General features: G+C 35.9%; 2 protein-coding genes across 2 annotated transcripts; both read right to left on the minus strand.

Moving 5' to 3' along the window:
* Positions 1–22,960: 22,960 nt before the first annotated feature.
* Positions 22,961–24,499, minus strand: LOC131079610 (uncharacterized). The gene has a single exon (XM_058017612.1). The coding sequence runs from the start codon at positions 24,497–24,499 to the stop codon at positions 22,961–22,963; it is 1,539 nt and encodes a 512-aa protein (XP_057873595.1).
* Positions 24,500–30,387: 5,888 nt separating this feature from the next.
* LOC131079577 (DELLA protein GAI) lies at positions 30,388–32,832 on the minus strand. The gene has a single exon (XM_058017564.2). The coding sequence runs from the start codon at positions 32,657–32,659 to the stop codon at positions 30,779–30,781; it is 1,881 nt and encodes a 626-aa protein (XP_057873547.1). The 5' UTR covers positions 32,660–32,832; the 3' UTR covers positions 30,388–30,778.
* Positions 32,833–72,089: the final 39,257 nt, after the last annotated feature.

Genomic DNA, 72,089 nt, shown 5'->3' on the forward strand with positions numbered 1-72,089 from the left:
TTTTAGAATACAAAGAAACACATTTATATCAATAATGTTTCAATTAAATAACATAAAAATTATATTCATCCAAATATTGTAAAGAATTTCCTACTTGAAAGTAAGCCAAATATAGGTATGCTTGTGAAAGAGATTAAGCCAATACCTAAGAAGAACCATGTGCTAAGATAATTGGGTAGGCCTAAAGAAGTCACAAATCTAGTTCCAAGATTCTTGAGTCTGGGGACAAAACCAAAATAGATGCTTAAGGGAATCAATTTTACTACAAAAAAGGATAGTTAGGAGTGGGGATGCCAATATGAGCAAGATGATTCCCTATAGGAAGACCTTGGTACAACAAACATCAACAAAAATGATCCAACTTAAGCTCAATCATAGTAGACCACACACCATATAATTAATTTTTCAACCATATGGAAGTCAGGAGACAACCACAAATACCCTTTGGAGGGCTTACAACTCTACAAGGGAGTATTTGAAAACCATTTCAAATCCTTCTACCAAGGTTTCAAATTATGCACACCCAACTTATAAAGTGACTACTTAGGTATAGAATCAAGAAATGTCTAATAAGTCTCCCGATCTTGGTTAGGAAGTTTAAATTTAAACACAAAATTCAGTTAAGAAAAAAATTCTTGCTAGTCAAGTGGAAGAAATCAGGCAAAATTCTAGGTCCTCTTTTGAAATTTTTTAAGGCACAAGTACAATGTAAGACAACCAACCACCTCCCTTGATAAGTGAACAAAGGGGACCATCAAATGGAGTACTTATTAATAGATAAACCATTGTGAAAATAATATCCAACCCAATGAAGCTAGAGTTTTAGAGCTTCTTAGGGTTTCCAAATACTTTTTATGACAAAAATGCCTTCAATTAGAATTGGTTCCTTCATAGTAAGAAGAATGTTGATATGCATGCCCTTCCAAGCTAGCTGACCATGAGGAATGCTCATTTGAACAATGGAACAATAATTTTTCAAGCATCATAAACAATGAGTGGCCTAATTAATTTCTTAGCACACAAAGTAGTATCTTTTTAGTGAATATAGATCAATCCAAGACCTTTAACTTCCCTAAAATTAATAAAATTCCCTAGCCACCCTATGAAAGACATGATACAAATCACATAAAGACTAGAGAAAATCTCTAAGGGGAGTTTCAACCTATATAAAGCCTTGGAAGGGACCTAACATGATGAATAGTAATCATGAGGTTGCCAATATCTTAGAACAAGTATAAAATTTACAAACCAATTAGAGAGGCTTCATGATCCAATACTCAAGCTTCTTATTTATTCTGGCTAGCACAACTTTTTAAAGTTCAAAATTATTTGCATGAAAGGCGAAATGGGTGCCCAAAAATTGAAATATTTCCCCACGATCAACCCACTTCCCATTGAAATAGTAAAGCTGGGCAAGATTGGGCAAAAAACATTTCATGTAGGATAAGGTCTTATGCCATTTGAATGTTAAATCTAGAGCCTTGAAAAGAAATTCAAGGCACTTGAGAGCCTAATTAATGTTATATTCTTCCTCATAAAGAGTGAGAAAAGAATCATTGAAAAAAAAGGGTAATTAATAAGATATTGTAAAGAATTGTGAAGGAAAATTTCCTTCACATGATTAAGAGACAACTTGAGCAAGGAGGTATCCAAAATATTTTGTAGCTAAAGCATAGAGTTGGGGTGATAGGGAAACCTTGTCTGGCAATGCAAGTTGAGGCATCTACAAAGTTAATTTGATCTGATTTGATGAAATTAGGGCCAAAACTAAGTGCCAAAAGCATTTCCAAGATGAAAGACCATTATATATGACTATAAGCTTTAATAAAGTCAATTTTGATCAAAATCCATGACTAATAAGAATCTTGGGCCTATTTCATTCCTTCCTGAATTGTTATATGTTTATCTAGAATGAATCTATATTTTAGGTCTAGCACTAAGCAACAAACATTGAAAGCATATTAAGGGCTAGCATTTTAGTAATGATCTTGTACAAGACATTCAATAAATTGATTAATCACCAATTGTTCATAAACTTTAAGTCACTAGTATTAGGTATGAATTTGATGTTGCCTTTGTTGATTAAATTAACTAATGATCTTGTTTAAATGGCTTCAAGATACACATTATGAAATGATTGAAATTTGATAACTTTACCTTTTTGGTTTACCAGATAAATGTGGAACTGTTTTCTACGTAGGTGGTGGTGATTTCTGCAAATGTGGTACTATTTTCTATGAATGTGGTACTGGTTTGTGCAAATGTGGTACTGATTCCTAAAATTCAATATTGATTCCTCCAAATACAATACTAATTATTGTTAATTTAGTATTGGTTTCTGGAAATGCAACATAGATTCATGCAAATGCAATGCTAATTTTTATAAATGTGGTACTAAATCTTGCAAATGCATTAGAGATGTTAGAGTTATCTTGTATTAGCTAATAATTATTTATTTAATTATTAGTCTATTATACTCTACGTTTAAGCTAAACTTAGGCATTTAATAATATTGTAGGTACATTATCCCTTTAGGGTTTCTTTAGGGTTGCACACCTTTAGGGTTGCTAATTTTTTTTTATAAGGATTGCATTGTACTTTTTCATAACTGATTCCCTCTCTGAATGATAATCTTCTTCTTTAGAGCCATTATTGTTTTTTGCCTCCATTCTTCTCTTGTGACGGGTATTTTGCTTGCAGGTGTTCTTAGGATATCTGAAGTTGTATTTTCTCAACTTCTTCACGGTATCAGAGCCTACATCTACTACTACTTGTTCTTGAATTTTTTAGAAGATTTTTGGAGGTTAGGGTTTCAGTTTTTTCAAAGTTTTTTTATTGGATTTGGGGTAGCTATTTTTTTCTGATCATTTTGGGTTCAAACGAACCTCATAGATTGAGCCCAGAACGCCTCAAAACCCCCCATTTCCATATAAAATTTGGGTTCTGGACCTTTTTTTTGGTTTTGCCTTTTTTTTTGCATGAATTTCGAGAAATTTGTTAGAAAAATCATTAAAAAATAATTTTAGAGCAATTTGGGCCAAAAAAGACCTCACCATCGGCTTCCGAAGAGTGTTTCCAACCATTTTGATATATAATTCGACCTATTTTGGTGACAAGGGCATCTGGTCCATGATTTTTTTATTAGCACACTTTACGAGGCACAAAAATCTATATGGTTGTACCTGAAAATGCGTCAGAAAATTTTCGTGAAAAAAATAAAATAAAATAATTTTTTAACCCTCTTTATGCCCTAAAAGAGGGTTTTTTTTTTCTGTTGGCCGTAACTTGGTCATACAGAGGCGCTTTTTCAAAAACTTTATATTATCAAAAAGATCTTTTTGAGCTCTCTTTAGATCTGGAGGTTTGATCTTCTGATTTTTCTTTTTTGATGGTGTTTTTTGTTGTCAAAGCCAAAAGTTCCTTTTTGCACTCAAGGAGACATAACTTGAGCATCTGAACTCCATTTTTTGAAAACTTTATATCATTGGAAAGCTTGTTCTGTGCACTTTCCATTCATATGAGATTTCTTTCTAGATTATTCTCTAGGTACATTTTATTCATTTTTTTTTTCTGTTCAACACTCTGGTGAATATCTTGGATGTTTCAAGTCCTGAGATCTTTTTCTTTGAGTAGGATGTCTTGTCTTTGGCTGTTCTTTCTGTATTTCTAGCCTTATATCTCTTCTGATCATTGTAGATATTTTTTTGTAAGCATTTTCTTTATGCAAACACACTGAGATAAAGTAACACTATGCATTGTATACTTGGGATCTTGTACATCTTATGCCTTATTGTACATGCACTACATTATAAAGTGTCGTGGGGGGGTTGATGTTTGCCTTTGTTTACCATCTACCTTTTTCATGTGAGTGTTCCTTCCACAGCATTAACCTCATGATGTGTGTCAAGTGAGCGTTCCTTCCACGACACTATGTACTTTCTTTGCACCTTTGATGTTCCTGGTTCTTCGTCATGCAGTTCTTGTTGGTTGTCCTTTTCAGTGAACCTGTCCCTTACCCTTGTCCGCATTATGAGGGGGTTTCTCATGCTGTTTTAATGCTTCCTTGGTTCATTGGATCAGCTCTTCAGGCTTTGGTGTTTTATGCCATCTGTATCTTTGAGTTTAGTTGTTTGCCTTTGTTTGCCATCTGATTCGAGTAGTGTTATTTGAGGGCACTCATGTAGATTATAGTATTCTCTACCTGATCATCTTCTATTTCAGTGAAGGTTCTTCAGATCGACAGTTATTCTTCAACAATGTTTGCAGGTTCTTCTTGCTTCAGTGATTCTTCTGCTCTTCTTTTGTTCCTATCTTTTGGAACATTCTTGTTTGGAGGCTTGTTTAGTCCTTCTCTTGCTTTTTCCATCTCTTTTTTGTAGTAGAGTTTTTTCCCACGTGGTTTTCTCTATTTTTTTCGGTTCATAGAGATTTGGTTGTGATTGGGTACTTCATCAGGGCTTGTTGTCGAGACCCAAATTTTCCTTCATTTGTAGTTGCATTTTTTTGCTTCATGCATTTAGTTTTTTAGCTACTCCCTAAGTTTATCTTAAGGGGGGGTGTTAGAGTTATCATGTATTAGCTAATAATTATATTTAATTATTAGCCTATTATACTTTACGCTTAAGCTAAACTTAGGCATTTAATAATATTGTAGGTATTTAATAATTATTCATTACCCTTTAGGGTTTCTTGAGGGTTGCACATATTTAGGGTTGCTAATATCCTTTTATAAGGATTGTATTGTACTTTTTCATAACTAATTCCCTCTCTGAATGATAATCTTCTTCTTCAGAGCCATTATTGTTTTTTGCCTCCATTCTTCTCTTGTGACAGGTATTTTGCTTGCAGGTGTTCTCGGGATCTCTGAAGTTGTATTTTCTCAACTTCTTCAAGAGATTTAGGTGTATGCATTAAATATTTTGATGCATGCATTACTAATTTCACTATTACAATATGAAAACCCTGTAACCTAAAAGATCCAAAAAATCACAAATTAGATCAAACTATAGTATGATTTCACATTGCATTCAGCAGAATGTACGCATTGACAATTATGGAAACTAGTAAATGACTTAACGAGCAACCACAATTGAAATCAATCACTAAATTCTCAATCATAATCAATGAAGGATTACAAACAAACTCAACAAATGAATAATTCAATACAAAATGCAAACCAATGTTGAATATGTGCAAGAGGCCTCCATTGCTCTTCTCCCTTTTGTGATGTGTGGACTAGCAGCGTGATGGCATAAAAGCTCGAAGACTGTGGTCATTGATGAATGAGAATAAGATTTTTTTTATAGATTTCATATGATATCAAGTAATGGTTCAAATTGAAAGATCAATAGAATGATTAACAGTTAAGGATTGTTGAGACAATTTGATTGAGAATTGATTTCTCGCATGATTGGAATTGATTGATTAGTCAACTAGTTAGGGGAGATGACTAAGTTGTTAAGTAGAATTGATTGGGAGTGAGGTGGATTGATTGGCTAAGCCAGAAAGAGGTGATTGCGAGTGCAACTTGAAGTCAGTGGTAGTTAACAACAAGAAATAATTAGCCATTTAAACATGTGTTGTAGGAAAAATAAATAAAATAAATACTTTATTTATTTTTAGAGGAAATCATTTTTTGAAAAAGATGGACAATTATATAAATTAAAGAATTTATTCAATTGTGGATACATAATTAGTAAATTTAATACTTTGGAATAATTATGTAATTGTGAGAATTTGATAGGAAGAGATATTTTATTAAATAATAAGAATTAATTAATTAATTTAAAAAGAAAATAATATAATTAAAAATCATTTAATTATGAGGAGAGGGAAATTTTGATTTTTGAATTACAAATAGGAGTATAAAGTTAGATTAATTAAATAATTAAAATTGTTTAATTAATTAAGAGAAAATCTAGTGAAATTGATGTTCGTGGGTGTTACTGACTTTCCAATTTCATCTGTTATAAAAAAATCTTGGTCTTGTAAAAACCTTTGCGCTACAATGGTTTGATGATGAAGAGTCATCACACTTTAAGGCCATAACAACAAGGAATTTAGTTGTAACAATTTTAGTTATTTCTCGCCATTTGATGCTAAAAGCATCAAAATTTTCCATGCTATCCCACATAACATTCCTACACATTTTCAATCTCTTCCACTTTTCTATATATGAACCTAGGCGATCGCACAATAATGAGTCCCATTTTTTGGTCAAAATGAGACATTGAAATCAACATTTTTCACCAAAGTTTTCACTTTCTCACACATATAACAACTAAACCATTAAGGATTTGAAGATGAGGTGAACTAGTGGTTTTTGAGATTTTATTTGTAGATTATATATATATATATATATATATTGAATTTTAAGATATAATTTGTGAGTTTTTACGTGAATTTCGATAATCTATCTTTAATAGTTAATAATATTTTTAAAAGGTCACATTTTTTTATAGTGATATTTAATAACATTTTTTATAGTTAATAATATTTTTTAAAAGTGATGGGGATGACCCCGCAATGCAACGATTAGCTGTAAGCCTCCTACATGAGAGGTCTTGGGTTTGAGTCTACTCGAGGCCCATGTGTCCCACACACAGGTAATGGAGAGATAAGGTGATGCCTAGGTGTGGAAGACATGACGACACAAGGAGATATAAGGGTTATTTTTTAACAAATATGAGGATGAGGCCCCTCAAAAATATGGTCTCATTGGTTCATAGCTCTAGTCAAAAGCGAATACCGCTTCGGCTGTGATTGATCAAAAATTAAAAAAAATAAAAAAATAAAAAAAGTGACAATTATTTAGTATGGCCGCTACTTTGTGAGTTGTAGGGGATGAACATGTTGCGAGTAGTCACCCTTTGGTTGCAGGTTAGCATTTGAGCTTTGTTGTTGCAAGTTAGTTCCTAAAAAATAATTAATTAACTACCATTACTGACACCAAATACCCATAACATTTCATAAATATCACAAAATCACATTCTTTTATCTCATGTGTGTGTGTGTGTGTGTGTGTGTGTAAGTATTCATATTTATACAAATGTGTGTACACATGTATATATAATTTATGTGAGCTTATACATGACACATGTATATGTATGTATGTATATATATACAAATATATAACATGTGTGTACATATAAATTTATTATAAATATTTATGCATATGTGTGTGTATATACATATACATATGTAGATCAAGATTTATACGTGCACATACTTGTGTCATATATATTATTAAATTCATATAACTTATATATACATATGTGTACACATATGTAAATACATACATGCATATATATGTACATACATACTTGTGTGTGTATGTATAGAGAGAAAAAATTGAATTCCATATTTTAGGTCTTCAAATATACAATGCATTGAACTATATTTATGTATGTATATACACATATATATGTATGTGTGTGTGTATATACATACAAATATTATACATACATACATACATACATACATATACATACATACATACATATATATATATATATATATATATATATGTATGTATGTATGTATGTATGTATGTATGTATGTATGTATACATCTATGTATCTCTAGACACATGTACATATATACACATTTATATACATATACATATAAGTCAAGTACACATGCCAAATTATATAAATTGCATCCATACACACATGTTTCATGAAACATGGGTCAATGAGTTTGAGTCAAAAACTACAGAGTTGATTCCTAATAGTAATATCGTAATTTGACTTGTTGTGGAAAATATCTCCTACTTATCAATATAAATATTATTTAATAAAATAGATAAATTAGATAAAATGGGTTAATAAAATGATGAAAAAGGGATAATTAGATAATTTTTAAAATTATTTAATTAGTGTGGAAGAATAGAAATGAGATAATTAAATAAGTAAAAATTATTTAATTAATTGTGAATTTGAGGGAAAAATGTGAATTTGAAATAAAGAGATAGGAAAAATGATGTTAGCTTAATTAATACTAGAAAAATGAATGATAAGACATATGTGAAGGAGCATGTTAGTTATTTTTAGGTTTTCATTAATATGACTGCCCACAATAGCAAAAAAAACAAGAGAAAACTACCGAACTTCAAAATCCAAAACTGTAGCTTCTCCAATAGTATTTTAATTAATCATACAAGCTTTATTGACATTTGACATTACGAGTTTGGATCTAAGTATTGTGCAAGGTAACATGCAATATTTTTGAATGCCTAGTCTCCACATTTACATCCTAGTGGGTAATGAACTCATTTAATATTTAAATCCAACCGACTATTTCACTTGCCTAATTCAAACCGAGGACCAAGAGATCCAATACCAAACCATAATATTGGAGAACAAAGTATACGAATTGGAGGCCTTGTAAGGGAGAAGACCTAGTAATTGTGCACCTTAACTTCACGCTTCTCAAAATCCTACATAAAAATTTCAAATCACCCCCAATTTTTTACAGTAGCTTACTTGGCATTTGTCCCCTTCTTATAACTAAGGTTTCAGGGCCACATCTTCAAATATGATGCCGCATCAGCATTTTTTTTGCCAAGGTATCCAAAACAGTCCAAAAAAAAGGTGAGACCAATAGTCGTGCAAAAGAGGCCCCCATACTTGTGCAGCTGATGTGGCATCACATGATTGGTTTCTTTTTACAACTAAGGGTACATTTCATTCAATTATGGGTAGTCGTCATAGCAATAACAACTTTAAAGTCACAACTATTGGTGCAATGATATTAAAAAAATTAGACATTAAATCAACAACTACTATCACAACAGATAGAATGCGTTCAAATACTGGGTCCTCTACCCTATTGAACCATATGAAATTGTGCGACTCATATATTTGTGTGATAAAATCAGTGTTCTTTGTAGTAACATAATCAAGCAACACTATGATTAACCAATTGTAAAAATATGCTCAACATTATCAGCTCTTGTTTTCAGAGAACTTCAATTTTTTAACAATTTAACCCTCACCAACATCACATATATCCTATATAGATTATTCATGCCTTGACACCATTCATAAACTAGACAAGGTGGCACTTTCATATCAGAGATCCTGATCAAGATAAGCCTATGTGACTCACTCTAGTTATTGGAAGAACCTCTGTGATTCAAAAGTTTCACAGGAGTGGACCCTATCTACCATCTCCTATTGTGGACATCATGTTGGAAGAAATCCATGGCATATAGTGAACATCACATAGCTTCTGGGTTCTCATGGTCGACTGAGAGGGTCCACACAACTCAGACTGCATTATTTCAAATCACTGTATCAACAAAGTCTGCATTAACTCAAATCACTGTATCAACAAATCTGTCAATGTCCTTGCTAGTTCTTCAAGATAATGTGATATACATTCCAATGTAGGTGGGTATTCCTCTGGTTTATCCGATACAATGAATGCTGACAAAGATTGTTGAAGTTTTGGAAAACTTTTAATATCTCGCAGCCATGGCGTTTTGACTTCCTATCTACTTAGGAGGGTTTGGTGCGTGGAGGCATCGGCCCCAGTTTCCAACTTGCATTTGAATATGCATTTTGCATTCTAAGCATAAACTACGATTTGCATTTTACACCTTTAGTTTGCAATTTGCATGTCAGACCCCAAGTCTAGTTTGCAAATTGCTCACGACCTTTTTTCTGCAAAGAATAGATAAAATGAAAAATCAGAACCTTATAATATAAACGTTATCAATCCATATATATATATACCTTTAGGTTTTCATTTTTTTAATATTTTAATTAGAATACGAAGTCTCGAAGTTTCACATCTAGAGATATATACTTTTAAAATTCTCATATTTAAAGTTTTGTAATCTTAAAGTCTAATGTTTTAAAATATCAATTATAAAATATATTGTTCATAAAGTATGAACATTAGATCAATACAAGCTCCTTATGAGCAAACACATTAGAAATCACCTATAGAAGATCAAGAGTGACAACTTAGAATTCCACTTTAGATGTCTCTAGTGAGAATTGAACATGGGTCTCTACAATGAGAACCCAACATTTTAACCAATTAAGCTATATATATATATATATATATATATATATATATATATGCCTTTAGGTTTTCATTTTTTTAATATTTTAATTAGAATACGAAGTCTTGAAGTTTCACATCTAGAGATATATACTTTTAAAATTCTCATATTTAAAGTTTTGTAATCTTAAAGTCTAATGTTTTAAAATATCAATTATAAAATATATTGTTCATAAAGTATGAACATTAGATCAATACAAGCTCCTTATGAGCAAACACATTAGAAATCACCTATAGAAGATCAAGAGTGACAACTTAGAATTCCACTTTAGATGTCTCTAGTGAGAATTGAACATGGGTCTCTACAATGAGAACCCAACATTTTAACCAATTAAGCTATATATATATATATATATATATATATATATATATATATATATATATATATATATATATATATGCCTTTAGGTTTTCATTTTTTTAATATTTTAATTAGAATACGAAGTCTTGAAGTTTCACATCTAGAGATATATACTTTTAAAATTCTCATATTTAAAGTTTTGTAATCTTAAAGTCTAATGTTTTAAAATATCAATTATAAAATATATTGTTCATAAAGTATGAACATTAGATCAATACAAGCTCCTTATGAGCAAACACATTAGAAATCACCTATAGAAGATCAAGAGTGACAACTTAGAATTCCACTTTAGATGTCTCTAGTGAGAATTGAACATGGGTCTCTACAATGAGAACCCAACATTTTAACCAATTAAGCTCAACCCCTTGGACATATTCTAATTTCTAAACCAAAAACTTAGTTTTAAGATTTTGAAATTAAACGAGTTCAAAAATATGACAATTCAAATATATTATTGATTGAACCCAATGGGATCTTATAACTTGATGACTAACTTACAAATTGTTATAATATTAGTGGCTTGCTTGAATGTAGCATTTAATTTTTAGAAGTTTAACATAGTTGCATATGTGCCTTCAAGGTTTGAAACCTAAAGCAAAGAGCCAATGGTTTAAACAAAGAAAAATCAATGTCAAATTTAAACAATGCCAAAGAATTTTTTAACTTCAAATTGTTAAATGAAATATAAATGACTAATGTCATTGGTCATACAACCATCTAAAAATAATAGGTGTTCAATGTGAGCATGGAACAACATGACACATGAATGACAACCACCTCCTAAGGTAATTTTATAAATCCATATCATCATATTTTCACTTGCATTGACAACTCAAAACTAAACACCTACCCTCATTCCTTAATGCCATCCCAAACACCTACCCCTATTCCTTAATGACATCTCATATACATATCATTAAATGGTAACCACCCACTTGAACTTTTATAATGATGAACATATGTATGCTAACATGAAAAATGAGACCTCCACTAAAGTGAGATAACTTGATCACATGAAGATGCACTTCTTTTGCAATGATGTAAATGCATGACAATGAGGTGCAACAAACACTAATTGCTTTCAAGAGAAAATGACCCACACATCAGAAAAATTCAAGCCACAACTCCACATGAAAAATAAAAATGTCCAAAAGGTGAAAGATTTAAATTATAAACACAACCTACAAATAGATGACACAAGTGTTCACTTGTGACATTGATGACTCAACCATTCTTTGGATGGACCAAGATGAATGAAAACATTTTGAGAATTGAACATAACTAGAACTCCTTTAGGAACCTAATAAATCAACTTGTATCAAATGACACAAAATCTTTTAACACAACCCTAAATATGATGGATGACTTGGCTAGATGTGACCAAATGAACCCAAAGTTTAAAATGTCACACTTAAAATGGAAAGTGCATGAACACCAAGACAATTGATCTAGATCAATCCCAAATGGACTAATTGAGAAATTTAATGACCGAGTGCCTCACTAAGGATGATACAGATACAAGATCAAACAACATGTCATAAACATAACTCAAACTTACTTCTTTTAAACCATACATGAAAGATGAAAAATATAGGGTAAGATGACAAAAGGTAAGAGTACCCAATCTCAAAAATATAGTGGTGTGCTTTGGATTCCACAATATATGTACCTCACCTTAAAACAAGAAAAAAATTCTTAAGACCTAGTCATGACAAATACGAAACAATAATAACTTTATTCCAAGACAAGGAACTCCTTATTAGCAACAATAATCACATGTTGAATTACAAAGTTGATTATTATGTTACTTTCAAATGTTGTACCCATAGTGGTCCAATCCTACTAAATTTTAGAATAGGAAGATTACTTGTGGAGTAGTTTTCAATGTTTAATGCATCAAAGCATGTTCATACCAAAGTTAGCATAAGTCAATTTTTTAAGCATATCTACACATATTTCAACTAAGTGTGTGCACATGCTTTTTTTCTACTTCTCTTGCATGCATAACTCATCTATTAGATCTTAGATGCCAATTTCTATGACTTTAATTTTCATTTATGCGAAGGTCTTAATTATTACCTAGGCATAGCTTTACTACTAGCTAGGTATTTATAGCCCTAACAAAATTGCCTCTAGTACTACTCTAATAATAACTCTACTACTATCCAAGTGTCCATCACCTTGATAGAGGTTACCAAAATCACCTAGAATAAATGACTCACTTAAAAAAATTCTATTCCTTTCTCTTTTTCTTTTACTTTTCTCATTTTTCATTCATAAGCATTGAAGCCTATCTCTAGGTTCGGTTCCAAAATTAAAATCAATCATTAACTTCCTTAATAATAAGCTATTCTTATATTTGATACCTTTTTTATAGCCACCTTTCTAATTAGACTCAATAACATTTAAAGTGTATATAGTGAGGGATAAAAGGTATGCAAAATACATCTTGGAATTGCCTATACCTCTTTGAGCACGAATACAACTCTACACATCAAACACAAGATTCATGAAACCTACACCCTAGAAAGTGATCCATCACAAATGCAAAAGGAATAACCATCTATGAAAGCATATAGGAAATGTAGTCAAACCAAACTACAAGTCACATTTGATCTTTTCAATCAATAACGAATGGATTTAAAAATTGATTAGCAATGAGAGTAGAAATAGATCAACATGTATACAAAATACAAAAAGACACAAAGTAAATGACAAACCAAAAAAAAAGATACAAAATAAAACAAAAACAAAAACTTTGTTGAACACTGCCAGATGCTGAGAGGGGGGGGAGGGGGGTGAATAAGCATGCACTTAAAATTGATCAAAACTTGACATACATTCCATTCACCATATGCATGAAAGTAAATAATAGAATAGCAAAAGAAACCATACAAGACAATAATAGTGGTTGGCCCCCACGATAGGCAACGAATAAGACAAATATAGACGTTTCAAAAAAAAAAAGTGACAAGAGATCTAAAATATGAGAAATATGATTATGGTAGCCCCTCTTAGAATGAGATGTGCTACATGGAGAGGAGCACAAATCATTCTAAGGAGAAGAGGTGTTGTGTCATAAAAGCATAGTGAGATGTATCCATGAAATGCTACCTTGCAATAGATAACACATAAAACCTACAACATCTACAAGAACATAAAGAGACAAGGGGATTTGATTGTTCAAGGTTAGTAGAATTAATATAAGTGATATCAAGACACACACACATACACATAGGTGCATATGAATACTCATCATGTTCCCAAACTTTTTGAATCAAGAAGAAACACACATGAAAACAAAGAAAAAAGAAAAAAATGAGTCAACATGGAAGAAGGCCTAAATGCCCCGAACACTCTGCATCGTCCTTGAGTATCAAAAATAAATATACAATAAAAATAAGAATGTTTGTACAACAAGTTTTATCCCCTATATCCAAGTACCTACAAGATATCTTAGGTCCTTTAGGAGAGCACAAACATATATAGACAAGTATGGGGAACATGAAACAACAAACACACTCTAATCAAAGACATGAAGAGGTACTTCTCTAGTAATCATCCACGATAAAATCATCATCCTCTCAATATTGATCAAAAAGGGAGGGAGGAAAAGATCGAAGAGGCATGATAGTCAGGGTAGTGCCAAGTGTCTCATCCAGCAACTCATGTGAGCCAAGAGTCAATCTCATAAAGATAGTTGACAATGCCAAAATATCCTTTAGATAATCAAACATACACTTCTCCAAAAAAGAAGTAGTGGACTCAACTAAAGGCTATAAAATAGGAGCCACATTTTCAACCTCCAAAAGAGGGGTAGTGACCAACTCTAGAGAAGGTGGAACCTCATAAACTAATAGAATAGAAGCATAAAAAGAACTTGTAAGAGTTGCATTATTTCAATGAAACTCAAGAATGGAGCCTTGGTCAAACTTACACTTAAGTGGTTGAGATGAGACCTTCACATCAATCATGGTAGGTTGGAGGACCCTGCAAAAATTGTAATGGAGATGCAAAGAAGAAATGAGAGGACAAACAAATCCACATTGGACACAACCTGTGTGTGATGCATGTATATAGGTTGCAAAAATGAGGAGATATCAAGAAGAGAGGTGATAAGATGCAAATCTAAGGAGGGAGAAATTAATTCTTGCACCCTCTTAGAATGAGGCTCATTGGTAGCCCCCAAAGAAGCTAGAATAAAAACAAAATAAGGGGTAGAAATAGGAGTAGAGGTGACAGGAGTAGAAAAAACTAGAATAGGAATGAAAGGAGTAGGAGTAGAAACAAAAGACTCATCCTCAGTCTTCAGCATGGTTCCACGTTCCCTAGACATTGCCCGACGATGATGCTTACGCTCGTGTGCAAGCTAGTTCTGTCATATATGAGCTCTAGGAAAAGAAGCTTGAGAAGAATCTATAGCATCTTGTGTTACAGGTGGATCCATCTACAACATTACCAATGAAGAAGGCTCAGTCGATGAAGTAGGAGGTGCTCCAACAATAGGAATAGTAGGTATAGCCATAGACACCTTTCTATTTTTCTTTTTTCTTTTGGGGTAGCAAGATGAATAGGAATAATCCTTAAAGGTTGATATATAGGTGCCAAAAGGTAAAGGATGATCATGAACACTTACCCTTGCCATGCATAGTAGGGTGAGAGATATCTGAAAGAATAAGAAGATTAAAAGGACAAGATTTTGACTTCGACAATATAGGTGCCTTTCCCTTTCCTGTGCTAGGCACAATCAAAGGAGCAAGAGTCACCACAAGAGGTTGCAATGTCTTAGGAGGATGAGGGGGTATGATTGAAAGAATGGATTTGTCATTCTCCCAACGAGGAGGGAGAGAAGGATGAAGCACATTGTTTTGTAGGAGAAGGCTGAGAAGGAACAATAAAAGATAGAGGAGCCAAAGTAGAAGCAGGTTGGAATGCTTTAGTTTTTAATTCTCCAATTTTGTACTTATTATAAGGCTTGTACAAAATATTATCACAATGTAGCAAGGGTCCACCTGAGCGGGCCGGAAATGGTTTAGAGAAAATACCCCATATGACACCAATGGCTTATATCCATTGTCTTATGCCCTCATGAAGGAACTTCAGACATTTATGGAAAATAGAGGGGACAACATCCATAGAAACTATCCAAGGAATGCTTAGTTTTACCTTGAATAGGTCAGACTCAAGATGCCCAAAAAATGTAGCAAAAATTGCCTTGGGCCCCACAAGGACCGACAAGGTGGTAGATCCCACAAGGGGGACGAAAACATCATCGTGCATACCAATGGTGGCCTTCGAATCCTCATATCTCACCCAATGTAATCCATTGATGAAGAGGGCCTCCTCTATGATTATATTGACTCTACAAGAAGGATCAACCATAATGCCTATGACGACATTACCATTGATCCAATACAAATGTAAAGAGGAGAAGGCTCTTCTTGAAATGGTGTCATTAGGTATTTGGATAAAATATTGTATTTTGACCTTCTAACTCAAGGGGGAGATCAAGGTGATAGTCACCATGTTAATTTATGAACAATCAATCAATAGATGAGAAGATGATCCAGTCATGAAGTTAGAATAATGTAGAGGAAAGGATTGGTGTAGATCTACAACTCACTATTAGGTTTAGCAACAGATTTATTAGAACTTTGTTTCCTATCACATAGTTAGATAGTACAATTATCTATGTGGTCCTGGATGATATGTTGCAGACACACATAACATTCAATGTCATATCTTGACACACATGTTATTAAATTTTTTTTATGCATCATACCAATGAGGGTATGATCTATTGTTAGGAAGTGATGAAATCTCTAGAAGGGTGACCAAGTTATATTTGAGTAGCTTTTGTAACACACTTAGATAGGAATTAGAGAATTTGGTGAACACCTTATAATGTTGAGTGCCTTTTGTGTTCTTCTTATTTGTCTAAGGGGTAGTTATTATATTATCAACTACCCTATTTTTCATGAACCCTCTAGAAGAGGATGCAACTCCAAAGTTATCACATGAGAATTTAGGGAAAAGCTCCAAATTGAGCCAACGTGTGATGATAATATCCGAGTGTAGTACACATATTGGAGAAGGAAGGATACTTAAGAAAAGAAAATTTCTCCTTAAGTGTTGACTACAAGCTACCAATGAACATCCTCTAGAGATCATCATTAGGGAGGGAATAAGGGATCTTGGAAGAGACATATTGATAACAAGAAATGAAGTCAATTTATCATTCGGTTGTTGCTTAAAATGAACAAGATCAGCTATAGTGACCTTGCTACCAATGTTTGATTGAAACTTTTGGAGAAACACATACATCAACTGATCAAAAGAATAGATAGAGTTATCATTCAAAGATAAATACCATTCTAGTGCGGTCCCTTTAAGAGATTGAGAGAATAGCTTAGCCAATATATGGTCATGATGATGGAAATCATTGCAGAGTTTAGTGAAAGAATTGATGTGCAGTTGTCGATCACCATCACCATTGAATTTATCAAACTTAGGATATGAAAACAAGTGAAATTCAATGATAGTATGGAGCAAGTGAGGATTGAGTGGCAACATTGGCGAGATTATCAAGATGCAATTGCAATTGACCCATATTTTTCAATATGGTATTCAAGACTACATTACCAAGTGGAGGAGGTAGAGCTATATTTCCTAAGCCAGTAGAAACATTTATAACATCGACTGTAGAAGTATGAATGGTGGAAGTAGTAGTAGTAGACCTAGGAGGTGGAGGAATGTTATACCCCAAGGGATTTTGTAAAACATTGATACTAGGGGTGATGGGATTCATAGATACATTAGATGCAAAAGATAGAGGATTTGTATCAACCATGCACATCGACACCCTAGGAATTTTGACACCCAACTAAAGAATAGTGATGTTCAATTGTGTATCTTGAGGAGGTCAAAACAAGGTTGAATAAGATGACACATGTGCTTCCACCATGCTGAACAAATCTCTAAGAAAATCTAGTCATTTGCAATCTAAGATACGCATGTCTATCCGATTACTGACAATGGGAGTTGCATAAGGGATTATATTTTCTTGATTAAGAAACCCATGAGGGGTATTGTTTTGAGAACCAGGTTGAGAAACAACTTGTGAATTTGATGTAGAAGAAGCCCCAAAATTCAAAGGAAAAGAATGGGGAGTGAAAGGGTCATATTTTTCTAAAAACATTGAACAAGGTCTAGTAGGACTATAACACTTTGGAGGGATGCTTGGTCTTGAAATCCTTCTCACTGTGTATCCAAAAGTGGTTTGGGACATAAATCTCATAAAAGAGCCCTACAACACTCGGACAACCTACAAGTGAAGAAAGGAAGACAAAAACTTTTCAATTTTTAACTCAAAATGTTTAAATTAAGAATTAGGAGGTGAGTTCACAATTAGGTACACCAAAATGTAGAGGAGGAAAATCAAACAATTGCGAAGGGTAATCATCAGGTAACTACAACCTTTGAGTTTGTTCACTATCAAGATGTAGGTGCATTTAACTAACCAAATTAATTGATTAAAATACTTAGTTCACCGGAGATAAAAGTATAGGTCGCAAAGACCTTCTAGACGACTTTGTGAGCTCTCTACCTAGGTTGCGTGTGCGGGTCAATGATGACAACACAATGTGAAAACATCTTATATGGACAACCTACAAATATCCATACCAAAAAGTAAAAGGTGAAAAACACATCATGTAAGTTAAATGTGTTGATAATGTGAAATAGAAAGCTAATAAATAGAATTAAAACAATATAAGAAAGTTCATCTAGGTCCACAAAATGAAGCTCCAAAAACACTACGTTCTTCCCCACTGAAACTTGCACACATTAAACCAAGACAAAATGTTGGGTGGTTGCATTTAGAGGTTTGCCTTAGTCAAACTCCCACTTTAGTGTTTCCACCTCTATGAACAACCTATAGTCAAGATTGTGAAAAGTTTGAGTAATGAATATAAGAAAGAGTAAGAGAATAAATGATATTCTAATTCAAAGACAACAAACTAGAGAGTTACCTCCCTTCAAGCCCTGAAGTAGTGTGGCTTGCTGAAATGAGGAATGGCAATGATTTTTGAGTTGGGAAGAGCTTTGCTAGATTATAATGGAGGTTGGTAAAATAACAGAGCTTGTGAGAAACAATAGAGGTTTGGCGACTATATAAAAAATGTCCAAAATATATAGTATAATGCAAGAGTCTCCTTTCTAGAATGAGAGAGAAAGCTCAAAATGGAATTTTTAAGGGATTGGGAGTCATCCTGGTGTTTGCGTGAGCCTAGAGGGGCATTACACCGCTAGAATAAAAAAGTGTAATGTCCCAACGACTACCTTCGGTCATGGATATTAGTGAGACAAATGAACGGGGTGCAAAAGATTGCGGTGTGCATGCATTTGGATGCCATCCAAACCTAACGGTCGCAGAATTAAGCATGTCAAGTGGCAAAGATGACTTGCAGATTAAGGTTTGATCATTGTCTTTAATTTTGCTAAAGGGAAGACCTTATGTGATGTGAAATTGCACGTGGTGCAATTTATGACATTATAGTAATCAATTTCTTGTCATTAAACCTATATCTTGCATACACACATTCCAATCACAATGCAATAAAAATGAAACAATCAATCAAAGTGTTCAACTCTCTTTTTAGGGATGAAGTTAAACCTTGTTTATTGTTTTCTAATGATTTTGTGTGGACAGTTAAGATCTTAGTTTGCATCAACGGGCTAGGATCCATTTCCACACCATTATAAGCATTGATATAGTTTTGACAATCTTGTTGGGCTTCAACATTGGTTATGGAACCTTGTCAAGATTGGACACAAGTTTTTAAACCTTATCTAAAAGTCAACTAATAAACTAAAACTTTTTGTTAGGTTTGAAGAGTTCTCATTTGGCTAAGGATTTGTGAAGACTTCAACTCTTAAAAGCATGATAACACTAGTTATATCGAGTAATTGGAAGAGAAGTCCTTAGAACACAAACTTGATACATGATCAAATTTGGAAAGACGACAACAAATCTATAACTCAAAATTCCATTGAAATTGTAATGCCTACCTAGTTAAATTCAAAACCTCATAATTTACCCACTTAGTTAAATCTCATATTTGGTTATAGTAAATTATATAGTATCTTAAAATTTAGTAACTTTTCCAAATTGTTATGTTATTAAAATCTTTCAACATTTTGTCATGCTCCTTGTTCAATATAGAATATCATTACTTTTTAAATTCTTGCATCAATAATGATATCAATTACACATTTAAATTGTTTAATGATAATGAATATATAAAGTCAATTTATAACAATTCCTAGTTGGTAGTTGTCAATTTTGTAAAATTATGGACAAATTTGTTCAATGTACAAACATGATACTGTTGCATTTCATTATTTATTGCTACACTCAATTGCTTGCAAATGCTAAGGTAAAGGGTGACTTGGTTCCCCTCTTGACTATAGATGAGTATGATACCACGATAAGCTTAATACACCACAATAATATATATTAGTACTGTTTTTTTTAATTTTATAAATGACCCATTTCTACCATAACAAAATTGTAAACTGCAATTTTAATCACCAACTAAACTAGCTTACAAATAAATTACAAGAATATAGATTGACTAAAACCCAATATTTATTATTAACTCTAATTTCAAATCTATTACATTGACAAAAACTAATCATCATACTATACTTATTTAATTAAAATTATTTTAAACAACAATAATAGATATTTTTACCTGACGTACTTCAATGGACTTAATCTAAATTTAAAAATATTAAATTTAATCACACACTCGTGACTTTCAATAGAGCTTAATATAAAAATATACAATTTAATTTTATAGTGGCATCTTTTTTTTTTTTAATTGGAGTAAGCAATCAAAGATTACAAAGAGAATAGAGAAACAACCAGCTGCTACAAAATTACATACAACAGCACAATGCCACTGGAAAATGCATAGCAGCAACAAGAAATTGCTACCAGAATAGTAGAATACCAATTACATGAAACCATCAACAAAAATAAAGTCTCACGAGTACAAACACATGCTATTATCGGCAGAAATAAGAGTCATGGTTGTTGTCATCTTTAACAAATAAAATGTCTGCAATAAAGGTTCCAGCATTGTGTTCAATCCGCTCCAACGCACTGTCCATCAGAAGAAACTTCATCCAGATCATGGGATATCACCAGCATTGTCTTTTGGATCAGAAACCTGCAAAGTGACTTCAAATGTTTGGATTTGCACTTGAAAATTGGCCAAAATATTTTGGAGATCAGAGTTGGCTTGGAGATTGTTCTTGAGGATAGTGACCTGGAGTGAAAAATTTTCAATAAGCATCAAGACCTCGACTTGTAAGGGGAAGAAGGTGTGAGAGAAAGAAGCTAAGCAACATACTCTCCAAATGAACTTGAGGATAGTTTGTCTGAGAGTCTGAGAAATGATGTTATGGTGTTGGGAAAGTCCAAGAAGTGCTGATCGCCAAGTCCATTTTTTAGGAAAAATTGCAGGGAAAATGGAGGATAGATGGCACCAAAGGGTATGAGCGTGAGGGCAGAGCCAAAAAGCGTGCTTAATAGTCTCTTTTTTATTACAAAAGGGGCACAAAGGAGGGGGAGTGATGAAAGAAAGACGATCCCCTATAGGCAGTTTAATGTGAAGGACTTTCCATGCAATTAATTGGGATTGAGCATCAGCTTTGGACTTCCAAATCAAAGAGCTTAGCTTATTCCATCTACCTTGGGTAAAATTGCATCTCCATTTACGGTTGAGGCGTGGAGCAAAGGAGAAGGTAGGGAGGAGCTGCTGATAAACTATCTTAAGGGGAAAGTAGCAGAAGCTACGATTATTGGGCCATTTCCAGTCTTTGAGAAAGTTATCATGGCAAGGGGACGATAACAAACATAATAATTCAGGGTTAATAAGTTGTTGGATTTTCAAAACAGCATCCTTATCAGCTGGAGAGAGTTTGAACTGTGCTTTGAGATGGTGCCAAGACTTCCAGCCAAAAGTATTGGGATCCCACAAATCTCGAAAAGTCTGAATACCTCTTTTGAAAAGATGTCTTCCTTTAAGGCAATTAATCTTGGCAAGGGGAATGTTGTCTTGTTGAACTAGCCGATTCCACCAAATGGAAGATGTGGCAAAGCTTAAGCCATGACTTAGGGATTGATCATACCAATGTAGTTTTTTTGAAGTGATTTGCCATGCAGTCCAAATTGAGTTAAATGGGGCAGAACCATGTGTCTTGAAAAAGGGTGCTAGAAGAAGCTTATCCTTCCAATTGACCAAGTTCCAAGATCTACCAGCTGTAGCAGTTTGTATGCGATGGCGAACTAGATGCTTCCAAGGAGCATCCCCGTCTAAGGCCCTTATAATCCATTTAGTTGTAAGACAAATACCTTGAGTAAATGGGTCAATGATTCCCAGACCTCCTCTATCTTTTGGTTGTATGCAATGCAACCATGAAGAAGTAGGTAGCCCTTTCTTATTACCCCAATTAGCCCAAAGAAACCTCCTAATCAGCTAAGTAAGTTGATTATAACACTTTTTAGAAGGAAGCCAACAAGAGGAAATATACACGTGGCTAGCCAAGAGGATTTTGTTGGCAACTTGAATACGTCCAGCCAAGGACAAGAATCAATTGGTCAGCATAATAGTTTGCTTTTGATTTTTGTAAAGAACCAATTCCACATATCTTTCAGAGAGACCCCTATACCAAAGGGAATACCAAGGTATCTAGTTATCACACCATGTTTAACTTCAGTCCATTCACCAGGAATCCAAGGTGGTTTAGTGTTAGGACGAGTCATAAAAAACTCAGTTTTATTCATGGCTAGCTTAGACCCAGAAATAGAACAAAAAATATCTAATATGTCAAGAGTATGGGTAACTTCTTCAGCAGTATTGCGAATGAATAACATACTGTCATCAGCAAAATGAGAGTTTAGAGCTTTAGCATTGCCAGGAAGAGAGATGCCTTGGATAAGTTTAGTGAAAGAGGATGCTGGAAAAGATAACCAAGCGCATTAGCAGCAAGCACATATAGGAATGGTGCAAGAGGGCAACCTTGGCGAATTGATTTCTGTAGGGGAAACTAAGGTGAAAGATTACCATTAACAGCAACTTTGGCATTAGCATCCATAAATAGCATTTTGATTTGAGCGCAAATTTTAGGACCAAATCCAAGCCACTTTAACATGTTAAGAATAAAGGGCCAGCCAATGCGATCATAAGCCTTATCCAAATCAAGTTTTATAATTAAAGCATCTTGGGCAGATTGTTGGGCCCATTCAGTTGTTTCCCAAGAAAGCACCAAGTTATCTAATATGAATCTTCCTCCCAAGAATCCGGTCTGCTCTGGGCGAACGATCTCTTGTGTGATGGCTTTGATTCTTCTTGCTAGAGCTTTAGCAATGATTTTATAAGAGGTATTGAGAAGAGTAATAGGTCTCCAACCATTAACTGTATCTTCATTTTTACCTTTAGGGATAAGCTTAATTAACCCCTAATTAATGACTGGACCCAACGAACCAGTTTCTATACCTTCAAGGTAGACATAATAAAAATCCTCTCGAATATGGGGCCAAAGAGCACTATAAAATTCAACTGGTAAGTCATCAATACCTAGGCTTTTTTCCAGGGCCATACACTGCAAGGCCTCATCAAGCTCTTCAATAGAAAGAAGGTGATCAAGGCATTTGCTATACTCAGGGTCAATTTTTCTAGGAATGCAGCCAGCAACAACTTCTTCAAGGATGGGAAGGAGGGTGTCATTAGCAGATTCATCAATAAAAAGGTTTTTAAAATGCTCATAGAAGGTTTGCATAATATCAGTCTGGCTGGTTTGAAGGATCCCACTTGCAGATTTAATAGCAGAAATGTGTTCCATTTTGTGTTTGTGCTTAAGGTATTGAAAGAAAAATTTTGTCCCACGATCTCCATCCTTAATCCATTGAAGTCGCGCACGTAATTGAGCACCTTTTCCTTTGTAGGCAGCCATTTTACGAAGAGCATTCTCAGCATTGGCAACAGATTGTTGCACAGAAATGTTGTGAGGATTGGTAGCAAGAATAGTACGATCACGCTCCAATTGACCTTGGAGGGATTTTTCAAGTCTCTGATGTTTAGCAGCAATCCTTCGACCATAATCATGAAGAAAAGAAACACAATTTGTTATGGTTTGCTCCCACCAACAAATCCACCTATCTTGTTGAGGTTTTGGTTCAGCGTTCCAGGTGGCTAAGAGGCCATTAATGCAGTCTTGGTTTTTAAGATGGGAAACATTCAGCTTAAAGGGAAGATCATTAGAGAGGGAAGTGGGCGAGGAGAGGGAAAGGGTGGTGAAGATGGGAAGGTGGTCAGAAAGCACAGCTGAAAGATCCAATGAAACAATATGTCCAGCTTGTGACGGCAAGATTGGGCAATTAGGAGAGATATAAAAATGGTCTAGGCGGCTCATTTTACTCAGGGCACCTTCACGACAATTGTTCCAAGTGAACCAGTGGGGCATTTGGAGGTTGGTCTTGCCGAGAATGGAATCATGCACTCCAAGGGAGTTTCTGGTCAAAGTCCAAGCTTCAAATTCAGAATGAGACAAACGAGTAGAACTATTCCAACTACGATATGAAGGATGCTCAACCATGTTAAAGTCACCCCCCAAAACCCAATCAACGTTGGGGAGGTAATATCGAAGCCATTCCCAAAGACTAGTTCTCTCCAAGGAAGAGTTAGGAACATAAATAGAACAAAAACCCACCAGCATACCATTAATGAGGGTAGTAGCCCAAACACAATGATGATTAGGGTCTGAACCAGAATCAACAACATGCTTGGCTAGCCATGGAGCAAGACCTAGAACAACACCTCCACCACCATCAGCATGGTTGGTATGAAGGAAAAGACCTGCAGGCCAGATGGAAGCAAGGCGAGCATCCAACCGAACATCACTAACTTTTACTTCTTGAAGCATAAGAACATCAGTCTGATTATTCTGAATAGAATGTTTAACGTGATACTTACAAGCAGGGATTATCAAGCCCCGCATATTCCAAGATTGAATGTTGCACCTCATTGGGAAGAGTCAAGGAGAGATTCTTGATCTGCTTGCAATACAGAAAACTGATTTCTTGGAGAGTAAGACTGGCTGTCTATAGAAGAGTCTTGGTTAGTCTGATCTACAGATGAAAGCTGTAACAAAACTTGAACTGGGCTATTGGGTTGAGAGCTTGGGCTAGAGTCTGATGGAGGGAGGATGTTAGTTGGAGTATCCTTCTTCCTTTTAGAGGCCCTAGAAGGAGACATGGTCACAACATCCTTGAAAGACTTAGCAGCAGGCATGAGGTGTGGCTGATGAGGGGAAGGTGGGATGGAGGGTGAGGGGGGAGTTTTAGAAGAGGAAGGGGAATTGCCCAAAGGCGGGGAAGGAGTGGAGGTTAATGAGGCAGATTTCTAAGAGTCTTCATCAAGGGACGAGGGTGCAGAGGGGTGTACATCAAAAGGCGGCTGTCTAGGCTTGCGAAAGGGGCAGTCACGGATGAGGTGTCCTTCTCTCCGACAGTAGAAACAAGCATTGGGCTTGTTAAGATAGTTAATGCACTGCTCAAACTCAAAACCAGGTCCAACTAGCTTGATAGAGATAGGCAGAGGCTGTGTTAAATCCATCTCAATGCAAGCCCTGGGATGAGTACGAAGACTAGACCACTTGTCAGAAGGTTGCTTACACCACAAAACACTACCCAGTTGAGCTGCAATGTCTTGTAAAAATGGACGGAAGGCTAAGTTAAGGAAGGGGAATTCAACCCACATAGGGTATTTGGATTTGGTTATTCCTTCAGGGTGGAAATCAATATCCCAGGCTTGCACGTAGTAGTTCTGACCACAGATAATCCACGAACCATATTGTAACACAGTGCGGACATGGTCTGGGTCACAGAAGGTGCATGCAACATAACCTCTACCCAAACCCCTAAAAGATTCAATATGCCAGCCCTTTGTCTCCCAGTTATTACGAGCCCACTTAAAAAAGTCATATTCAGATGGAATCCCTCTGAGAAAAAATAGTATAACTGTTTTTGCTTTGCAGTCGGAAATAACATCAATGATATCATCAGGTAGGTTAAACGAGATAACCTTACCTTCTTTCTGGTTGTCATGAATTTCTGCGGTTTGAGTGGTCTGGACTGGTGATTCTGAAGAGAAAATCCCGTTTGAAGAAGGGGTTGTGTGTTTCAGTGGGTCAGAATGAAGCTGAGTTGGGCCTCCAGCTGACACACCAGTCGACAAGGCGTTTTGGGTAACCACATCCTTCGAGGGGGGGTCCATTACCACGTTGGATTTGTCTGTTTCAGAACCGCCGCGATCTCTAGCTTTTTTTTTCATGTTCTTGGGTCGGGGTTTAAGCACTTCTGCAGACCGTTCCCCTTGGGGCTGGTGCTCCATAGGAACCGAGCCCGCCACACTGTCAGCAAAGATGATCAGATTCGCAGAAAAAACCAGAGAGCTAGGGTTTCCTGTTCTTAAAACGCTCAAACGCTCAAACCAGAAAATCGGTCGTCCTATAGTGGCATCTTTCGATAAACCTCTTACCCGAAGAAAACATATAATATTAATGTTAAAAGTGAAAATAAAACACCGAAATTGGTTTTCATATTCTCGGGGTCGCCGAAAGATAGTGACCACATTGTCAAACCTCATTTTTATTAATTTCTATGCAAAAATATATTCTCGGGGTCGCCGAAAGATAGTGACCACATTGTCAAACCTCATTTTTATTAATTTCTATGCAAAAATATATTCCTTAAGACAAAGATTAAAATAGGGGCGTAAATATAACGAGAAAAAATATTAATTTCAAAATAGAAGAATATTTTTATATGAAAATTAAATTTAAATAATTTGTTAGGAAAATATGCTTATAAATAAAGAGAGTAAATAATAAGTTTTTTATATTTGTTATAATAAAATTATAATATAATGAGAAAATTTATTCATATTATCAAATAGAGTTTAGAGTTGATTTGTCATCATAATTTTTTATTGAAAAAATATTATTTATTTCAAGTAAAGTTTTATTTTTTATCTAAAATATATAACTTTTAGAAAAATTAATAATTTAAGCTTAAAGGAATTCCATTTAAAGAGTTTTGATTGAAGATGGTAAAATCAAACCCCATTTAGATTAAACAATAAACTTCTAAACTATGTAGTCTCTTTGACATTATTAAATATGATGATAAAAATAATAATTTTGATTTATCTTTTGAAAGATTAATGAAATTACTTGAAAATATAATATTATCAATATAACCCTTGATATTAACTTTACTATATATATATGACCTCTATTCAAAAGACTAAGAAATAACATTCTTAAAAAAATCTCAAAAAATACACTACACTACACTTCACATAAATGTTTTTGTTTTAATATTTTTTTAATTTTAATATATATGTTAAGAGAAATGTGTTATAGAATAATACAAATTTGATAATTTTGTTAGTACATATTTAAAATTAATAATAAATTAAAAACTTGATAAAAAATTATCAAAAGAATTATGCACTAAGAATTGGAGTTGATGCTCTACTTCCAATAAATCATATAACTTTTTATTTGAAGTAAAAATTGCATATTACAAAATAATAAAATATAAAAATCGATTAAAAAATAAAACAAAATAATTTTTAAAAATTATTATGAAAAAAATGACCTTTGTTCAAAAGACTACAAAAATTAACAAATATTAAAAAAAACTCAAAAATTGTACTACACTCCACAAATATTTTTCTTTTAATTTTGATACACATGTTAAGAGAAATGTGTTATAGAATAATATAAATTTGAAATTTTTGTTAGTCCAATTATAAAATTAGTAATAAATTAAATATTTACAAATTTTACCAAAGGCATTATCCATTGAATAATGGAGTTAATGATCTAATCTCAATAAATCATATAAATTTTTAATTTGTAGTGAAAATTATGTATTACAAAATAATAAACTACAAAAATTAATTGAAGAAAAATATATTAAAATATTATAATTTGAATTTATGTGAAATAAACATTACCAACTCATTTAATTGCACCATCTTTAAATTCTTGATTGCTTATTTGTTATAATTAACATAAATTAAAAAATGTTTTAAAGTTGACTTTGAGCACCCCATTAGACCAAAAAATGGAACATTGTTGGTTTATCAGTCTTATATATAGGCAAGAAAGCAACAAAGAAAACTTTTTTTTATTTTTATTAATGCACCTAAACTACATTTTGCCCAAGTTGAATCTATATGAGGGTTATTATCCTCTCCAAAGTAAAACTTAAATGCTCTCTCCAACCCAAACACCCAAAATAGCTTGTCTTTGTGTGATTCCACATTAAATGCATTATACATACCATCCACAAATATTTGTATTCAATGCATTGTATACAACAACTATTCAACAAAATATTATACTTCTCGAAGTATAGTGTCACTACAATGTAAGGAAATTAAGGTAGCAAAACAACTTTCTACACTAATCTTGAAGGGAGGGTAATGCAAAAACTTTTTCATATCTTTACAACAGTTATAAAAACTTAAATATAAATAACATGCATACCACAACACAATGATTTGCGTGGGGAAAACCTTTTTGAGAGAAAAACCCCACACTCTAAAAAACGCTCAATATATTATTCAAAAATCAATAATAGATAACAATATATTTGTAAAGAGAGCTTCTTACGGGAGTATCACCAACAAATATCCAAAGGCAACTCAACAACTATCATACTCTCACAATACACAATCATAATACAATGCCCTCATAAAAATAGGGTTTGCTTCTAGGGCAAGCAAAACACACATAACATCCACCATTAGGTCATCTAATGATAAACAATCAAGATTTGCGATTACAAATTATACACAAAATGTGGTTTTCAGGGGCAATCGAGGCTCATGGCCCATGTACCCCCGACTAGGAGGGGAGGGAGCATCCCCCACAGACCCCACAAGGGATATACACCCCCTCCCACCCAACTCTCATTTATCAACAATACCCTTTTATAATCGCAAGGTTGAGACACCATTTTCCTAACATTTAAGAAAAATCACAACTTTTCAAATTTAATATTTATGCAATGCATACAACACTTTTCTCAATAGAGTACAGAATCTAAAGACCACAACCAAACACTAAGAAAATGCATATGAAATCAAACAAAGTTTTGTGTCAATTGTTAGCAAAAATCTTGCATCATCCTAATGATGGATCAAATAGTGTGATTCAAAACATTGATACAAAAATACGCAATAAAATCCGAAAGCACTCTTGCACTAAATTTATGGACTATGGAAAACTCATGCCAATTACATGTTACTGTATCATTGTCATTACATATGGATTGACTAGGTTGAAACAAGCCCAAAATGAAATGAAAAAGTGCATGGTATTCAACTTTCACCATTACATGATGACCCCCTCTTAATAAAAAAAATTGAACTTTCAAACTAGATAAGCTTCTTAGCTATTGAACCATACAAATATGGTTTTGGTCGTTGATCTTATTTCTATAAGTCTTTCAAAGTTAGCTCTTAATTTGTATTGATCAAATCCCTAAGATATTGAGTCAACAACAAGGGTACATGAGGATGTCTCCATGTCCCTATACTAGGGACTTCTCGGGGACAACTTGGCAACGCTTCCCATCCCCAAAATTTTCTAAAACGTTAAAAACAATTCTAAAATAGAAAGGTCAACTTTCTTCCAATACTCGAAAACAAACAAAATTAAAATTAAAAATAAATAAATTTTGATACTCAATTTTCAATTTTGGTACCAAATCATGCTACTTATGCAATACAAAGGGAAAACATAATTGTAATTTTGTTGAGCCTTACTCTCCAATAATAATTTAAAATGTATAAAAAATCTTATAGATTTTATGTAGGACAACATTTAAAATAATCTCTAAGTTTGACCAAGAATGATAGTCTTTTAAGTTTGACCAAGAATATAAAATATACTAAGAATAGTACTTAAATATAAATCTAAAGGTGAAATGATCAACATGGGGTTTGGAGTCGACATACAAGAAGTAATTTGACCCTAATATCAAATTTGAAAATAAAAAGTTCAAAAATATTTTCACAAATTACAAGACATCTCATAAATCACAAATCAATACAAGTCAACCTCACAAATTATATATTGGTCCCAAAGCTTTAAAAAATATAAAAAACCACACTCAAAACAGATGACAAGGCATGCAATCACTGTTACAAGATGCATCTTCTTTAATTAAAAAAACCAAAATTTAAACTAAAATAAATCGGTTCAAAGCATTGAACAACATTTAGTGTGCAACTTATTTAATTATGAGCTTGAAAGGGGCAAAGCATGAAAAACAGACATTACTTTATATAATTTTTTCATTGCCATCCTCCAATGAACTTAATCCCACTGTAAGACCATATAATTTAATCCTGCAATCAGCTTTGAATGAGACCCCAAGGTGAAAAGCAAACGCATATAATATTATTTTAATCTAAGGCAAAATTTGGTTTGATGCAGAGGCAAAATAAAATATAGAGAAATGACTAGCATAGCCTTTTCAATGGTTGCAGTAGGTCTCGATATTCGCCGGGCCGCAGACAGTGACCGGATCGCAGATTGTGACCCGGTCACCAAATCTCATAGCCGGTGGACCCGGGCAAAAGATTCCACTTCCAGCACTGGTCCATTCCATTCTACTCTGCCACAGCACAACACAGGGTGGCTTTTCTTTTCACACCATGATCTTATTTTCAAGGTCATCGTTGACGGGCAGAAGCTGGAGGATTTCTTTATCTTTCTATTTGATCAGAGGCTTCTGAAAGTCAAATCAGTACAGTAAAAGATGAAACGAAAATGATGAGAAGAAATGCATGAGCGATGAAGAATCATACAAAAACATTCATAATATTTGGGTGACTGCTGGCTCAAACATGTAAATTTCGAAAGAGAATTTAAACAGTAGAGGTGGAAACCCTAGCCGTGGGCTGCCATAACCATGAATGTTTTCTCAGAGAGCTATGCCGCAGCATATAATTATTATTCTATTCAATGTAAAACAAAATGCAAAAACCAGAAGAGAATGTACACCAGGCACCGCGGAAAGATGAAAATTCAGGAACTGAATTTCTGAGTTTTGTTGTCCCAAGTTCAAAGGATCCGAGGCGGCAGATGGTCTGCTGACCAGGCCATCTGTGAATTAAATACGCGCGATCTTTAATTTGGCAAGGGCGCGCGGTTTAATTTGATGCTCGCTCGATCGATCGACAAATTGAGGAAACCCTAAATGCCTTGCCACGCGGAGGCAGAGATGAGAGGTCGGCTGTGCCAGCCGAGCGTCAGAGATCCATTATTTTCTTCTACAGTGAAGCCCTCGCCAGAGAAGAGGGTCAAAAGCATACTGGCCTGTTTGAAGGCGTTGGATCCCAAGTGTGCCGGCCTGAAGCCGGCGCTGCCAAGCCGCATTCTCCATTGTGAAAGAGGTTCATGTCTTTCTACTCGGAAGGGGCCTTCGCAGGCCACTATGTTGCAGATCTCTTTCTCAATATACATTTCTGCCAGAAGTTTCTCGGTGCTGTGAGGTGGAAGATTGCAAGCTTCGAGAGAATCAAACATGGTAGAATAATAGTGTAAAGCTTCCGTGAACCTGTCCAGAAACAAAGGAGCGTTGTTATTGGCCTCCTGCTCAACGACTGTCACAATTTTGGGCTTTAGGCTCCTCACGGACTTGAGCACGGCATCAATGGGGGACGATCCGGAAGGGTCATTGTACAGTAGACGATGAAGCTGGAAAATGGAATTGACGGCAATAACTTCTCCGGCCCTGAGCTGTAGCATCCAGGGTTTCACATCGTCCAGCTTATCGGCCATTACGCCTCTGAAATCGAACTCAACATTGACCGATTCGGCTAACTGAGCAAGCTTCATGCCTATTTCTTGCAGGACGTCTCGGCCGTCCGGCTGGCGTGGTCCGATGCCGGTGAGCCTGAGAAAGGGCGGGCCCCCGGCCCTGAGAGCCAGTGCCTGGATCAGCGCCGGCCACTGTAATCCATGCATCAGATTGAAGTCGATCACATGGATTCTGTCGTGCCCTTCCACCGCTTCCAGAATCGCCTGGTTAGCCGTAAAATGAGCGAACTTCAAATAAGGGCAGGTCTCGTAGAAATGGTGGTACAGAAGCTCGGATTGTGCATCGGCCTGGCCAACGCTCGATTCGGGGCTATTGAGTCCATAAATCCGCCTCGCCAGGGCCTCCACGAAGTGCGACGCCACTTTCCCCATCGCTCCACTAGGGTTTCTCATCATCATTCGAATCTCCTGCACCATGCTGCTTGCCATCTTCAAATCGTTTCGCTGAATCGCCTCAGCGCAGGCCATGAGCAGATGCACAAGACGAATGCCCGATTCCTGCGCGCCCTCATCGCCATTAACCACGGCCGGCACCTGCTGTACGGGCCCCCACTGCGTCACACTCGAACCCTCATCGTCGCCCTCGCAGGCGGCAGATTGAAACCCTAGCCGATGATGTTTAGCTGAGACCAGATTGGGCATGCCCCGCCTTTGCTGCTCGCCAACAGAGGAGAAAACACCCGCAGCAGGCACTTCAGCAGTAAAAGCCCGTGGAAGGTGGGGGTTACCATTGAATTGCAAACCCCCATTAACGCCGTAATCCGCCATTAACGCCATGTCCATATCCATTTCGGAAAGAGGCGCGTGACCTACAAGTCGACTATTGTCGCTAAAAGGGGCAGAACCAGAACCAGAACCAGAACCAGCAACAGGGGCAGGACCAGGAGCAGGGGCGGGGGGAGGGGGCGGCTGTGAGCGGAATACGGCGCCGGCATCGAGCAGACCTGGATTAAGCTCCCCGAGCATGGACTCGATCCATCCGGCCAAGTCCGAAGGATTATAATGAACAGCCTCGGATGCGAGATGAGACAATCCAGGGTCCTGAACTGCTCCCATAACGCTTTCCAGCCGCTCCAGGCGCTGCGCTACATGAGCCAACTCAGAGGCCCTGACAGTATACCCAGCGTTTGCAAGCAGCCCATCAATCTCCGATTCGAACTTCCCACCAGAACCATTACAGGGATACATAGGAGCACCGTTGATGCGATTCGAACACAGGCCGGCTCTTGCACCAGAACCAGAACCAGGATCCATTAATTCCAGGCCAAATTATTCTTCTTCTTCCCTCTTCTGAAAGCCGTGCTTGCCGCTTAAGAGCTGCTCCACTTCCATTTCCTTTCCCTCTCAGCTTTGGTAATGGAAACCACACGGACGGCCATTGCAATCAAGCCTACAGAAGGGAGAGAAGAAAACAATAGGTAGCTATAAAATTTTAATTTTAAAAAATAATATAAAAACCACTGATTGATGGCGTCACCATGGATGGATGACCATGCACGTAAGGGTAACCGCCGTGATGGGTAGGATGACCGGATCTTTCGGTGGGCGTACATTATACAAGCTCTGATTAAAAAAGGCAATTGCCAACGTAAAGACAAACGGAAAGCGGTAGGAAATGGGACGCCTCGGGCGTTTTGCCGTCCCGTAAAACTAGTCATTATCGCTTTCTTTCTGTTAGTGTGTCAGCGGGTCAAACCAATAGGAATCTACAGTTTCATTTTTATTGCCAATTTCACTTGTAACGCGCGAATCATCAGCACTTATTCGGTCTTTTTCAACCATTATTTTGCACTAGAGTACAGAAAAAGTATTTTAATGAGCACAAAACACCACCCAAGAACTCAATGGGAGAGGAGGCGCTTTACCAAATAAATTCTAGGGTTAATTCAAGTACGCGGACATAAAACCAATTCCAAAGTTAATTGGAATTTTGTACTTGACTCCGCTGGGTCGTTTATCATCTCATCTATCCCCTGCCCACCATACATGAATGATAAGAAAAAATCCATTAACCTGCATGGTCAGTCACTCCCAACAATGAAATCAGCAGCCCAGAGGACGCGTCATATTTTCACCTCAGTCGAATCTGTTGGTGATAATATTTGTGGCATTTCATCAATATAATTATGAATGAATGTTTTTTATAACGTTTAATAGGTCAATCAGTCAATGAGATCCACGGATAGCCAACAAAATAGAAAAGTACAAGAGTATAAGTCTCACAGATGTCTATTAGGCAAAACCAAGGAGAGGGTGTACCCTAGCCCCCCTTAGATTCCTATTAGACAAACCCAAGGAGAGAGAGTGTCATAATAGAAAAGCACAAGAGTGTAAGCCCCACAAATGCCTATTAGACAAACCCAAGAAAAGGGTGTGCCCTAACAGAAAAGCACAAAAGCTTAAGCCTTGCCGATGCCTATTAGACAAACCTAAGGAGAGGGTTTGTGGAGGGCACAAGCAAGGTTAGGGGAAGAGCACCAGTAGCCATCATAGCTAACTTCGCGCACCCACAGATCCTAAACGATACATCGGATTTTGATTTTTTTTTTTAGTTGTCTTCGTATGCGACTTAACTACTTATAGCTATTGATTTGGCTTCTAGGTAGTAACGATGCACGTTGTTGAATCAGTTATGCGCACAAAGGTCAAAAAGTGCACATTTCAAAGTGTCGCCTGATACCTAACTAAAGATGTTCCAGTAACCATCAACTCAAAATCACTAGTACTTGTTGACAAATGTCCCAATAGTGGTGCACAAATGATCCAATAGTGGTACACAAATGGGACAAATGTTCCAATAGTTGTGCACAAATGGGCCAATTAATTACAAAAAATGATCGGCTATTGGTACAAAACAAATTTATTAATGGTGTTTTCACTATGACAGCTATTGGGGGGTCAACATGACAATAAGGTGACGGTTATTGGAACTATGTTATCTATTGGTACTCTTCCCCTATATTAGATGGTGATGATTAATATTGGGGTGAAAGGTGCTTACCTTAGTTTATTTTGCTTATTCTATTTGTGCATATGATTAGCATGCAAGTGGTTTTATTTTATGTCATGAGTCTTTGTACAAAATATGTCACTTGGGGAAAGGACATTTTGATTTTGATGTTTATGTTGGCCAAATCAATAGGTAATACAAATGATATGTAAATTAGGATGGTTAAATTAATGTTGCAACCGTCAATAAATGAATTTATAAATTTGAATTTTTTTATAATCATTTCTACCATTTTGGTTAAATTAATGTTGTAGCCATCAATAAATGAATTTATAATTTTATTTTATTTTATAATAATTTCTACCATTTAAATAATAGATTTTAATATATTGTCATAAGTCGAATGAGTACATACATGACTATTTTACGAGATTCTAATTCTTTTGTATTAAAATGCAACTTCAACTCTTTCATAGTAAGCATCGAAGTATAACGAGGAGGTTACAAAGAATCATTCTTACATTTTGTAAGATTATCTTCCATATTTGGTGCTATGACAAGGCAATTAATGTCTTTATGAAACACTTAGGATAGGGATCTTGGTCAATTTGACTACCTAATATGATCAAATATATGATAGTTATGATGCTTGTACGAGGTGTAAGAGTAGTTACGTACTATTCTAAGATGCTTGACCATGATCATAGAGACATTCGATTTTTACCATAGCTCATGATTTTGGATACTATTTGAAAGTTTCTTGTTTCTAGTTTTCAAACGTATTATAGGCATGTGATAGTGAATTGTATATTTTTTTTGCAAATACTCTCATGCAATTTGTTTATTATTAAAAGGATAACAATATTTTATTATTGTACTTAATCTTTTGAGAATAATATAAGCTTGAGGCTCTTTGAGGTAGATTTTTTTTCATGGATTTCTTCATGTATATCTAACATAATGGTTTGCATTTTATATGTTTGTTGATTTGTAATATTGCTTTCTCGTTATTTCATTGATATAAATGTATTGGTTTAGTCTTATCATAATTGGATTAAACTCTATATTGTTCGTTATTTCCATTGTGATGTTTATCTTTTTTATTTCAACCATTATTACCTACTATTAATCAAAGAGTGTATTAAAATTTATGCTTAGTTTATGGCATGCACACATGTAAAAATTGTTGAGTTAAAGTTGTTAGCAACATATGCACTAAATATTTCCGGCCCGTTCATGGGCCTTCTCGGGTTGATCCAGAATTACCACAGACAGGGTGGTTTAAGGCCAATTTTGATGGTGCTTCCAAAGGCAACTCGAGAGTCTCAGGTGCAGGGGTTGTTATTAGGGATTGGCATGGGAATATTGTAATGTTGGGTGCTTAAAAACTTGAGCAGGGCAACAATAATGAAGTGGAAGTCCAAGCAACATTATTGGTGGTTCAGTGGGTATTGAAGTTTGGCATTGAAAATATGCACTTGGAAGGGGATTCACAAATCATCATTAATGCAATCATTAAGGGGGAAGCAAATGCTTGATTTTTAAATAAATATATCTCTAAAATCATAAATGATTTAAATTTTTTCAATAATTAAAAGATTACATATGTGATAAGGACTGGAAATGAGGTGGCAAATGCGTTGTCCAAATGGGCAATACAATATCATTTGATGAAGTGCACGAAACCCACTTGGAAGATTTTTGAAATCTACAGGAGGTCAATGTGGTGGGCAATGTACAAGGACATCAATAATTATACTCATTTGGTGGTAAGGAAGGAATGTGGGGATGGGACAAGCATTTATTTATAGGGTCTTGGACCCATTTTTGGCAGTATTGGATGCAAGTTTTTGTGAGGAGGCGACAAGTATGGAGACCACCTTTACTCTATACACCTCCCGACAATTGTTGGCATTTGTTGGCGATATCTCGAAGTGACAAACATGGTGAGGATGTGTTCATTCAGATTATGACAATGTTGTTGGGGGAAAGTTTCCTCAAGACCATGCACAAGTACAAGACTAATGTCAATGTGGTGACCATGGTCTTGGCATGGGGTCTGGCATTGGAAGAGAGGAAGGATGTTCTAATTGAAGTCATGAGACAATGCATGGAGGATGAATGGTTGGGTGACTTGATGGAACTCTTGGCGATGGCAATGCTGGGGGTTGGATTTGATGCTAGAGAAGGGTTGGACATTGACAGTATTCACGAGCTGTGTGAATTGGTCCCCTACAGTCGTTGGCCCTTTAGGCTAGACAAGGATGAGCGACGGGCAGAGGCAACCATTGACTGAGATTCTCTCAAGTTGTTTTTGAGAGAGAAGGAGTTGGAAGCTTGATGCCCTACGACAAGCAATTTTGCAAGGGGTGGTGGTGTGAAGTCGAAAGTGAAAGAAAAGGGCAAGAGGAAGGTTTCTGGGAAGCGAAGGGACAATACAGGCATGGTGGCATGTGAAGGTGATGGTGCTAACATGGGTGGTGGTGGTTGTGGCAATACTGGTGAAGGGTCGAACGACTTTGCCCTAAATGTGCCCTAGCTTTTTCTACAGGGCGAGATTGTGGATGATGGTTTTTGTGGTCTCCTCTCTGATGGTTTTCATTTATGTACAATCATGTATATCCTTTGTAGTTGTTTTCTCTATGTTATATGTTAGTAATGTATGCAATGGTGTCTTTTGTAGGAGTGATGCTCGATGGGTTTCGGGGCCTATGGTATCTGGTCTGTAATGGAAGTTTGGGGTCCCTTTTTGTTCATTTTTGCTTAACTTTGTAATCTTGGCAAATTTTGTGAGAATGCCAAAATCTTAGTAGTTTAGTGGGGGTGTCTTTGTGGATGTTTAGGGGGTGTTGGTTGGTGGTGTCTGATTTATCAAACTTTTTGGAATTTTGGAAATGTAAACCTTTATTTTAATATAATAATAAATAAAATATTATTACCAATAAAAAACATAAAACATATGCACAAAGTATGGGTCCTCACATGCTTCTTCTACATCATCCTACGTGTAGAGTTACAAACCCATGCTTTACTATTTTACTCTATTTGTTGCAAATGTCTTAGTGTCCATGCTATAAGCATTTTTTAGGACTTATTTAACCTATTTTAGAAGTCATGTTCCCCTTTCTAATATAATTTTATTTTTACTGTGTTTTAGCTAATTTTTAAATTATTCTATTGCTTTATTTATGCTTAGACTTATGGAGGCATCCCTAACATTTCAAATCCATATACATATTTAAAATATCATTTTTCTAATATCTGGCAACAAAAAAATTAATGGTCATATTTAACCACTTTTTTCCCAATTATGTGTTATTTTTCTTGTAAAAGAATGACTGTGAAAGCATCAAACATCTTGCTTACATTTTTATTATTTTATCTTCTTTTTGGTTGGTTATTCTCATTTTTTTTCTAGTTTCTTGGAAATCTATTGCTTTTCTTTCATGCTTAGATAGCATTTTCAAGTTTTGACTTATAGGGGCATGCAAATCTTATAAATATCTTCTATGTTAAAGCATTCAATTTTTCACAATCCATATTAATATTCTATAATTGCTTCTGGTTATGATGTTAAAAAAAGAAAAAAAGAAAAGAGAGCACACAATCAAAACTAGAAGCAATTAAAGAATATCTTTTGTGTGTTAAGTTTTCCTTCTTGTTGAACACAAGATGTCACTGAGAGGGGGGATGAATCAGTGGTTTCCAAATCTTTTCCCTTTTCTATCCTATGTGTATATTCTGGTTAATAGATCTAACATAAAGGAAACATACTGGTTAGATGGGAGTTTAACACAAATGCAACCACACATAAAAGGGACATCTCATAACACCGGATGTATGAGGAAAACCCAAGATGGGAAAAACTTCGGTGAGAAATATTGTTGGAGACTGCTAATCCAATCCAACCTCACAATGAAAACCTTGGTTACAACATTTAGGGCACCAACCCAAGGAGTACCACTCCTGCTTTATGGCACCAACCCAAGGAGCACCAACCCCTGCACTGAGCTCCAACTCAGTGATTACAAGATCATATCATAAATACAAAAGTAATATCCTTGTTACAAAAGAACTTTGTAACTCTCATGCAAGTCTCTCCACCGGTTCTCCTCTCTCCAATTCTCTGTCGGTTCTTCTCTTTGTTCTCTCTGTCAAACTGCTGCTGGCCACCACTGGTCTTCTTTACTCTGTCAGTTTTCTGCTATCTAATTATTGTTGGTTCATAGCTTACTGATACTTCACTACAATATTCTTTGCAATCTTTTGTGGCTCTTCTTTGCTGGTTCAATGGTGTACTCCTCTGTCAGACTTAATGGCAGGCCACCAGTTGTCTCACTCTCGCCGGGTAAACTCTTCAGACTAGTTCTCTCTCACACACTCAGTCTCTTCTCTGATTAATGTTAAGCACTTGACTGATTGGCTCTCTTCACTAGGCCCACTCTCTCATGCAACAACATCATCAATCATCTTCAGTCATGAGTCGACATACTTATACTTGAGTTTTCCCGCCATGACCAACATTCAAACTTCTGACTCGCTAGGGTTTCTTCATCGACCCTGAGACAGACCAAATCTAATCAAATGTCCATCCAGAGATCGACCACCTGCAACTGATCATCTATCACCGCCAATCATGTTGTGTCCAAAATACATTTGCCATATTTGGCAAACACGACACCTCTTTCGGTCTGCACTTGTCAAACACCTATGAAGCTATCACACAAATAACTTCACCTACCATGATCAGCACCTGGACACTCAGCCTCGATCATGAAGTCATCAAATCAGATCCCTATCCTCTGATCAGTCTCGAGCCACACTCTTCTACTCTCGACCGGTGAAACACGCTATTGACATTAATATCGACCAATCACCACCTACCTCACTAACAACACTTCACCGACCATAGTGTGCATGACACCTATCTCCTACGTGTTATCATAGTCGACATCCACCTCTGCTAAGTCTTCTATGTCGGTCCAGACAAGATCACTGACCAACAACACAACCGGGCTCATCTACCGATTCACAGACCCTGTCAGTTATACCCTAACCGGTTTGTCTTCAACCTTGCACTTTGCTTCTCTTCCAGTGGAAAACCTAAACCGGTCAGAACACTTGCCAACCTACCTCATGCACATCTTCAACAGATGGGAGCCTTCTGCATCTGCACTTTGTTAGCTTATTGATTGACATATATACCGGTAGTATCTTCTGCATGTATACTGGTAAGATACCAAGCACACTAGTGGCACCAAACTTTATCTTCATTCCAACAACATTCTTTATTTGTAGTTGTTCCAACTTCGCCTTCTTCATCAATAGACCGGTTCTCCTATCAACTGGTTTGTCAAAGTGACAAACGTATCCTTCCTTCTCTATATCGGCAACACATCATGTCTACCTGGTCGATCCAGTGCATATCTCTGATCTCATGCACCTAAGGCAACCTAGTGTTTCACCGGTTGATCCGGTGTGAGCCTTCAAACACCTGCCATTAACTCTTTTGTCTTATCTCAGAGAACTATGTTGTATTCTATGCATAATAGGAGATAAGCTCAGTATTACCACTTACCAGTGGGAGTGGATCCTTGTCATCTAGATCCATCATTACACCAATATGACTTCCTTATTTGAGCATGCACATCTTCAAACAGGCACATATGATTCGGTTGGGCACACTCACTGTCAATCATCTCTTCATATGGTGACTACATCTTTATCTGGTGGGAGTCCTGTTGTTTCACATCCACACAACATATTGGTTGGCAATTCTGCATTAGCTCACATTGGAGATCCACTTGTCGGTTGGCAATAATGCACTGCCAACAAATCACTTACCGGTTGTTACCCAATACTGGTCTCCAGTCGTTATGTCAACATAAGTCAACACCAACTTATGTACCAGTGACTCCAATGACCATTATGCTAGTTGACACCCTCTTCCTTACTGGTGACTTGCTATGCTAGTTGACATCAAAGACACCACTTCCGGTATGCATCAATGACAACCCTACTCATCAATCTCCCATACCAATTGCCATACTATACCGGTTGACATCAATGAAAAAACAATGCCAACAATCTCTCTGTTTGGCATTGATGTCAACACATGTAGTATCTGACATACTATAGATTCTCTCTCTCCCCCTTTGTGTGTTCCATGGATTCTCACACATGTAGTATGCAACATACTACATAATCTCTCTCCCCCTTTAACAACAATGACAAAGGGCACTGACAGGGTTTCTCTCCTCCTATTGTCTACCAGGCACTGACACTTTTCTAACTCCCTTTTTCTCTACCAGATGCTTCTCCTCCTTTGACCATCATACTTTGCATCCTCTCAATTCACAACACTTTAGATGGAGGGATCAACCACCAACTGACACCAATTTCTCAGCAACCAAGTGTATATACAAACCATAAACCTTTGTATATATAAGTCTGAGACCAATTGAAGGCACATGTGTCAGTGAATACAACATAACTACTGATTAGATTGCATTATCTCCTCTTGATATGCATAAGCCATTCTGACCCCAAATTTTTGATACCAAGTGTTGAAGCTAATACTGATACCAATTATATCTCATCTAATACCAAATGCATGTTCTCCTGTGCAGGTAACCCTCCCTCTTTGCAAGCACCATTCCCGATGGTCCAGTTGTGATTTCAATACCTGTCATTGAAGTGCCTCACAACCCCAGACCGATGAGCACATCCCAAGGTCTCAATCATACCAGTACAACCATAGACACTTTCATACCCTCTGTGTCCAACAAGTCTGATACAAGCCAGAAAACATGGATGTTAACTCCCCCTGAGCCATACATCTCAGGTCTTCATTCGTCTGTTAGGTTCTAAGCCAGAGCCAACCTGCACCATGTACTAGTTAAGTTGTGCACATGTGATCAAATGATGATCTTTTAGCTCTATTATACCCATCACAACTTATGACATGATCCTAGATGTACACAGTGCCATACAATATCTCTATCATGCCATAAATCAAATCAGTTAGCCCAAAGAGATGCATGTATACATGATCAACTACCAGGCCATCATATGTCATTCAAGTCTTTTCCAGTACCACCCAAGACATAATCACTTCAATCCATGCTACCGGAGTTAACACAATGATCCTGGACCTCATTGTCTTACATAACCTGCAAATACCAGTTAGTATACATATCGGTAACATACCGCACATGTCGGTTTCCTGCACCGGTCCATCATCTCTACTGGATCACCTTCCTCTAACTCTTGTCTTCTTGTGTCAATTTGCTTCTGATCCCAACTACAAATTTTCCATCCATTGACACATGCAGTAGTGACCCATCTCTCCTCTGTAGGTGCATAGCTAAGGCAACCACTACACACACATGCCATCTTATTTTCTTCTTTCTTACCAACAACAACATGTCTTCTCCTTTGTCCTTATCAAGAAAGAGGGTGAATGATTTGATCAATATGTTACTCCCCCTGAGGTCCTACATCTCCTTTATGCCTTAGGAGATATCACCTGTGCATTGAATGCACAGTGCCAGTTCATGGTCCCACTCTCTTCCTTCTTCTTCCATACCTGCTTGGTCTCATTCTTCTTCCCATTTTCAATCTTGGGAGCAGGTCTTACTTTGTTTTGTTGACTGGTCCTTTCTCTACTTGATTCTGCCACATGACTAGAGATGTTGTTGTAGAAGCAAATAATGTTCATGCCATACACATGATTGGAGGACCTACTATTAAATCGGGTTGACCATCTTCTTATGGTCATGCTATTGTAATTGACTACTAGAACGGATGGACCTATTGATCTTGCTGGGACATTTCTCCTTTGGTTCCATGTAGGTTTTTGACTTCCATATGCTCTAAACCCATTTTCATACTGAGCATTGCTTCTATACCGGTTGCCATATGATTGCACATACATTCTTCTGCAATCATGACTTTTATGGCCAAAGCCATTACACCTCCGACATACAACAACATTGTTTCTATGAAGAGAAACTTGTCTATTCCTAGACTTCATTTTGCATTCATCTTCCCTATGGCCATATTCTTTGCATGCAAAACATTAACCATGGAAAGGGGGCACACAACTTATAAATTTGTTTTTCCATGCATGAGGAGATCTTATCGGTTTAGTATTTCCATTTCTACTTCTCTGATGATGGATCTTGAATTGTCCACGCTCTGCAGCTTTTCCATCCAATCTCTTCTTTTCCCACACTTTCCTTGTCTTGTGGGCGGTAGCATCTCCTTGTCTTCTACTAGTAGGAGGTCTTCTATGTTGTCTTCTTTTGTTCTTGCTTCTGATGAAGTTTCCTTCTCCCATCTTCCCTTTTCCTTTGGGATCTGCATTGTTCCTTCTTCTTGCATCACCGGTCTTCATTCTTAGTTTCATGTCTTCACCGGTTGTGGTTAGATCAACCTTCTTCCGGGGAGAATTTTGGACAGTGAAGGTATGTCCCTTGTTATCTCCATTTGAGGAGACAAACACAATGTCTTTGTGGGGGACACACTTGCTGGTGGAGCATTCACCTGCACCACTTCCTAATCCTCTGGTGTCCTTGGAGTGTTTTTGTTTCTTCAACATTTTATCCAAGGCATCACTACTATCGTCAAACCAGATTCTCACCTTGAGCTCATCCTAACATTTCTCAAGGTCATTTAAGAGATTCTTCATTTCTCCTTCTAGCTGCTGATACTTTTTATCCTTAGCCTCTAGCTCAGATGCTAGATCATTACACCATCACTCCTTGGTGTCTTCTTGTTGAGTCTTCAAATCTGAGATACATTTTTCAGATTCTTCAAGGCATCTGATTAACCGGTTTTGTTCCCGGTTTTGTTCCACAACTGCAACATTCTTGAATAACTTGTATTCATTTCTCACTCTACTAAGTTATTCGAGTGCACTTACAAGTTCTCCTTCAAGATCAACTTCTGCTACATCTTCTTCTTCACCTTCACTATCACTGCCAAACACATCTTGTCGGTAGGAGTGATCCGCATGATCATTCTCAGATGTGTGTCTCTCATCTTTGATTCTTGAGCCATGAAGAGGTGGGTTCCTTATTCATCATTGTTGCGGCTGCTAACAGATATTCTTTCACCATCTACAAAAACATGAGTTGCATTTCTCATCTTGTCTTCACAAACTAGTTCTGTAGTGGTAGGCTCATTTCCATAGAGCTTCTTTAATTTGTCCCACAAGCTCTTTGCTGATTTGCATCTGTTCACCTATGAGGAAACCTCATTAGATAACCCATAGAGTATAGTCTTCATTGATATATCATTACACCGATGTCTTTTTTCTGCATTTGAATCGATGGGAGGACTAACTTTACTAGGGCATCCATTAACAACTGACATCCACACATCAAACCCTAAAGAGGATAGGTAGAATTCCATCCTACAACTCTAAACCAAAAAAATTGAACCATCAAATATAAGAGTAGGGATTGGCACTAAACAAACCATTGTGTTCAAATACCAAAATCTACCCAAGCTAGAAAAAGCTTATCAACCGGGAACCCAGGCTCTAATACCAATTGTTGAACACAAGATGTCACTGAGAGGGGGGGGGGGGGCTGAATCAGTGGTTTCCAAATATTTTCCCTTTTCTATCCTATGTGTATATATCGATTAACAGATCTAACATAAAGGAGACATACCAGTTAGATGGGAGTATAACACAAATGTAGCCACACATAAAAGGGACATCGCATAACACCAGATGTATGAGGAAAACCCAAGATGGGAAAAACCTCGATGAGAAATGTTGTTGGAGACTACTGCTCCAATCTAGCCTCACAATGAAAACCTCAGTTACAACATTTAGGGCACCAAACCAAGGAGTACCACTCCCGCTTTAGGGCACCAACCCAAGGAGCACCAACCCCTGATTTTAGGGCACCAACCCCTGCACTGAGCTCCAACTTGGTGATTACAAGATCATATCATAAATACAAAAGTAATATCCTTGTTACAAAAGAACTTTGTAACTCTCATGCAAGTCTCTCCACTGGTTCTCCTCTCTCCAATTCTTTGTTGGTTCTGCTCTCTGTCGGTTCTCTTTTCTCTTTGTCACACTACTGCTGGCCACCACCGATCTTCTTCACTCAGTCAATTATCTACTATCTGATTACTGCCAGTTCATAGCTTACTGATACTTCACTACAATCTTCTCTGCAATCTTTTGTGGCTCTTCTTTGCTGGTTCAGTCACCATTGGTGTACTCCTCTGTCAGACTTAATGACAGGCTATCGGTTGTCTCACTCTCGCTGGTTGAAATCTTTAGACTAGTTCTCTCTCACACACTCAGTCTCTTCTCTGATTCACATTGAGCACTTGACTGATTGGCTCTCTTCACTAGCCCCACTCTCTCATGCAACAACATCATCAATCATCTTCTGTCATGAGTCAACGTACTTATACTTGAGTTTTCCCACCATGACTGACATTCAAACTTGTGGCTCGCTAGGGTTTCTTCATCAACCCCGAGGTAGACCAAATCCAATCAGATGTCCATCCAGAGATTGACCACCTACAACTGATCATCTATCACCACCAATCACATTGTGTCCAGAACACATTTGCCATATTTGGAAAACACGACACCTCTTTCGGTCTGCATTTGTCAAACACCTATGAAGTGGTCATGTAGATAGCTTCACCTACCCTGATCAACACCTGGACACTCAAACTTGATCATGAAGTCATCAAATCAGATCTCTGTCCTTTGATCAGTCTCGAGTCGCACTCTTCTGCTCTCGACCCATGAAATATGCTATCGATATTAATTTTGACCAGTCACCACCTACCTCACCGAGAATACTTCACCGACCATAGTGTGCATGACACCTATAGTTGGCCATTTGGAGGAATTGATTATGTGTTGTATTGATGTTTTGTCATTGATGTCAACACTAGTTGTTTTGGATGCTTTATAGACACCCTTATGGTCCTGGTAGGTTGTTTGGTTTCTGGTTGGATTGAATTTGGTATGATCCGGTATGTTTGGGTTATGAAATTGGATTATTCATGCTACTCAGGTTCATGTTTAGTTAGTTGGTTTTGGTCTCGTGATTGGACGTTATCCTATTTTTCTAGTAAGCTTGGTTTGTGGTTACGACGAGGGTTTCACCGACAGAGCTTTGATGAAGATCTTTGATGATATGCAGAAGCGGTGTTGGTGCAGCTTCTGGTGAAGATTCAGGATGCTGATGGTGATCATGTTTGAGACTTGGTTGATGGAGATTATTTCTTTAGTGTGTGTGGACCTGTATTGGGTCCTGATGTATCTAGGTTATGGACCAACTTAATGTAACGTGTGGATTGGACCTCTCGATGTGTTTTCAGGATGTCTTATGGGCTGGATATTATTTGTTTGGTCTTGGGCCGACATGTTTTATAATTATGTAAATGTATTATTGTCTAGTGGCCTACCTTATTGTTTATGGTAAAGGGTTTGTATATATATGATGTAAGATCTCATTGTAGATCATATGTAAGGATCATGGGAATGGGATATGGATGTAATGAGTGAATAATGTAATAATAATTCAGGTAGAGGATTTGGTCGATCATTGGAGATCGAATTGGGTTTATATAAGAGGATTTAGTCCTCTGATATTGAGCTTAACCGAAACTGTACTCAGGCATAGGAGATGCTATCTTTGTAGTTCATTCATTCTTCCAGATTGTAGTCTAGATTTGTATGTAGTCAGTGAGACTCCTTTTGTGATGAGCAGTGCGCTCTAGGCTGTTCGCCTTCCTGCAAGTGCAAGCCGCTCAATTATAATTCACATACTCATGGCAGAAGTATTATCTAATTGTGGGTAGGCTTCCCACCGTGTTTTTTTCCCTTTATCAGGTTTTCCACGTATAAATCTTGGTGTCATGTGGATAGTATTTATTCTTTGATTATTGTTTATACGTAATTGATATATCTGCTATTCCAATATTTTGTTTATGCATTCCGATATTAATGTTTTAGGTTCTGGTATTAAAGTTTTAATTATTTAAGGTTTCGGTAATCTGTGACAACTGATTCACCCCCCCCTCTCAGTTGTCTTCCGATTATTTGAACTATCTAACAATTGGTATCAAAGCTCTAGTCCTCTCTGCAGAAAGATTAACTACTCGAGGAAGATCCTATGGCGACTAACAATTCAAGTTCATCTAGTTCATCTGGAGCTATCTTTCAGAGAGATACTCCTAGGCTTGACAAAACAAATTACAAAGTATGGAAGATTTAGATGGAGACTCATCTGAGATGTCTTGGCAAGGATATTTGGGAAATCACAGAGAATGGTGTTACACCTTATAATCTGACATCTGGCAACCCTCCTCAAGAAAACTTGGATAAGGAGCTTGAGAATGATTGCAGAGCAAGAGAAACCCTCTTGTGTGCACTTTCTGATCAACAAATAATGGGATTAATTGACAAATTATCTGCAAAGGGTATATGGGATAAGTTGGAGAATCTTAATGAAGGTGACCCTACTGTGAGGATTGCTAAACTTGATGGTTACCGGTTGAGATATGAAAACTTGAAGATGGAAGAAGATGAAAGGATTACTGCATTCATGGAAAGGGTAAATGAGATTGTTTTGGGAATTCAATGTTGTGGTGGAACTTTGAGTGAAGATGAAATTATTTCTAAATTTCTAGGAGCTTTACCACTGGCTTATAAGATGAAGGCTACTGCAATTTAATGAATTGAGAACAATGGCTAATACTTTTGTCAACAAAGATACCTTGGTTGGGAAATTATCTTCTTTTGAGCTTGAAGAATTTGGACCTTCTGGAGTTGTGAAGTCTAAACCTGCTTTTCATGCATCTGCATCATCAACTGACAAGCAAGATTGAAAAGCTTTTTATGCAAAGGAATTGGATGATATGAAGAGAGAAGATGAATAATTTCAGCAATTGGAAGCTCTATTTGTTAGAAGAGTACCTAAAGGACTGGTAGGAAGTAAGTATGAAGGAAAAGAACCTTTTAAATGTTTTGCATGTAAGAAGATTGGTCATTTTGCATCTAGATGTCCTAAAAGGAATTCAAGATTTGAAGAGAGAGTTAGAACTTTTAAGTCTAACCCTAGATATCAGAACAAATATAAGTACATGAAAAACATAGATAAATCATGCTACATAGCAAATGAGAAAGGTGTGACTGATTCTGATGATGAACTGGTAGAAGACTCTACTAGTGGTTTCGGCAATAGAAAGGAATGGGTGTTCTTGGCTATCAAAGAAGATGTTCCAACACTGGAAGAGAATGTACCTAAAGAGAAGGCACTTGTTGCTAAAATTAAAGATAAGGATGAATACGCAATTGACAGTGGATGTTCACATCATACGACTGGAGATAAAGGGAAGTTTCCATCTTTGCAAGAATTTTATGGCAACTTGTTTATATTTGGAGATGACAAAGCATGTATGATCAAGGGAAAAGGAACTATATCTTTGGATGGTAAGCACAATACTGATAACGTTTATTATGTTGAAGGTTTGAGGCATAATATTTTGAGTGTAGGACAATTGGTGGATAAGGTATTTCAATTACAATTCAAGGATGGAAAATGCAAAATCATTAACAGATCTGGTTTTGAGATTGGAACCGGTACACAGACAAAAAGTAATATATTTCATTTGAATTCTAGTGAGAAGACATGTTTGATTGCACAAATCGATGAGAGTTGGCTATGGCATAAAAGGCTATATCATGTGAATTTTGATTGCATTGTAAAGATTAGTTCAACTAAGGCAGTTAGAGATATACCTAAAATTGTGAAACCCTATAATCCGGTATGTAAAGAATGTCAAATGGGAAAACAAGCCATAACCTCTTTTAAGAGTATATAATATAAATCTAATGATGTTCTTGATCTTATTGATACTAATTTGTGTGGCCTTGCTAGAGTTAAAAGTTTTCAAGGTGATAGATATTTTATGCTAATCATTGATGATTATTCTAGAATGATGTGGGTTACTTTTCTAAGGGAGAAATCTGAGGCTTTTGAAAAGTTTAAAATCTTTAAGGCTAAAGTGGAAACTGAGATAGGATTAAAGATTAATTTTTTAAGGTTAGATCATGGTGGAGAATTCACATCTCGTGAGTTTAATAACTTTTGTGAGAAGCATGGTATAAGGAGACAATTTTTTGCTCCCCGGACACCTCAGTAGAATGGAGTTGTGGAAAGGAAGAACAAAACTATCTTGGATGTTTCTAGAACAATAATGATGGAAGCTAGTCTACCTCATATCTATTGGAGAGAAACAATGAGCACAACAGTTTATACATTCAATAGAGTACATATCAAAGGAGAAACTGGTAAGACACCTTATGAATTATGGTTTGGCAATACACCTATAGTTAAGTATTTCAGAATCTTTGGTAGTAAATGTTATATCAGGAGAGATGATATCATTGGAGGATGAAGGCATATTTCTTGGTTATTCTAATGAAATCAAAGCATATAGATGTTATAACAAGAGATTGCAAAGAATTGTGGAGAGTGCTAATATCAAGGTGGATGAGTTGAATAAAGGTCAAATTAGAGTTTATGAGCAAGAATCGGCAGTGGAAATAATTATATCTGAACCGGTAGCACCTTAAACAGAACAAAATGTTGAACTAGTTACTCTGGTAGTATCAAAAAATTCTACAGTAACTGAAGAATCGAGAAGAGGAACAGAGAGTCCAAAGACTCCTAGGTATGTGAGATTGAATTATTCAGAAGATCAAATCATTGGGGATAAGAACAATGGAGTGATGACAAGAAGAAGACTAGCAACTAATGAGGTATGTTTAGTTTCTCAAGTTGAACTGGTATTAGTAATTGAAGTATGTAAAGATAAATGTTGGTTGAAAGCTATGAAAGAAGAATTATATCAGATAGAGAAGAATAACACATGCACTTTAGTTCCCCGGCCTAAAAATAAGAATGTTATTGGAACTAAATGGGTTTTTAGGAATAAATTGAATGAAGATGGTCAAGTGGTAAGGAATAAGGCTAGATTGGGTTGTAAAGGATATTCTCATAAGGAAGGAATTGATTATGGTGAAACTTTTGCACCTGTAGCTAGGATTGAAGCTGTAAGATTATTTCTTGCCTATCTTGCCCATAAGAACTACAATGTTTATCAGATGGATGTCAAGTGTGCATTTTTGAATGGGGATCTTGAAGAGGAAGTTTATATTGAGCAACTTGATGTTTTTTCACTTTCAAATGATTAAAAACATGGTTTGTAGGTTAAGGAAAGCTTTATATGGATTGAAACAGGCACCTAGAGCTTGGTATGCAAGGTTGGATAAATATCTTTTGGGGCTTAGTTTTACTAAGGGTAATGCTGATAGTAATCTATATTATAAGGTCATTGATGATGATATACTAATTATTGAAGTATTTGTTGATGACATTATTTTTGGAGGTGAAGATAAGTTATTCATGGAATTTTCTAAGAATATGGAGAAAGAATTTGAAATGTCTATGATTGGGGAAATGAAATTTTTCTTAGGTTTGCAGATTACTCAGACCAATAAAGGTATTTTCATTTGTCAAACTAAGTATGCTAGGGAATTGTTGAAGAAATTTGGTATGGGAGACTCTAAACCGGTAAGTACTCTTATGGTTACTAGTGAGAAATTGACAAGGAAAGATGTTTCTGCACCAAGAAATCCTACAAGATACAAATCTATGATTGGAGGTCTGCTTTATTTGACTCAGACTAGACTTGACGTAATGAATGATGTTTGTATTGCATCTAGATATCAGAGTGATCCTAGAGAAAATTATGAGAGTGTGGTGAAATTAATTATTAGATACTTGCAAGGTACATCAGAATGGTTTGTGATACCCTAAGGATGATGACTTTACTTTATGTGCATATATAGATGTTGATTGGGCTGGAGATGTTGATGACTGGAAAAGTACTTTTGATGGAGATTTCTTTCTTGGAAAGAAGTTGGTTTCATGGATCAACAAGAAACAATCATGTACATCTTTATCTACTCTTGAAGTTGAGTATGTTGCTGCTGCTACTAACTGTACACAAGTTCTATGGATGAAGCAAATGTTGAAGGATATCAAAGTGCATTGCACTGGACCGGTAGTTATTCACTGTGATAGCTCTGCTGCTATTGACATATCAAAGAACTTGATATTTCACTCTAAGACAAAGCACATATCTATCAAGTATAACTTTTTGAAGGAGAAGGTGGAAGAAAATGAAGTTAGATTGGTTTATGTGAACACTAAAGAGAAGATTGTAGATATTGTCACTAAACCTTTGCCTAAAGAGTCTTTTGAGTACCTGAGAGACAGATTAGGGGTTTTTGCCCCTCTGGTAGAGAACTGATTGATGCTTTTTGGCATCAGTTCGGTATGCATCATCAGAGATATTATTCATTCTTGCACTGATGTGGGGATGCTACTGCTCAGGGGGAGTAGTTAGATTTGTGATTCAGTGGTTTTTATTTTTGCTTTGATATTTTTGTCAGATTTTTGGCATTGATGTCAAAGGGGGAGAGATTTATGTGAAAAATAGATCTTTACAGAGATATCATTCACATGGGGGAGTTTGGTCTTTATTTCAGAACTTCATTGCTATATCGTTGAGTGGGAGATTGTTGGCTATCTTCCATTGGGGGAGACTTGTTTGGCATTTCTTGGTACTTAGATGTTTTTCACATCTGATGTTGCCATCAATTCCAAAGGGGGAGATTGTTGGCCATTTGGAGGAATTGATTATGTGTTGCATTAATGTTTTGTCATTGGTGTCAACACTAGCTATTTTGGATGCTTTACTAGCACCTTTCTGGTCCCGGTAGGTTGTTTAGTTTTTGGTTGGATTGGATCTGGTATGATCTGGTATGTTTGGGTTATGGAATTAGCTTATTCATGCTACTCAAGTTCATGTTCAGTTAGTTGGTTTTGGTCTAATGATCGAATGCTATCTTGTTTTGCTAGTAAGCTTGGTTTGTGGTTACGATGAGGGTTTCACCGGCAGAGCTTTGATGATATGCATAAGTGGTGTTGGTGCAACTTCTAGTGAAGATTTAGGATGCTAATGGTGATCATGTTCGAGACTTGGTTGATGGAGATTATTGCTTTAGCGTGTGTGGACCTATATTGGGTCCCGGTGTATCTACGTTATGGACCGACTTAATGTAACATGTGGATTGGACCTCTCGATGTGTTTCCAGGATGTCTTATGGGTTGGATATTATTTGTTTGGTCTTAGGCTGACATGTTTTGTAATTATGTAATTGTATTATTGTCTGGTGGCCGACCTTATTGTTTATGGTTGAGGGTTTGTATATATATGATGTAAGATCTCATTGTAGATCATATGTAAGGATCATGAGAATGGGATATGGATGTAATGAGCGAATAATGTAATAATCATTCAGGTAGAGAATTTGGTTGATCATTGAAGATCGAATTGGGTTTAGGTAAGAGGATTTAGTACTCTGGTATTGAGCTTAGCCATAATTGTACTCAGACATAGGAGATGCTATCTTTGCAGTTCATTCATTCTTCCAGATTGTAGTCTGGATTTGTATGTAGTTAGTGAGACTCCTTCTGTGATGAGAAGTGCACTCTAGGTTGTTGGCCTTCCTACAAGTGCAGGCCCCTCAATTGTAATTCACATACTACAGAAGTATTATTTGATTATGGGTAGGCTTCCCATCGTGGTTGTTTTCTTTATCGGATTTTCCACGTATAAATCTTGGTGTCATGTGGATGGTATTTATTATCTGATTATTTTTTATGCTTAATTGATATATCTTCTATTTTGGTATTTGGTTTATGCATTCCGGTATTAATGTTTTGGGTTCTGGTATTAAAGTTTTAATTGTTTAAGGTTTTGGTAATCTGTGACAACTGATTCACCCCCCTCTCAATTATCTTCCGATTATTTTAATTGTCTTACACCTATTTCCTACATGTCATCATAGTCGACATCCACCTCTACTAAGTCTTCTATATTGGTCCATACAAGATCACCGACCAACCACACAACCAGGTTCATCTACCGGTTCACATACCCTGCCGGTTATACCCTAACTAGCCTATCTTCAACCTTGCACTTTGCTTATCTTCTGGTGGAACACCTAAATTGATCAACACACTTGCCAACCTTCCTCATGCACATCTTCAATAGATGGGAGCCTTCTGCATTTTCACTTTGTCATTTATATTGGTAGTATCTTCTGCATGTATACTGGTAAGATACCAAGCACACCAGTGGCACCAAACTTCATCTTCATTATGACAACATGCTTTGTTTGCAGCTGTTACAACTTTTCCTTCTTCATCAATAGACCGGTTCTCCTATCAAATGGTTTATCAATGTGACAAACGTATCCTTCCTTCTATGTACCAAAAACCCATCATGTCTACCTGGTTGATCCGATGCATATATCTGATCTCATGTACCTAAGGCAACCTAGTGTTTCACTAGTTGATCCAGTGTGAGCCTTCAAACACCTGCCTTTAACTCTCCAGTCTTATCTCGGAGAAATATGATGCATTCTATGAATAATATGAGATAAGCTCAATATTACCACTTACTGGTGGGAGTGGATCCTTGTCATTTGCATCTGACATTGCACCAATATGGCTTCCCCGTTTGAGCATGCATATCTTCAAACATGCACATATGATTTGGTTGGGCACACTCGCTGTCAGTCATCTCTTCATATGATGATTGCATCTTTATCCAGTGGGAGTCTTGCTGTTTCACATCCACACAACATATCGGTTAGCACTTTTGTATTAGCTCACCTTGCAGATTGACTTGTCGGTTGGCAACAATGCACTGCCAACAAATCACTTACCGGTTGTTATCCAATACCGGTCTCCAGTCCTTATGTCAACACAAGTCAACACCAACTTGTGTATCGGTGACTCCAATGACCATTATGTTGGTTGACAACCTCTTCCTTACCGGTGACTTGCTATGCTAGTTGACATCAAAGACACCACTTCCGGTATGCATCAATGAAAACCCCACTCATCAATCTCCCATACCAGTTGCCATCCTATACTGGTTGACATCAATGACAACACAATGGCAACACTTCTATGATATCTAAGTCATTTCTATTTATTATATTATTAAACTCTTTATGTTTCTTGGTGAGGCATCATTCTATCATTTTTTATTCACATTTTAATTAAATGATATTGCTTCTTCTATAATGACATTTTAGGGAAATATCTTGTGTTTTTCTTCTTTTTCTTTCAAGAGACAACTATATTCCTTTATCTTTATTTAAAAATTATTTTATGAAAACTCTTATTGTTATTTCTCTTCATTGATAAACCAATAACTCATTTCTTTATTTCCTTCATACATAAAGTATAATACAATTCCTTTCATATTTATTGATATTCATACTACCTACATTATGTGTCTACCTTCCTAGTATACGGCTCAGTGTGTGATAATATGATGTAGTCTATTGACTACTTGTTGAAGTTAAAATGTTTAAATAGGGGTCTAACCACTTTGGAATGCTCCTATGTAGTGACCCACTTTCCTACTAGCTCATATACAAGTTTCTTATTGAGTTCTCATATCCACATATAACATTTTACTTATAGAAAAAGTGTACCTTTAACACCCTCAATTATTATTTTAGCGAATTATTTATTTGGATATTCGATTCACATTATAATTTGGTCTCTTGGTTTTATATTTGTTTTGTAAGATTTTTGGTTAATTTATATAATAATTAATTTTTATGCATATGGGATGGATATACAATTGGATTATCTCCACTATGATTTTAGTAATTGTGGAGAGATTTAGGCTTGATTTTCTATTGGATCAATTATTTTATTTGTTCTTACTCTTGTTTTGTTTCTAAGGTGACATTCAAATTATTGATTGTCAAAACTAAAGATGCCCTTATTTACCATCTTTGTACTTTTTACATATTCCCTTTCCATATTCATAATTTTTTCCCATTTGAAACCTAATAATAATGAACTAATTAAATTAATCCAAGTTTATTGTTTTTCTATTTCCTATCTTAAACTAAACTTATTAGTTTAACTAGTGCACATCATAGGGATTAAATTACTTAATTGTATATTGTAGTAGAAGTACACTTGCGCTTTTATGTCGAATAGTTCTAAAAATATAGTGAGAAACAAGACAATAGGCTAAATAGTAATTAAATTGTTACTATTTTTAATCTATTTACTCTCAAGCCACAAAATTTCAAAAAAAATACAAGATTACATGAGCCTTTAAGTAACGTTCTTCAAAATTTACTTTACAAGTATGATTCCCCCTCCTTTTATTAGATTATTAGATATATATTATATTTTACCTATAAGATATGAACGCGAATGCATTTTGTAATTATCATAAAGTGAATGGTCATGATAGTCAATGATATATGGCTCTAAATCCTAATATTTAAGATATGATTGATAACAATATAATTTATGTTTTTTAAAATGAAGGAAACTCAAGATGACTTCAATAAAATCTATTCATTGATCCTAGCCATAAGCAAAGAAACCATCAAGAATGCTACCACTAGTCTTTACATCTTTCACAAAGAGCTACATAAAAGAAAAGGGAAAACTTCTTCAGAGGATCATGTTATAGTACTAGAGTTTAAACTGTGGTCAAAGTAGCGGCTATGGGCATTCAAATAGTTGACCCCATGGATGCCACCTTTAAAAAATAGGTTAGTCCTCTCTTTAAAGTGTGGTAAGTGGGTAGAGGCCAACAACATCTAGTTGATAGTGATTAGTTTTTAATATCCTGGTCCAAAAACACTTATGAAAACCTAATTGTTCACCTTCTATAATGCTTATTATTTGAAACAAGGTTATCGAATTCTAACATGCATAGTATATTTTTAGATTAAATTGTTTGTTTCCCCTTTCGTGTAATAACCCACCAAAATTGATTCAACAAAAATTGAGTATTATTTATTTTTTTCATTATGTTTTATTCAATTGCATACTCTGGGCATCCATCCAATTAGGATTAGGCATTCATCCATTCGGGATGAGCTTCTAACCATACGGGTTAGGCAATTGTCCATACGGGACGTAATATTCCATCTATCCAATACGAGATAGGCATCTACCCATACAGGATAGGCATCCATCCGAACGGGATATGTGATGCTTTGGCCAGAGACTTAGACTCATCAGGACCATTCGGGTCCTGAGCCACTCACTAAGTACTACATTCTTCCATCAAGAATGCACCGAGGTCGCCGTCCTTAGGAGTAATTAAAAATAATACAAGCTTGAATTCCGCCTCGAAATTTGGCTTAAAGCCTCGGGAAGTCAAGCGAATCCATACGGGATTCCTTCCGAGTATGCATTGAATTAAATTGATTATCTTATCTTTCAATTAGGATTCTTACTCAACCAAGCCTAGACCCCACCCACGAACGCCTGAGTACGAGAGACAACTCCATCCCAAGACTGCCTACATACCCGCTTTGGCACGGGATCAAGGCGTAAAATATGTAGTTCTATTTTCTAATCTATGGTTTGATGTAAACTGATTTGTGGGTACGCAACCCTTTCTAGGGTCAGTGTCCCAGACAGTTTCTCTGCGGTTGCTACCCACGATGGTAGCACTTAAGCGAAGGCTCAAGATGGCCTATTGCTTGTGGCCTAAACAAAATAACTAGACCCTAATACTTATCAAGAGCGTCACCCAATTGCAAATCACCAATATCCCTTCAAGATGAAATAAATAAAAAGGAAAATAAACTTCATGAGGGTATTTAACTTGACCATCCTTAAAAAGGGGTTTACTATGGTGTATCTCAACGGATGTGAAAATCATTTAAAAGTTATCTTATTACATTATCGATCCAAGGGGGATTACCCGCCCCTTGGATTTTAACTTCCAAATGTCCCTTATTACTCCCCGACGATTTATAGGGATGATGCCACAGACGTCATTAATGCAGCTTTATTAGGCGTTAAGTGCAGTAGTTCAACACGACGACATTACCCGTAAGCGTGACCCAGAGGCACCATATATACCGAACGCTGCTAGTTTTGGTTTTCCAACTTCCTTTGTTTAGTGTTCTAACTATGAAAACAAAAATGAAAGCGTAATAATTGAATTAACTACTTGAAGTGTAATTTGCATAATAATGACCATCACGAAACTTGCATAATAGTAAATGCATGAAAGATGTAATTATTCCACAAATAATTTGCATGTTATGAACCATCAATGAAGGCAATTAATTTATGAGGAACTTGCATAATGTAAGGAGATTTAATGAGTCCAAAATAACGATTAAATATAAGCATTTGTATTAATGTAAGTTAATCTCTAAAGAGCAATCAAGTATCCCAATGATTCTTAATGGGTTGAGTAACTTAACTTTAAAAGAATATAGTCTACAATTTTAAACTTACTAAGGATAATTTAATTATGAACTTGCTACATATTAGCCCAATTTTTTTTTTCTAAGTCGAAATACGATATCTTAAAGCTTATACAAAAAAAAGAATTCAGTATTTCCTAAATGCCATTTCTATCAAACTAAATTTTTTTTAAGTAATTAATTTATATATATAAAAAAAAAGACCCCAATTTAAAATTTCAAATTACAAATTAGAAAGGGGAAAAAAAACCTTTAATTAAATAACTTATTTTTGCTTTGGGTAGTGAGTAGGGTGCGGGGTGGGGACCACGGGTCCCATCACCCCTACGGCTCTGCATGCGCAGGTCCGCAGAGATGAGGGGACCCGCGGGCCCCTCCGTACCCTGCGACGGTTACAATGTAACCGTCCATGCACACTGTCGCCTTTTTACGTAAAACACCGTGCGTTACGGAGTTCAAGGGAAATTTAAAGTTCGAAATGATTTCTTTTTTTTTTTGGTTATTATATATATATATGTATATGTATATAAATATATATGTTCTTATATATAATATTATTATTATTATTTTTTTATACAGGAGTATTGCATTTTTAAATTATTGAAAATCACTCAGAGCAGGGTAGATAATAGGTCTGATAGAAATAATAATAATAATCACAGATTAAGTACAATGAAGCAGTAACCAGAGAGGTTCTTCTTCTCCCTTTTTCTTTCATTTCTTTTGTTCTTTACACAGGGAGGTTTGTTCACAGAGAAGAGAGATGATTTATTTATACACACAGGGAGATCTGTTCACAGAGAAAAGAGAAAATTGTTTGTACACATAGGGAGATCTATTTACAGAGAAAAGAGAAAATTTGCTTGCACACACAGGGAGATCTATTCACAGAAAAAGAAAAAAGAGATAATTTATTTGTGCACACAGGGAAAAAAAACTCTCACAAAGGGAAAATGTTAAACGTATTCCTACAGAGGATTTAGATAACCAGAAAATGAGAATTTTTAGAGAGATTGATTACAGCAAGATCCTTTCAAATACACAGTTCAGACTTTAAATCAATAACCAGAGGAAAGAATACATTTCAGACTTTAAATCAATTCAAATCTAAAACTTAATAAGATATTCCAATGATTTAATCTGGATGAATCTAATTCTTATCAAAATTTTGAAATGAATGGATCTAATTTTTATCAAAAATAATCTGAAAACAATGAATCTAATTTTCATCAAATGACTCTATTCTCCTAAACCATTTAATCTACTTCTTATCAAAACTGAAACTAATTTCTTATCAAGAATCTAAAACAAATGAATCTCATTCTCATCAATAATTTAATCTACTTCTTATCAAAATCTGAAACTAATTTTTATCAAAAATCTGAAACAATGAATCTCATTCTCATCAAACAATTTAATCTACTTTTTATCAAACAATTTAATCTACTTCTTATCAAAACTGAGACTAATTCTTATCAAAATCTGAAACAAATGAATCTCCTTCTCATCAAATGATTCTAATTTCCTAAATAATTTAATCAAATCTAATCTACAACAAGAATAAGATGCACGAAACTAAGTTTGAAAGAACCTAGGTGCTTGAAAATGGTGTAGAGTCTTCCTTGATCCTCCAAATTTGAAGAGAAGTCCTCCCAACAAAATCTTAGCTAAAAATGAAAATTGACTACCAAGGAAAATTTTAATTGCAGAATTTCTTATGGAATAGCCAACCACTCATTTTGAAACTTGTACCTCTTTTATAAAAGAAATTTCAAATTCCCACTACCTAATTTTTTAATTGAAAAAAAAAGAGATTCTCTCCCAATTTGGCCTCCATGCAAATTGATTAGGCTTAGTAGGAGGAGTTACATGCAAGGGTGGTGGAGAAGCCTCTAGAAGCTTCTTATTCCTCCTACAACATGTGCCTTAATTTGGGTGAGGGAAATTAAATAACCAATTAAAAATATATATATATTTTCCATGTGTGTGTGTGGTTTATTATTTTTATTCCCTTACAATATTCATTCAATAGTTTATCCAAAGAAATATAATAGAGTTTTGTATTTAAATCAAAAGGTGATAAAGGAGGGTTGTGACATCCTCCCCCCCTTAATCTGTGCATCATCCCGATGCACTTATTAAATGCATTCAAAAGAGTTTATAGTTCATGTTCAAAACAAAAAAGGAAACAACTGCTGCATCTCCTTAGTATCCTCCCACGTGGCATTCTTTTCGTCATACTGGTCCCATTGCACTTTGCACTGATCAACCTCTCTGTTGCGCAACTAGCACTAGTGCCTCTCCAAGATTTTGAATGGCTCTATCATTATTCCCCCCATTTCTTGGACCTGTAAGGCATCCCAATTCAAAATGTGTTTCTCATCAGGTACATACTTTTTAAGAAGAGATACATGGAAGACATCATGGATTCGGCTCAATTGGGGAGGTAAGGCCAACCGATAAGGAACTGGATTAATTCTTCCCAATATTTCAAAAGGTCCGACATAACGAGGTGCAAGCTTAGTCTTTTTTCCAAATCTTATGGAACTCTTGTGTGGCCTAACCCTTAGGAAGACTTTCTCTCCTACTTCAAACTCCCTTGGTGTTCTGTTTTTGTCTGCATAACTTTTCTGCCTATCCGAGGCTTCCTTCAATCTTTGCCTAATTTCCTTAGTTTTCCTTTCCATTTCTTTCAACATATCTGGTCCAATAATCACTCTATCTTCAAGACTATCACAACTCAAAGGTGTTTGACATGGTCTACCATACAAAGCTTCAAAAGGTGCCATTCCCAAAGATGTTTGATATGTATTATTGTAGGCAAACTCTACCAAAGGTAGGTACTCTTCCCATTTCCTTTGTTGGTCCATGCAGTACATGCGAAGCAGGTCTTCCATAATCTGATTTGTCCTTTCTGTCTGACCATCGGTTTCCGGATGGTATGCGGTGCTAAAATTTAGTTGAGTTCCTAGAGCTGATTGAAGAGTGGTCCAAAACCTGGAAGTGAATCTTGCATCTCTATCTGATATGATTTTCTCTGGTATTCCATGCAACCTAAATATCTCCTTAACGAAGCGTCTAGCCAAGGTGGGTGCATCATCCATCAGATTTCCTGGTATAAAGTGTGCCACCTTAGTGAGTTTGTCAATTACCACCATTATTGCATCATGCCTAGAAGGTGACATGGGTAACCCTTGTACAAAATCCATGCTAATAACTTGCCACTTATGTTGAGGTACATCGTGCAATTGTAACAATCCAGCTGGGTGTCTATGTTCTGCCTTTACTCTTTGACACTCCAAACATTTAGCTACATACTTGACAATATCGCTCTTCAACCCTTGCCAAAAGTATAATTTCTTTAGATCTGCATAAAGTTTGTTAACTCCTGGGTGGCCTGAATAAGGGGCATTGTGAGCCTCCGACAAGACTACTTCCCTTAAGTTTCTTGAATTAGGAATATAGATTCTGTTATTGTATCTGAGCAACCCATCTTCATCTAATGTATACCCTTCGACCTTAGGATCGGTCGGGTTGTGTCTTATAGTTAATTTGACTTGCTCATACCATGGGTCATGTCCTTGTTCATCCATTACTTGCCTTTTGAAAGAGGTTTTGAAGGTTGCTATAGTCATCAAGTGTCTCCTCCTACTTAAGGCATCTGCCACCCTATTTTCTTTTCCCTTAATATATTCAATTTCAAAATCATATTCACTTAGAAACTCTAACCACCTTCTTTGTCTGGCATTTAAGTGAGGCTGGGTAAAGATGTATTTTAGTCCTTGGTTATCTGATTTTAGCTCAAAGGGCTTCCCTAGCAAGAAGTGTCTCCATTTTTGCAGGGCATGCACAATTGCTGCCAACTCTAAGTCGTGGGGTGCATAATTGACTTCATGAGTCTTTAGCTTCCTAGATTCGTAGGCCACTACCCCTTCATCTTGGACAACTACTCCTCCTAACCCTTCAATAGAAGCATCTGTTATGACTGTGAAGTGCCCATTTGGATCTGGTACCTTTAGAATGGGTGTTGAAGTTAGTTTTCCCTTCAAGATTTGAAATGCCTTATCACTTTGCTCGGTCCACACAAACCTTTTGCCCTTCCTTTGCAACGAGGTGATGGGGTTTGCTATCTTAGAGAATCCTTCCACAAACCTCCTATAGTAACCTGCTAGCCCCATAAAGCTTCTTACCTCTGAAACATTCTTAGGGATTGGCCATTCTACTATCGCCTTTATTTTATCTGGGTCGACTGCTATTCCTTCTTTTGATATTATATGCCCAAGATAGTGAATCTTTTCCTCAAAGAAGGCACATTTGGACAATTTCCCATATAACTTATGTTCTCTCAATCTTTGCAAAACAATTTGTAGGTGCACTAAATGTTCCTCTTCATTTCTAGAGTAAATCAATATGTCATCCAAAAATACCAAAACAAATTTATCCAAGTAGTCATGGAATACACTATTCATTAGGTTCATGAATGCAGCTGGGGCATTAGTTACTCCAAAAGGAACTACTGTGAATTCGTAATGTCCATACCTCATCCTGAAAGCTGTCTTCGGAATGTCTTCTTCCTTAATTCTGAGTTGATGATACCCTGACCGGAGATCTATCTTTGAGAAAACTGCCGCTCCTTTCATTTGGTCAAAAAGGTCCTCTATGCGAGGTAAGGGATACCTATTCTTTATGGTGACTTTGTTCAACATCCTATAGTCGATGCATAGTCTTAAGGTTCCATCCTTCTTCTTAACAAATAAAACTGGCGCTCCCCATGGTGATACACTTGGCCTTATTAATCCCTTAGTTAAGAGTTCCTCTAATTGCATTTTGAGCTCTTGTAATTCGGTTGTGTTCATCCGGTAAGGTGCCCTTGATACTGGTTCAGCTCCTGGGAGTACTTCGATAGAAAAGTCGAACTTCCTCTTAGGGGGTAAACTGGGTAATTCTTCTGGAAAAACATCCTTAAACTCCTTTAAGAAAGGGGTATTTTCAAAGGTTGGTGTATTTTCCTCCTTTCCTTCATCAATTTCAACCATAAAGATTTGTCCCCCTCTTCTCCTTTCCTTCTTTAATTGCATTGCTGAGATAGTTTCTATATTAATGGGTTTAAACTTTCCTTGGATTTTGACCCTTTTCCCCCCATCATCCAAACATTCAACAACTTTGTTATAACAATCTACATTAGCTTGATGGTCTGCTAACCAACTCATTCCCATAATTACATCATATAATCCTAGGGGTGCCACATAGAGATCTACCCTTGTTTCGAACTCAGGGAATTGTACCCTTGCCCTCGGTAAACACTTAGTTACTTCTCTAGTTGCCTTATCCCCATATTGAACCGTCCATGATGACTCCATTTGATTAAATTTTAATGCATATTTGTTTACTAATTCAGGTGAGATGAAACATTCAGATGATCCAGTGTCAATTAGAATTGATATTGGTTGTTCAAATAGTGTACTTGTAGTTTCCACGGGAACATTCTGGTATCTTCTTCTTTGGTTCCTAACCGCTGCATGAATCCTCTGTTGGGGCCCTTGTTGGGGTTGATTGGCCCTAATTTGTCCTTGCATCCTGGGGCACTCTCTAGCAAAATGGTTTTCCCCACACATAAAGCATCCACCTGGAGGACCTCTCCTACCTTGATTTCTAGGGGGATCATTCCTTGTTTCATTTCCCCTGGGTGGATAAGTTGTCCTGTTCTGCTGGTCATTCCTATTATAGTTGCCCCTGTTATCATTGCCCCCATTATTATTGCCCTTGTTATTATTGCCCTTGGTATTATGATTTCCATTCCTCTGATATTGATTAGGCGGTGGTCTCCTTTCGGAAGAGTTATTCCTTTGACCCTTGTTGAAATTAGTGTTTCCATTGAATTCTTGCTTCCTTTTAAATGAGTGGTTCCCATTATAGTTCCGTCCTGCTAGTGTTTGAATCTTCCTCTCTTGCCTTAGGGACTTTTCAAGTACTTCATTCATATTTCTGGGTCCATGCATATCAACCTCTGCCCCTATGTTGGTATTCAGCCCCAAAATGAATTTCCTTGCTTGGCCTTCTTCATCCTTTTGGTACATAGGCACATATTTAAGCAACTTGGTGAACTTATCCCAATATTGTTGAACGGATAGGGGCCCTTGACGTAGATTATGGAATTCTGTCACTTTCTCATCAAAGAACAATTGAGGGAGCCACCTATCTCGAAAATGGTGAACAAATTGATCCCACGTGATCGTATCCCTGTTATACCCATTTTGTTCCTTGGTGTTGGTCCACCAACTAGCCGCCTCCCCTGTGAGTTGATAGGAGCCCCATAAAGCCTTGGTTGTTTCGCTAAAATCTCTTAGCTCAAAATATTTTTCCATTTCATTTAGCCAATTCTCAGCCCCTTCACCAATCTGCCTCCCATCGAACTTAGGAGGGGTGATTTTCTTTAAATCCTTGGAGAGTTCCAATATGTTATTTTCCTTTCCATTACCCATCACATTTCCTTGATTGCTACCAGGGTTTCCATTCTCGGTACCACTTCTGTTCTCATAGTCATTCTGCCTTTCCCTAAGGTCCTGCAGTGATTGTTCCAAGAAGTTGATTTTATCTCTTTGTTCGGTTAGAAGGTCGATTATAGCTTGGACCCCATCTCCGTTATTCCCTGGGTTGTGTCGAACCTCTTCATGATCTTTCTCATGGTTTCCTTCATGGTTTTCCTCATGGTTTTCCTCATGGCTTACCTCCCTTTGACTCCTAGTACATCTTCCATTACCCCTTCCCCTTCCTCTTCCTCTTGCCATTCTAGGTTTTCCCTGAAAGTTAAATTATGTAGTTAGTTTTTTTTTTTTTGTAGAATAAAATTTAATTTCTATTATTGTAAAACATTCCCTTAGTTGAATAAATTGAAGTGAGCACAAGGCCTAGATTTGAACCTTTGCTCTGATACCACATGTAATAACCCACCAAAATTGATTCAACAAAAATTGAGTATTATTTATTTTTTTCATTATGTTTTATTCAATTGCATACTCTGGGCATCCATCCAATTAGGATTAGGCATTCATCCATTCGGGATGAGCTTCTAACCATACGGGTTAGGCAATTGTCCATACGGGACGTAATATTCCATCTATCCAATACGAGATAGGCATCTACCCATACAGGATAGGCATCCATCCGAACGGGATATGTGATGCTTTGGCCAGAGACTTAGACTCATCAGGACCATTCGGGTCCTGAGCCACTCACTAAGTACTACATTCTTCCATCAAGAATGCACCGAGGTCGCCGTCCTTAGGAGTAATTAAAAATAATACAAGCTTGAATTCCGCCTCGGAATTTGGCTTAAAGCCTCGGGAAGTCAAGCAAATCCATACGGGATTCCTTCCGAGTATGCATTGAATTAAATTGATTATCTTATCTTTCAATTAGGATTCTTACTCAACCAAGCCTAGACCCCACCCACAAATGCCTGAGTACGAGGGACAACTCCATCCCAAGACTGCCTACATACCCGCTTTGGCACGGGATCAAGGCGTAAAATATGTAGTTCTATTTTCTAATCTATGGTTTGATGTAAACTGATTTGTGGGTACGCAACCCTTTCTAGGGTCAGTGTCCCAGACAGTTTCTCTGCGGTTGCTACCCACGATGGTAGCACTTAAGCGAAGGCTCAAGATGGCCTATTGCTTGTGGCCTAAACAAAATAACTAGACCCTAATACTTATCAAGAGCGTCACCCAATTGCAAATCACCAATATCCCTTCAAGATGAAATAAATAAAAAGGAAAATAAACTTCATGAGGGTATTTAACTTGACCATCCTTAAAAAGGGGTTTACTATGGTGTATCTCAATGGATGTGAAAATCATTTAAAAGTTATCTTATTACATTATCGATCCAAGGGGGATTACCCGCCCCTTGGATTTTAACTTCCAAATGTCCCTTATTACTCCCCGACGATTTATAGGGACGATGCCACAGACGTCGTTAATGCAACTTTATTAGGCGTTAAGTGCAGTAGTTCAACACGACGGCATTGCCCGTAAGCGTGACCCAGAGGCACCATATATACTGAACGCTGCTAGTTTTGGTTTTCCAACTTCCTTTGTTTAGTTTTCTAACTATGAAAACAAAAATGAAAGCGTAATAATTGAATTAACTACTTGAAGTGTAATTTGCATAATAATGACCATCACGAAACTTGCATAATAGTAAATGCATGAAAGATGTAATTATTCCACAAATAATTCGCATGTTATGAACCATCAATGAAGGCAATTAATTTATGAGGAACTTGCATAATGTAAGGAGATTTAACGGGTCCAAAATAACGATTAAATATAAGCATTTGTATTAATGTAAGTTAATCTCTAAAGAGCAATCAAGTATCCCAATGATTCTTAATGGGTTGAGTAACTTAACTTTAAAAGAATATAGTCTACAATTTTAAACTTACTAAGGATAATTTAATTATGAACTTGGTACATATTAGCCCAATTTTTTTTTTCTAAGTCGAAATACGATATCTTAAAGCTTATACAAAAAAAAGAATTCAGTATTTCCTAAATGCCATTTCTATCATACTAAATTTTTTTTAAGTAATTAATTTATATATATAAAAAAAAAAGACCCCAATTTAAAATTTCAAATTACAAATTAGAAAGGGGAAAAAAAACCTTTAATTAAATAACTTATTTTTGCTTTGGGTAGTGAGTAGGGTGCGGGGTGGGGACCACGGGTCCCATCACCCCTGCGGCCCTGCATGCGGAGGTCTGCAGAGATGAGGGGACCCGCGGGCCCCTCCGTACCCTGCGACGGTTACAATGTAACCGTCCATGCACACTGCCGCCTTTTTACGTAAAACGCCGTGCGTTACGGAGTTCAAGGGAAATTTAAAGTTCGAAATGATTTCTTTTTTTTTTTGGTTATTATATATATATATATATATGTATATGTATATAAATATATATGTTCTTATATATAATATTATTATTATTATTATTTTTATACAGGAGTATTACATTTTTAAATTATTGAAAATCACTCAGAGCAGGGTAGATAACAGGTCTGATAGAAATAATAATAATAATCACAGATTAAGTACAATGAAGCAGTAACCAGAGAGGTTCTTCTTCTCCCTTTTTCTTTCATTTCTTTTGTTCTTTACACAGGGAGGTCTGTTCACAGAGAAGAGAGATGATTTATTTATACACACAGGGAGATTTGTTCACAGAGAAAAGAGAAATTTGTTTGTACACACAGGGAGATCTATTTACAGAGAAAAGAGAAAATTTGCTTGCACACACAGGGAGATCTATTCACAGAAAAAGAAAAAAGAGATAATTTATTTGTGCACACAGGGAAAAAAAACTCTCACAAAGGGAAAATGTTAAACGTATTCCTACAGAGGATTTAGATAACCAGAAAATGAGAATTTTTAGAGAGATTGATTACAGCAAGATCCTTTCAAATACACAGTTCAGACTTTAAATCAATAACCAGAGGAAAGAATACATTTCAGACTTTAAATCAATTCAAATCTAAAACTTAATAAGATATTCCAATGATTTAATCTGGATGAATCTAATTCTTATCAAAATTTTGAAATGAATGGATCTAATTTTTATCAAAAATAATCTGAAAACAATGAATCTAATTTTCATCAAATGACTCTATTCTCCTAAACCATTTAATCTACTTCTTATCAAAACTGAAACTAATTTCTTATCAAGAATCTAAAACAAATGAATCTCATTCTCATCAATAATTTAATCTACTTCTTGTCAAAATCTGAAACTAATTTTTATCAAAAATCTGAAACAATGAATCTCATTCTCATCAAACAATTTAATCTACTTTTTATCAAACAATTTAATCTACTTCTTATCAAAACTGAGACTAATTCTTATCAAAATCTGAAACAAATGAATCTCCTTCTCATCAAATGATTCTAATTTCCTAAATAATTTAATCAAATCTAATCTACAACAAGAATAAGATGCACGAAACTAAGTTTGAAAGAACCTGGGTGCTTGAAAATGGTGTAGAGTCTTCCTTGATCCTCCAAATTTGAAGAGAAGTCCTCCCAACAAAATCTTAGCTGAAAATGAAAATTGACTACCAAGGAAAATTTTACTTGCAGAATTTCTTATGGAATAGCCAACGACTCATTTTGAAACTTGTACCTCTTTTATAAAAGAAATTTCAAATTCCCACTACCTAATTTTTTAATTGAAAAAAAAAGAGATTCTCTCCCAATTTGGCCTCCATGCAAATTGATTAGGCTTAGTGGGAGGAGTTACATGCAAGGGTGGTGGAGAAGCCTCTAGAAGCTTCTTATTCCTCCTACAACATGTGCCTTAATTTGGGTGAGGGAAATTAAATAACCAATTAAACATATATATATATTTTCCATGTGTGTGTGTGGTTTATTATTTTTATTCCCTTACAATATTCATTCAATAGTTTATCCAAAGAAATATAATAGAGTTTTGTATTTAAATCAAAAGGTGATAAAGGAGGGTTGTGACATTTCCCCCCACCCACTCCCTTCTTTTTGTTTCCCTTTTTCTCTCCCTCTCTCTCCTACTCTTGTGGTGGTTTATTGCTTCCCGCCAGGCCTTCTCCTCCTTTCTCTTGTTTAGAGGTCGATCATGTTGCTTGGTTTGGGGTCCTTTTTTATCTTTTTCTTCTTCTCTTGTTAGGTTATATGCCTTGCTCTTCTATAGTTTTCTTGTGTGTCTTTTTATTCATTTTTATAAATTTATAGTGTATATTATATTTTTTTTAATCATACCTTTATTATTTCTTTGTATTTTGTATTATAATTTTATATATAAGATATTTTTGTTTTATAGTAATCATTTGCACATGCAATAACTTTTCTCTTGCTCTTTTAAGTTTTGCAAATTGTTTGTCTTATTGTATCATATATATATATATGTATGTGTGTGTGTGTGTGTGTGTGTGTGTGTGTGTGTGTGTGTGTGTGTGTGTGTGTGTGTGTATGTTTATCAATTTATTTTCTGCTTTATATTTCTCTATTTTTTATTATTATATTATGTATTATAATAGAGATATATCTTATTAGATTAATTTCCTCTTCTTTTATGTATCTCTATTTGGTTTTTCTTTCTTTTCTATTCATTTTGATATTTTATAATTTAAGTTTTCTTTTATATATTTCTCTAATATCATTATGTATATAGTATTTATATTATAATGTATTATATTTATATTTATTAATTTAATTATTTCTTATATTTTTTCTTTATTTCTATTTTTTATTATATTTTTTATTTCCTGTTATATATATTATAATAGAATTAATTTAAATTAGATTATTGTCTATTTATGTTTGTTTTGTCTTTATTTTTTAATTAATATTTTTGTTAAAAAATTCTTTTGTATTCATATTTTTGTATTATATTTTCATATCTTGTTTCATAATTTGTATTTTTCGTATTTTTATAATTTATTCTCATTTTTTATCTTGGTTTTTATCTTCATAACTTTGAACTATATTTTTGTTCTTGTTTATTTCTACAAATTATCTTTTTTTTTTTGTCTATATATATTTCTATTACTTGTTTATTTATTTTATGTTTTCATTCATTCAATTATTCTCTAACCAATTATTTTTCCCCTTCTTTCCTAGGTTCTAGAACCCTCTCCCTCTATCTATTTAATCTTCTTAGTTTGTTGCAATTCTCTTCACTTCTCTCTCTAAATATTTCATCTTGATGAAGGAGCATGATGTATGATCTAAAATTTTGATGAAAAAAATTGCGCATAGTTTAATCTAGAAATCTACTATACATATCTTTATGGACTGTGAAAACTACATGACTTAATGTGTTAAATAATAAATTGAAATAGTGAATATGTGATCCTAGGCTAACATGTGCATCGATCTAGAATTGATCTTTTTTTTTTTTTTAATTTCATTATTAATCATTTAGAATATGTGTGAATAAGTTTGACTTTGGTCCACAAATCCAAAAAGACCTGGATCCACACCTAATTTGTGATAATGATTGTTGATTATGATTAGGGATTGATTGAAGGTGTGTAACAAACTAGTGCAAAGAAGACAATTATGAATTAAATTGATGATAAACATGAAACATAGAACATAAATGCAAAATAAAAGTAAAGATTTTGAAATGAGACATAGAGGTGAACCATTGATAGAAAGTAGAGCCAAATTGGATAGGATAGGGGCATTGGCCATTGGATTCATAGAGCACTTTGATGTAGGAGACTGAACTATAGATGATGTTAGGAGGTTTATGGGTTGCCACCATGCAAATCTTAACCTAGATTGGTAGGATACTATCCTAGACACCCAGGTCATATGCTTTTTCCTTGAACTGTGGATGATGAGCACTGTCTTAATCTACACAATCTATCTATATATTTTGATGATAATTTATCCTTATATCCAAACTTGCACAGATGAAAATAGGGGTAAATGGTTATGTTGTAAAGGGGATTTCCTAAGTCAAACCGTGTGTTGGTGTTCCCACTTCAACAACATAAAAAATGAATGATAAATTGTCAATGTTCCATTAGTAACAAAGAAAAATGTATGAAACAAAATGAAAATGATTACCCCATAAAAAAAACCCTAGCTTGGATCTATTGTGAGATGATTGATAATTTTAAGTCCTTAATGCAACAAGATATCCACACAATGACGATGCTTGATGTTGATCTTTATATTGTGTTTTGATAGGTCTATAGCCTTACAATAAATGACTTGAATTGCCTACATAGTATTAATCTATTAAATTGGATTGCCTTAGGATTGATAATTGGAGAACTAGACTTTCAAATGTGAAAGAGAGTCACATTTATATGTGACATACATGTTTTTTTTGAAACTTCTTGAGAGAGGCCGATAATGAGATAAAATTGTTTTGGGAATGACATCAATTTCAAATATTTGAATTTGGGGCCAACTTGGAGCAACATCTAGTTGATAGTGATTAGGCTACACAAAGGTCATGACACTAAATTAAGTGTTCCTTACTACAATTTTGGTCCCAAAGTAGGCATAATCAAACAGGATCAATCACAACCACTAGGACATGTGTTAAACCTAGCATGAAATTGTCAAGGGTATACAATTATTGTTGCTATATTTATCCTCGACTTTAGTGGGGGTATAGACTTACGTCCATACTGTTGGAGTAATTAGGTGACTCCACAACACCTCCAAGATCCTTGAAAGACCAAATTAACTTCCACAAGAGAGAATGACAAGAAAGATTGCTTCAACAATGCAAGATTGATTGAAATGATAATTGAGCATACAAAATTCACATCAGAAGCCTTTCTTATAAAGGAAAGGTGATTACGTAGGATGACAACTACCCTTGATAAAAGCATTAAATGCATGATGCAAATATTAAATGCAAAGTGACCAAAAGTAAATAATGAGATATGGCCCCATTATTAGGAACTTCTAGAATTCCACCTAGGATAACTAACTTAGAACCTATGTAAACTTGAGATGTGAATGGGTTCCCACTAATAACTAGTTAGGTAATTGTTGGCATTGCATGGATATTACATTAATGAAGTATAGTGTTGTCATTGATGTCAATAGCAACTGGTAATGAAGTTGTAATTGCAATTGGTAATGATGCAATAGTGCAATCGGTAGTAAAGCAGTGGAGGAAACTGGTATTGGTATTATTATTAAAGCAGAGTAATCAACTGGCAACCCTAACCAGTTGATAAGAAGAACCCTAACCAATGGAGCTTGGAGAATAGGTTGTGATGATCTATGATCGAATGGTGATCAGAGATGAAGATGCCATGTATGCATGATGCATGTGATGAGTTTCAAATTGGTTTTGGCGCGTGATGATAACTGTTTATCTTGGGAATGAGCAAATGTATAACATGAAGTGATAACCACGTGATGAGTTACAAGATTCAATGTGTGGTGATCCAGGAGTGATTCAAGTTGCCTAGAATAATGTGTAGTTGATTGCTATGTAATCTAATGGTCATGATTGAACCAATATGTTTGTGATTTCTATGAGATTTGTAGGTTTTCTGTTGTGTTACCGACCTATTGTATTTTCTTATAAGGTTAATGAGTTATTTTGTAATTGTGTTGGCAAATTTGGTTAAGTGTGGTAATGTGATTGTTGTCGAACCAGAAGGAGTATCTGCAGAATGTTGTGAAGGCAGATAGGAGCATAAAAGGATCTGATTAAGTAGAGCAGTGCTATTACCAGATCAACAAAGACCCTATTGTTCTCAAACCATTACAACAGTTAAATCCCCTAGCTGAGTAAGCTTTAACAGGCTTCTTGTTTAAATCCTATAACTAGGTGATCCATTAGCTTGGATTTCAAATCCTCCACCGAGGTTGCCTTTAACAGGGTATTGTAGTCAATCCCTTAACCGGGTAGTCCCTAACAGGATTTGTTCTTAATATGACATTATTGTATAAGCTTCTAACAAGGCTTAGCTCCTAACAGGAAAAACTTCAGAAGAGTCCATAATACTTGTGGGTATTCATCCTCACCATGGTTTTTCCCATTTGGGTTTTCAAGTGAAAAATCATTGTGTCAAGTGGTGAATGATTTTGTGAGTATGTTTTTGATTTGGTTGATATGATTAATTGGTAAATCAACTTAGATATGTTTAGATGACCGGAAGTGATCTGAAATGAGTTATTACTGATGTTAGTAAAGTGGTTCAATGTTTTGGATAAATTGCATGTGAGTTTCAGATCTGTTACATTGTATCATTGATTTTTTGGTCTATCGGTAAAGTTTGACAGTGCAGTTGCAGTTTTTGATATAGTGACTAAACTGGTTAGTTTAGTAAGTTGTTTATGAGTTGGGATTAAGTATGGTGAAAGTTTAGTTTGTTTTCTATCGATTGATTCACCCCCCCTCTCAGTAGTTGACCGGATCATTATAGTTTTATCATATTATCAATTGGTATCAAAGCATTTCAAGTCCTCTTGTGTTTAAGCCTAATAGCTTGAGGAAAAGATCTAGGAGAAAATGATGAAGAAATAAGGTCCAAAGTTCAATTGGGAAAGATATAGAATCTGGAGTGATAGGATGAATATCTATATCAAGAGCTTAGGAAGTCAATATTGGGAACATGTTGTTACTAAATATAACTTGCCTAGTGGGATTTTGTCAGATGATCAAAAGAAGGAGCAACAGGAGAACAATCAAGCATTGGAGGCCATCATTAATTCCTTGTCCGATTCAGAGTATGCTGATTTCCATGGATTGGAGAATGCATATGAAGTGTAGAAGAAACTAGAAGATATCTATAGTGGTGATGAGCATGTTAATATT

Source organism: Cryptomeria japonica, chromosome 9 (assembly GCF_030272615.1).
Source record: "Cryptomeria japonica chromosome 9, Sugi_1.0, whole genome shotgun sequence".
In the NCBI taxonomy this organism is placed as follows: Eukaryota; Viridiplantae; Streptophyta; class Pinopsida; order Cupressales; family Cupressaceae; genus Cryptomeria; species Cryptomeria japonica.

Excerpts from the sequence above, each read along its gene's own strand:
- LOC131079610 (XM_058017612.1), bottom strand. The coding sequence starts at position 24,499 with ATGCGGGGCTTGATAATCCCTGCTTGTAAGTATCACGTTAAACATTCT.
- LOC131079577 (XM_058017564.2), bottom strand. The coding sequence starts at position 32,659 with ATGGATCCTGGTTCTGGTTCTGGTGCAAGAGCCGGCCTGTGTTCGAAT.